Below are 72,089 nucleotides of genomic sequence, written 5' to 3'. Positions count from 1 at the left end.
TGATTTGGTATTGAGTAAAAAATCCGAACCAAACCGATATATAAATATATAATTTTTATAATTTTAAAGCTTTATATAGAATTTTCTTTAAAAAATATCTAAAAATATTTTGGATCATCTCATGGATGTAATATTTAATAGAACTATGAAGTGCATCCATTTTTATTTACTTTAGATGATAGGTTGTATCATCACTTTCTTATCAAGTATTACTGAAATGCGTCAATCTCTTTATTCTTCCGTATTCATATGTCAGGATTTATTAAATTCTTATATCTTTTTTGAATTTGAAATAGTATTTCAATAATTTAAAATTAAATAAACCATATCATTATTTATGTATCATATTGATTTTTATGTTTAAATATTAAATTTGGTTAATATTGAAAGCATACTCAACGAAAAATTATTATTATACGACTAAGAAAATAACTAGCATGTATTACTAAAATAATTCTCCCATAAGAATATCTTAATACATCATATGCTTGTGAGTTTTTTCAATTTTTTACTAAAGATATTGTAACGACCTGACCGGTCGTTTTGAGTATTACAATCACATTCCCCTATTTACTACTCAATTTATGCATTACAGTTATTATGTGACTTGTCGGGAAATTGGTTCGGGTCCGGTGAGGTTTTGGAATGAATTGGAACACTTAGTTCCAAGGTTTAAAGCTTAAGTTGAAATAGTTGACCGGATGTTGATTTATATGTAAATGACCCTGAAATAAAGTTTTGATGATTCCAATAGCTTCGTATGGTGATTTTGGACTTAGGAGTGCATCCGAAAAATTATTTGGAAGCCCGTAGTTAAATTAGGCTTGAAATGGCGAAAATATGAAGTTTAAGTTGGAAGTTTCACCGGGGAGTTGATTTTTTGATATCGGGGTCGGAATCCAATTCTAAAACTTTTGATAGGTCCTTTATGTCATTTATGACTTGTGTGCAAAATTTGAGGTCAATCGGATTTGATTTGATAAGTTTCGGCATCGAATGAAGAAGTTGGAATTTCTTAGTTTCGTTAAGCTTGAATTGGGGTATGATTCGAGTTTTTAGCGTTGTTTGATATGATTTGAAGGCTCGACTAAGTTCGTATGATATTTTAGGACTTGTTGGTATGTTTGGTTGAGGTCCCGGGGGCCTCGGGTGGATTCTGGGTGGTTAACGAACTAGAGTTGAACTTGTTGGAATTGCAGAAAATCTGGTGTTTCAATTGCTGGTTTCCTTCTTCGCGTTCGCGAGGGGAGTTCCGCATTCGTGAAGGGGAGTTGGTGGCAGGTGAGGATTTGTGCTTCGCGTTCGCGAAGTGGGAGCCACGTTCTCAAAGGTCTGGGCAGTGGTGCATCGCGAACGCGGGACGGTTATCGTGTTCGTATAGAGGAAGTAGAGGCAGATGGGACCCCAAAGCATTTGTTCTACGCGTTCGGGTAGTCGAGGTCGCGTTCGCGAAGAGGTGGGTCAGTCATGCATCGCGTTCGCGAGAGGCTCCTCGCGTCCGCGTATAAGGCTTGTGGGGCAGTAACACTTTGTGCTTCGCGAACGCGAGGGAGGTGCTGCGTTCGTGAAGGAGAAAAACTGGGCGGAAAAAAATTGTGCTTCGCGAATGCGAGGAAGTGGCCGCGTTCGTGAAGAAGAAAGGCTTGGACAGAATGTATAAGATCTAAAAATGGGACTTCATCCCATTTTCCATTTTTGACGATTTGGAGATCAGGAAGAGGTGATTCTCGGGAGATTTTCAAGGAAAACAACTGGATAAGTGTTCTTAACTCAATATTGGTCAAATTACCCGAATCCATGGTTGTTTTTAACATTTAATTGGTGAATTAAGTTAAAAAATTTAGAAAATCCTCTTGGTTTAATTTGAAGATTTGATTGTCGATTTGATGCCGGAATTTGGTAAAATTCATATGGTTGGACTCGTGGTTGAATGAGCATTCATATTTTATAACTTTTGTCGTGTTCCGAGACGTGGGGCCCACTGGCAATTTTTGAGTGTAATTTCAGATTTTGTGGAAAAATTAGTATTTTGATATAGAATTAATTCCTATAATTTGTGTTGACTGATTCGAATTAATTGTGACTAGATTCAAATCGTTCGGAAGTTGATACGCGCAGAATGGATTTCTGGAGCATTGTTTAGCTTGCTCGACATTGGATTCGGCTTATTCGAGGTAAGTAACATCTCTAATCTTGGAGCTGAGGGTATGAACCCTGATTATACGTGTTATGTGAATTTTTTGGAGGTGACGCGCATGCTAGGTGACAGGCGTGTGGGTGTGCAATGTAGAAATTTAGACTCGGTTGATTCCGTAGAGCTGTATAGTCAATTAACTTGTATTTTTCATGTATTTTTATGCGTTAGAGAAACTGAGTTGTGACGCATGTTAGAAATCATGCTTAGGTAAATATTGGTATTATTGGGACCCACTGAGGTCATTTGTGCTGTCGAATCATTCGTTTAAATTGTAACTTCATACTCAGTCATGTTCATTCATTTCATATCATCTCTCAGTTTCTGTTGCTATTTATTGATTTATCATATCATCATTTTTGGGCCGATTTTCATGACATTGTAAGCCCGAGAGACTCGAGAGATTGATGACTGAGTGAGGCCGAGGGCTTGATGGTGAGGATATTTATGGGATCGGGTTACGCGCCGTAACATGTTTTATTGATTTATGCCATGATTGGCTTGTTATAGCACTTGGACTGAAGGAGCCCCTCCAGAATCTGTACACACCCCCAGTGAGCGCAGGTACCTACTGAGTGCGAGTGCCGAGTGCGAGTGCCAAGCGATTGGGAGGATTGAGTGACTGTGAGGACTGAGTGACCGGGAGGACTAAGTGAAATGATACTCTGAGAGTATGCATATGGTTTTATTACTGAGTTGCATCGCATTGACATGCACACTTGACATACATGCATAGAGATGCATTTTTCTCCATATTGTACGATATTGCATCATTCATGACTTTTCCTACATATTGGCATGTAGGCATAGAGATGTATTTTCCTCACGCCTTTTAAAAATGAAACATTTACCAGTTGAAAGTTTTGGAAAAAATCACAGTATTCAAACTTACTCAAAAATTTGGTGATTTCGGTAAAGTATTTGGGTTTTCACTGATATATTTGAAAAGTAGGATAATTTTTCTGGAATATTGAACGAGCTGAGCATTTTACCTCTGAGCTACTTCTTTTATTACTTATATTATGTTGTTATGAACTGTTGTTGGCTATTCGTGTTGGACCCTAACCTTTGTTCAAACTCGTCACTACTTTCAACCTAAGGTTATGTTTGTTACTTATTGAGTACATAGGGTCGGTTGTACTCATACTATACTTCTGCACCTTGCATGCAGATATTGGATGTTGATGTTGTTGCGATCGACGGGAGCTGGATTTGAAGATGCACCTGTGTTCCGGTCAAAACTGCCTCTTGTTCATGGTACCCTTAGATTTATAAAAATTTGTTTTATATACATTTCGAACAGATGGTGTATTTATTTCATACCAGCTTTTTAAATTCTAATCTTAGAAGCTCATGATTTGTACTACCAGTCCTTTGTTAATTGGCTTATCTGACAGATTGGGTTAGGTGCCATCACGACTAGGTGGATTTTAGGCCGTGTCAAGACCCAAAATCCAACTAGTCGTGATAGCACGTAACCCAACTTGTTAGGTAAGCCAATTACCAAATATCACATTCCAATAATGATTATTAAAGCAATTTAAGTAAATAAAGGTCTTAATCTTATACAATCCTCAAGAACTGGTAGTACAAATCATGAGCTTCTAAGAATAGAGTTTACAAAATAGAAATGAAATGAATACATAGTCTGTTTGAATAGTACATAAACAGAGCTTTTATAAATCTAAGGCTGCCATAAACAAGAGGCAGCTACAACAGGAACACAGGTACATCTTTAAATCCCACAATCATCGAGCACAGCAACAACAACAGCCAACATCTGTACGCGATGTGCAAAAGTGTAGTATCAGTACAACCGACTTCATGTACTGAGTAAGTAACAAACCTAACCTTAGGTTGAAAGCAGTGACGAGCTTTTACCAAGGTCGGGTCCAAAAACCATTAGTTCACAACAGTCCATAACCACGTAAAGCAATAATACAAGAAGTAACTCAGAGATAAAATGCTCAGCTAAATCATGATTTCAAAAATAATAATAGTTCCTCCTTTCAAATACATCAGTGAAAACCCAAATCGTTTGCCGAAGTTGCCAAAAATATGAATAGTTTGAAAACAATAAATTTCTCCCAAAATATTTTCAATAATAAATAAGATGTTTTATTTTCCTTCCGGATAACCCGTGTAAAACAAATGCATCACTATGCCCATCTGTCAAAAATGTGTGAGAAATCATGAATGATGTGATGTTGTACCGCATGAGAAAAATACATCCCTATGCATGTATGTCATGTATGCATGCTAATGCGATGCAACTCAGTGATAAAATCATAAACAACCACTCGGGCAAAACATCACTCATATACCGCCCCTCGGGCAAACCTCACATTCACTCATGCCAATCAGGCATACCTCACAATCACTCTTGCCACTCGGGCATACCTCACAATCACTCTTGCCACTCGGGCATACCTCACAATCACTCATGCCTCACAATCACTCAGCACTCGGCACTCGGTACTCGGCACTCACACTCAGTAGGTACATGCGCTCACTGGGGGTGTGTACAGACTCCGAAAGGGCTCCTTCAGCCCAAGCGCTATAATCTGCACGGACAACTCACGTGCTATAATAATAAAGTATATAAAACATGTTGCAGGTGGGCAGCCCCGATCCATACTAATCCTCAAAATCAGGCCCTCGGCCTCACACAGTCATCAATTTCTCCAGTCTCTCGGGCTCACAATGTCATGCAAATAGCCCAAAAATGATGATATGATGTATCAATAAATAACAACAGAGACTGAGATATGATATGCAATGAAATGAATATGACTGAGTATGAACTTTAAGTTTAAGCAAATAATTCACAGCAATATGACCTCTGTGGGTCCTAATAATACTGGAACATAGCCTCAACATGATTTTTAATATACTTTTCAGGTCAATTTCTTTAACTCATAAAACCGCATGAAAAATGCCAAGATCATTTAACTATAAAATTCCACATAAAAAATTATGTCACAATTTCTATAGTGCACGCCCACACGCTCGTCACCTAGCATGTGCGTCACCTCCCAACAATTCACATAATACATATATTCAGGGTTCATACCCTCAACTCTAAGATTGGAAGAGTTACTTACCTCGAACAAGCTGAATCCAATGACGATCAAGCTAAACAATGCTCCAGAAATCCCATTATGCGTGTATCAACTTCCAAACGGCTTGAATCTAGTCACAATTAAGTTGATTCAGTCCACACAATTTATAGAAATTAATTCCATATCAAAATGCTAATATTTTCCACAAAAATCCGAAATTACGCCCCAAATATCACTCATGGGGCCCACGTCTCGAAATCTGACGAAACTCACAAATATGACAACCCATCAAATTACAAGTTCAACCATATTAATTTCACTCAAATCCGACTCCAAATCGGTATTCAAACTTGAAAACTTCGTTTTGTGACATTATAGAAATTTCCTTCTATTTCTCTTGAAGATTCAATAATCTAACACCAAAAATGAAGATTAATTCATGAAATATAATCACAAGGGAGACAAGAATACTTACCCCAAGTTGTGTGGAAAACTTCCTTACCAAAATCGCCCAAACCATACTCCAAAATCCGAAAATGGGTGAAAATGTCGAACCCTCGAACTTAAAGGATTCTGCCCAGTCGATCTGCACCTGCGGACAAGATTTGCGCACCTGCGCCTCCGCTTGTGCGAGCAAAACGTCGCATTTGCGGACTTCACTCGCGTGCCCAATTTTCGCTTCTACGCGCTTCCGTCTTGCGACCAATGCCTCACAACCCTCTACCTGCATCTGCGCTTCTTCTCACGCAAGTGCGATTCTGCACCTGCGCACCTCGCTTCAGTGCATCCCTACTCGCATTTGCGAACTCGCACCTGCGACTACTTTTCCGCAGGTGCAATTACACCAGAAGGCTTCAGTTCCAGCAGTCTTCCAAATTCAAAAATCAATTTGTTAATTATCTGAAACGCACCCGAGCCCCTCGGGACCCTGTCCGAACATACCAACAAGTCCCATAACATAACGCGGACCTGCTCGAGGCCTCAAATCACACCTAACAACATCGAAATGACGAATTACGCCTCGGAACTGTTAGGAAAAGCTTCACTTCTTTGATTCCTTATTGTGCGAAATCTTTGACTTCGGATTCTAAATTTCTGTCTTTCTATTCTCTCACAGATGGTGAGGACACGTACAAATGGATCAGATGACTAGACACCTATGCCCGTGCTAGAGCCGCGAGAGGCCGGGGCCGGGGTAGAGGCCGAGGATGTCCATGTGGTACAACTAGAGTACCCACACGAGCTACTACAAAGGAGCCACCAGTAGCTCCAGTTGGAGGGCAGGCACCTGGGACGCCTGTTACTGCATCATCTCTCTAGGAGACTCTCGCCCAGTTTTTGAGCATGTTCGGCCCTTTAGCTCAGGCAGGGTTGATCCCACTTGCTCCTGCTACATCTCAGGCCGAGTGAGGAGCACAAACTTCCACCGCCCGTACCCCAGAGCAGCGAGTCCAGATTGACCAGGTCCCAGAGGTCATACCTGTGCCGCCGGTTGCCCCAGTTCAGCCCGAGGTTAAGGCAGCAGTTTCTGAGGAGGTGCAGCTCAAGCTCGAGAGGTACAAGAAGTACCACCCTCCTACTTTCAGTGGCTTGGTGTCATAGGATGCCCAAGGTTTTCTTGAGGAGTCCCATCATATCCTCCGTACTATGGGTATTGCGGAGTTTAGTGGGGTTGCTTTCACTACGTTCCATCTTAGGGGAGCGCCTTATCAGTGGTGGCGAGCATATGAGTTGGGTAGTGTGGCCGAGGAAGCTTCACTCACTTGAACTCAGTTCTTGAATATGTTCTTGAGGGAGTATTTTCCCCAGAGTCTCAGAGATGCATGGCGCGCAGAGTTTGAGTAATTGCGCCAGGGTTCTATGACCGTCTCGGAGTATGCGGTCTGGTTCAGTGATTTGGCTAGGCATGCACCAGCCTTGGTGTCTACTGTTAAAGAGCGGGTCCGTCGATTTATCGAGGGTCTCAACCCCAGTATCAGATTTAGCATGGCTCGAGAGTTGGAGATGGACATCGCATACCAGCAGGTACTGGGGATAGCTAGGAGAATAGAGGGTATGCTTGGCTAGGAAGAGAGAGGAGAGGGAGGCTAAGAGGTCTCGAGAGTCTGGGACATATAGTGGTACTCATGCCCCATTTGCAGCTCGTCATGGTAGGGACTATGTGAGTTGCCCTGTTCATTCAGCACTTCCGGCTTCCGGCGGTACTCAGGACACTCCTAGGCCTGAGGCTCCCTATTATGCACCGCCATTGTCTAGTGCACCTCCTGCACAAGGTGCTTTCAGCGGTCAGTCCAACCGATCAGGCCCGAGCCATCCATAAAAGCCACGCACGCCGAGAGCTTGTTTTGTGTGTGGTGACACTCGTCATATGGTGAGGGATTGCCCCAGACTCAGGAGGGGTGCACCTTCACAGACTACTCAGGTTCTGCGTGCTCCACCGGGTCCTCAGGATATGGTTACCGCACCAACTACCACTCCACCCGCAAAGCCAGCTCGAGGTGGAGGTCGAGTGGGTAGAGGTCAACCTAGAGAGGGAGGCCAAGCCAAATATTATGCTCTTCCTGCTAGGACGGAGGCAGTTGCATCCGACTCTGTCATCACATGTATTGTTCCGGTTTGTCATAGGGATGCATCAGTCTTATTTGATCCAGGCTCTACTTATTCATATGTGTCATCTTATTTTTCTATATATTTAGGGGTATCCCATGATTCTTTGAGTTTTCTTGTCTATGTGTCTACACCTATGGGATATTCTATTATTGTTGACTATGTGTATCGGTCATGTTTGGTTGTTCTTAGTGGTTTTGAGACCAGAGCCGATCTATTATTACTTAGTATGGTAGATTTTGATGTTATCTTGGGTATGGACTGGTTGTCTCCCTATAATGCTATTCTTGATTGTCATGCCAAAACCATGACGCTGGCTATGCCAGGTATACCGCGGTTAGAGTGGAGAAGTACTTTAGATTATGTTCCTAGACAGGTTATTTCATTTCTAAAGGCTCAGCAGATGGTTGAGAAGGGATGTGATGCATATCTGGCATATGTGAGAGATGTCAGGGTTGATACTCCTACCGTCGAGTTAATTTCGGTAGTGAGGGATTATCCAGATGTATTCCCGGTGGATCTTCCGGGCATGCCGCCCGATAGAGATATAGACTTTGGTCTTGATTTGTTACCGGGCACTCAGCCCATTTCTATTCCACCCTATCGTATTGCTTCAGCAGAGTTGAAAGAGTTAAAGGAACAGTTGCAGGAGTTGCTTGATAGGAGCTTCATTCGGCCCAGTGTGTCACCTTGGGGTGCTCCAGTCTTATTTGTAAAGAAGAAGGATGGTTCTATGCGAATGTGTATTGATTATTGCTAGTTGAACAAGGTTACAGTAAAGAACATGTACCAATTGCCACGTATTGATGACCTATTTGATCAGCTTCAGGGTGCCAGAGTGTTCTCTAAGATCAACTTGCATTCAGGATATCATCAATTGAAGAATCGGGAGCCAGATATCCCGAAGACTGCCTTCAGGACTCGGTATGGACATTACGAGTTCCTTGTGATGTCTTTGGGTTGACCAATGCCCCAGCAACATTCATGCACTTGATGAACAGTGTATTTCAGCCCTATCTTGACTCATTCGTCATTGTGTTTATTGACGACATTCTGGTGTACTCCCAGAGCTGGGAGAATCATGAGTAGCACCTGAGGACTGTGCTTTAGACCTTGAGAGAAAAGAAGTTATATGCAACATTTTTGAAGTGTGAATTCTGGCTAGATCCAGTGGCATTTTGCAGTCATGTAGTGTCAAGTGAGGGGATTAAGGTAGATCCGAAGAAGATTGAAGCAGTGCAGAGTTGGCCGTTGGCCTAGACCGTTCTCAACTACGGAGATTCAGAGCTTTCTTGGTTTGGCAGGGTATTATCGTCGATTCGTGCAGGGTTTTTCATCTATTGCAGCACCTATGACCAGATTGACCCCAGAAGGGTGCTCCGTTCAGGTGGACCGAGGAGTGTGAGGAAAGCTTTTAAAAGCTCAAGATTGCTTTGACTACAGCCCCAGTGTTGGTATTGCCTACAGGTTTGGGGTCTTATACTGTGTATTGTGATGCGTCGCGCATTGTTCTCTGCACAGTGTTAATGCAGGACGGTAGGGTGATTTCCTGCGCGTCTAGACAGCTGAAGGTGCATAAGAAGAACTATCCTGTCCATGACCTAGAGTTAGCAGCTATTGTTCATGCCTTGGAGATCTAGCGGCACTATTTGTACGGTGTCCCATGTAAGGTCTACACCGATCACCGGAGTCTACATCATCTATTCAAATAGAAGAATCTTAACTTGCGGTAGCAGGGGTGGTTAGAGTTGCTTAAGGACTATGATATTACCATTCTATATCATCCCAGGAAGGCCAATGTGGTGGACGATGCCTTGATTCACAAGACAGAGAGTTTGGGAAGCTTAGCATATCTACCGGTAGCAGAGAGGCCATTAGCCCTGGATGTTCAGGACTTGGCCAACTAGTTTGTTAGATTGGATGTTTTTGAGTCGAGCCGATTTTTGGCTTGTGTGGTTTCTTAGTCTTCTCTTTATGATCGTATCAGAGAGCGTCAATATGATGACCCCCATCTGTTTGTCCTAAAGGACACTGTTTAGCATGGCGATGCCAAGGAGGTCACTATTGGAGATGACGGTGTATTACGGATGTAGGGCAGGCTATGTGTGCCCAATGTAGATGGCTTGTGTGAGCTGCTTCTCCAGGAGGCTCACAGTTCGTAGTACTCCATTCATCCAGATGTCTCGAAGATGTATCAGGACCGAGGCAGCATTATTGGTGGAGGAGAATGAATAAGGACATAGTGGAGTATGTATCTCGGTTCCTAAATTGCCACCAGATTAAGTATGAACATCAGCGGCCATGTAGATTGCTTCAGAAGCTAGATATAACGGAGTTGGAAATGGGAGCGGATTACTATGGATTTTGTTGTTGGACTCCCACGGACTTAGAGAAAGTTCGATGCAGTTTGGGTGAATGTGGATAGATTGACCAAGTCAGCTCATTTCATTCCAGTGGTGACTACTTACTCTTCAGAGCAGCTGGTTAGGTTTACATTCGCGAGATTGTTAGCTTCATGGCGAGCCGGTATCTATCATCTCTGACGGGGGTACTCAGTTTACATCATGAATCTGGAGGGTCGTTCAACATGAGTTAGGTACTCGGGTGGAGTTGAGTACAGCATTTCACCCTCAGACGGACGGACAGTCCGAGCGCATTATTCAGATTCTTGAGGATATGCTTCGTGCGTGTGTGATTGATTTTGGAGGGTCTTGGGATCAGTTGTTGCCATTGTCGGAGTTTGCTTATAACAACAGCTATCAGTCCAGCATTCAGATGGCACCGTATGAGATTTTATATGGGAGACGGTGTAGATCCCCGGTGGGTTGGTCTGAGTCGGGTGAGGCTAGGCTATTGGGTACAGACTTGGTTCAGGATGCTTTGGAAAAGGTTAAATTAATTCAGGATCGACTTCGTACAACCCAATCTAGACAGAAGAGTTATACGGATCGGAAGGTTAGCGACGTTGCATTCATGTTTGGGTAGCAGGTCTTGCTCCGATTTTTGCCCATGAAGGGTGTTATGAGGTTTGGGAAGAAGGGCAAGTTGAGCCCTAGGTATATCGGGCCTTTTGAGATTCTTGATAGGGTTGGAGAGGTGGCCTAAAGACTTTCACTACCATCTAGTCTAGCTGTAGTTCATCCAGTGTTCTATGTTTCTATACTCCAGAAGTATCATGGCGATCCGTCTCATGTGTTAAACTTCATCTCAGTCCAGTTGGACAAGGATCTATCTTATGTTGAGGAGCCGGTGGCCATTTTGGATAGGCAGGTTCGAAAGTTGAGGTCGAAGAACATTGCTTCAGTTAAGGTCAAGTGGAGGGGTCAGCCAGTCGAGGAGGTGACTTGGGAGACCGAGCATGATATGCGTAGCCGTTATCCTCATCTTTTCACCACTACATGTATGTCTCTATACTCGTTCGAGGACGAACATTTGTGTTAAGAGGGGGAGGATGTAACGCCCCGAATGATCGTTTTGAGAGTATTAGCCCTGATCTCCTAATTATTTCTCCCTCTATTTCATTTTGCGGTTATGTGACTTATCGGAGCGCTTGGTTTCGGGTTCAGGAGAGTTTCAGAGTGGAATGGGATACATAGTCCCTAAATTTAAAAGTTTATGTTGTAGGAATTGACCATAGTTTGACTTGTGTGAAGACGACTCTGGAATGGAGTTACGGCGGTTCCAATAGCACTGTATGGTGATTTGAGTATTAGGAGCGTGTCCGGATGTTGATTTGGAGGTCCGTAGGTCATTTCGGTGTTAATTGGCGAAAGTTGGAAAGTTGGAAGATTTTGAAATGTTTGACCAGAAGTGGACTTTTTGATATTGTGGTCGGATTTCGATTCCGGAAGTTGGATTAGGTCCATAATGTCAATTATGACTTGTGTACAAAATTTGGTGTCAAGCGGAGTTGTTTTGGTATGAATCGGCGTTGGTTTCGGAATTCGGAAGTTCATAAGTTCCTAGGCTTTAATTAGGGTGCGATTCATGTTTTTGATGTTGTTTGATGTGATTTAAGGCCTCGACTAAGTTTGTATCATGTTTTAGGACTTGTTGGTATGTTTAGTTGAGGTCCTGGGGGCCTCGTGTGTGATTCAGACCATGTTCGGCGCATTCAGAACTTTGAAGAATTTCTGAAGTTGCTGGTTTTTCTCAGTTCTGGTGTCCTTTCGCGATGATGCTCCAGCGTTCGCGTAGAGTCTTCAGAGATTTGCTGGAAGTTTACCCTTTGTGTTCGCGAAGATGGCCATGCGTTCGCGAAGGGGCATGACTTGGTGCTCTGCGATCGTGGACTGGGTTACATGATCGCGATGAGGAAGGCAGTCTGGGGTGAGACTCACGCGTGGTCTACGCATTTGCGAGAAGGGCTTTGCGATCGCGAAGCTTGAGAACCCTTGGTCATCGCATTCGCGAGTGGATCCTCACGTTCACATAAGAGGAAAACTAGGCAGTATACTTAAATTCCAAAATGAGGGTTCATTCTCTTATTTCACATTTGAACTTTGAGAGCTCGGATTAAGGCAAGATTTTGAGGAATTTTCAGAGGAAGTTGTTGGGTAAGGATTCTTAACTCATTTTTTATTAAATTTTACTAATCTATCATTGATTTCATCATGTAATTAGAGATTTGGGGTGGAAAAATTGGGGGAAAAGAGTAGAAGTTCTTAGACCAAGTTTTTGAGTTTTTTAAGGCTAAATGAGGTCGGATTTGGATAATTCTTGTATTGTAGGACTCGATATCGAATGGGTATTCAGATTTTATAATTTTGGTCGGGTTTCGAGACGTGGGCCCGGGTCGACTTTTTGGAGCGACTTTTCAATTCTTAGATAAGATCATTATTTCATTATTTAAATTAGTTTCCTATAGTTATATTTATAGTATGAAATTGTTTTGTCTAGATTCGAGCCGTTTAAAGTTGGAAAATCGAGGGAAATGCCTTCTAATTATTTGATTGAGCGTGGTTTGAGTTAAGTGACTTGCCTAACCTTGTGTGGGGGAAATTCCCCTTAGGATTTGGTACTGTTGTGATAATTTATGATATGTGAAGGCCGTGTACGCAATGTAACGAGTGCGTACACGGGCTAAATATTGAAATTTCGGTTTTAGCTATGTAGTTTCCTTTTCATGCCTTAATTCAGTTACTGTAGCATGTTATAGTCATTATTTTTAGTCTAATTTCTCATAGCTACTTGTCTTATCTCCTATTTGCAACTTGTATCACATATTTAGTTGAATTACTTGCTTTTCTTTATTTCCGTAGTCCTTACTTAACTGTGGAACTCCTTACTTGAAATTGTTGTTCTTGAAATATCTTGACATTTAGTTTGGTGTTGAATTGCAAGGTCGTGGTTCTTTTGAGGCAAGGTGTAAATTGTGAAATATCACTTACTTAGTTGTTGTGTCTTGGATTTTGTGTTATTATTGAGGTGATTGTTTGGGTGTTTGCACGAGGTTTCTGTCGTGCTTTTGTTATTGTTACACAAGATTTCTGTCGTGCGGTTGTTATTGATGCACGAGGTTTCTGCCATACCGTTGTGATTATTGATATGCATGCGGTGGTATAAGGTCTGGGTGTTGAAACGCATACAGTGAGATAAGGTGGGCTTGATACGCGTGGCTAGTAGGGGAACTACTAGATGCCATGTGGTGTGATAAGGTGGGCTAAAACGCAGGGTGCTATTTCGAGAAAATTATTTTCAAAACTAAATGTAAAGGCCCCCGCGGTAATATAAGGAAAGTGAGCTATTTTATGATTTGGGACTACGAGGCGGTACCTTGGGAGTGCCCCTGTTGATCTTCCTTATTTGTTGTATTGTTGGTTGTTGTTTCCTTAACATGTAAAATTCTTGTTTTCCTTTCGTGTTGAATTAGCTTTCCTTGATTCCGTGTTGTTACTTTATGTCATTATATTATCTCTCTTATTTCTTATTATCTCTAGTAGGGCCTTGACCTGACCTTGTCACTATTCTACCGAGGTTAGGCTTGGCGCTTACTGGGTACCATTGTGGTGTACTCATACTAACGCTTCTGCACATGTTTTTGTGCAGATCCAGGTACATCCTATCAGCCTCGATATTAGTGCATTGTGTTGCTGCTTTGGAGACTTCAAGGTACATCTGCCCATGTCCGCAGGCCTCGAAGTCCCATTCTACCATGTTTCCCTTATTTCTTTATGTTTTGATAGCAGTGATGTAAGATTGTTCAACATTGTATCCAGAGCTTGTGACTTATATCTCACCGGGTTTTGAAAAATTGTACGTATTGAGCTTATAGTCTATTGATGAAATTGTTGAAGTTTTGAAATTTTAAGTTTTTATTTGATGTTTCCGCATATTGTTAGGCTTGCCTAGTTTTAGAGACTAGGTATCGCCACGACATCCTACGGAGGGGATTTGGGCTCACACACACACACACACACACACACACACACACGCACACACACACACACACACACACACACACACACACACAGTGTGCAACCCGATCCCAAACAATAATACCTATATCCGTTGCAGTGTGATACTCAATCCCACACAGTAATACAAATAACCGTTGCAGCATGCAACCCGATCCAACAAAATAATAATATAAATGAACATCTACAACCAACTACGGTGTAACTCAAATAAAACATAATAAAAGAATTACATAATTTAGACATAAAGTGGACAAAAGTAGCTATCTGATAACACATAAGGTCAAAAAGCAAGTAAAAACAGTCAATAAATAAAGACACGGATACATAGAAACAATTAGCAATTGAGGCATGTGACGGATAAAGGCATGAATTTGACAAGTAAAGGCAAGTAACAATTAAAGCATTTAACAAGTAATATCATCGATTAAATGAAGGCATGAAATAATTGAAAACAATAAATACATATCCCAACCTGCATGCTTAACCCGTGACTACGTATATACACTCATCACCTTGCTTATACGACATCCCCACACATAAATCAAAAACCAAATAATCAAATCAAGTCCTAATTTCCTCAAGTCAAGGTTAACCACGACACTTACCTCTTCCTGTAGCCAAATCAATGCTCAACCATGACTTTACCTTTAGAATTATCCTCCAAACCAATCAAATCTAGCTAAATATAGTACAAATAATTCAAAATAAGCTTTAGAAACTGCCCACGAGCAGATTCAATCTTTAATGAAATTGAAAAAAATCAATAAAAGTCAATCTTGGGCCCGCTTAGTCAAAACCCGTGATTTAGACCAAAACTCGATTATCCATTCACCCGAGCCCGAGTATGTGATTTATTTTGAAATTCAACCTCAACTTTAGGTCTAAATCTCAATTTTACAAAATCCTTAATGTCTACCCAAAATCCCTAATTTCTACCATGAAATTCATAGGTTAAGGTTAAAATCAATGGGTGATTATGGGAATACATCAAAACTAGTTAAACTTTACTAACCAATGAAGTTGGGATGAAAATCTCCTCAAAATCCTCTCTAGTCCGAGCTCTAGCTTTCAAAAATGGTGTTGAATGCATAATTCTCGACTTTCAGCTTTTAAATAGCTGGGTGTCAGGTGTTTGCGAAGAGCACTGACCAATTGGCCTTCGCGATCGCGAAGTCCATCCCGCATTCGCGAAGGCATCCCCAGCTAAGCCTCCGCGTTCGTGACCTGTTATTCGCGTTCGCGATGAAGGATTCCCTATTCCTGCCCCTAGCCAACCAAAGCTGCGCGTTCGTGTGAGGCCATTCACGTTCGTAAAGGGCAATCCCCCTCCCCCGGCCCTAGCGTTCGCGATCCGCCTCTCGCGTTAGCGTAGTGTACCGTCCCAGCCCAGCCCAGCCCAAATTTTTTCCCCTTCGCGATCGCAAAGCACTGGACACCAGAAGCAAAAACAAGTAGTTCAGACAAGTTAAAAAATGGTCCAAAACTAATCCGAAATTCACCCGAGCCCCTCGGGCTCCAAACCGAACATGCACACAAGTGTAATAACATCATATAAACTTTATCTCTACCTCAAATCATCAAAATAACATCAAATAACAAGAATCGATCATCAAAACTCAAGATTTCAACTTGAAAACTCATTTTTCACAATATTTCACAAAATGAGCCGAAACTCGCTTGAGTCACCCGGGACCCCAACCAAACATCAGTACAAGTTCAAAAAATCATACGGACCCACCGGAATCGTCAAAACACCGATCCGGGGTCGTTTACTAAGACGCTGACCGTGGTTAACTCAAGTTATTTTTAAAGCCAAAAATCACATTTTCTTTAAAAGTTCACGTAAAACTTTCTGAAAAACAATCCGGACCACGTAGGCAAGTCACATAACATCAAATGAATTATGAGAGATCTCGGAACAAGAAAATAAGGGCTAGTACTCAAAATGACCTATCGGGTCATTACATTCTCCTCCTCTAAAAGAAACGTTCATCCTCGAACGGATATAGAAAAGTACATGGACTGGTAAAAAGGTGTGGGTATCTACTCCGCATATCGGACTCCCACGTAGCCTCATCAATTGGCTGACCTCTCTATTGCACTTTCACAAAAGGAAATTCTTGGATCTTAACTTACGAACCTGCCGGTCTAGAATAGCCATTGGCTCTTCCTCATAGGCCAAATTTTCATCAAGCTGAACCATGCTGAAGTCTAGAACATATGACATGTCCTCATGGTACTTCCGAAGCATGAAAACATAAAATACCGGATGTACCCTTGATAGGCTAGGAGGCAATGCAAGCCTGTAAGCAACCTCCCAAACTCCCCCCATGATCTCAAACGACCTAATAAATCTCGGGCTCAACTTTCCCTTCTTCCCAAACCGCATCACGCCCTTCATAGGCGACACTCGGAGAAGAACCTTCTCACCTACCATGCAATCTACATCTCGAATCTTCCGGTATGCATAACTCTTCTGTCTGGACCGAGCTGCACGAAGTCGCTCCTGAATCATCTGAACATTCTCCATAGAATCACAAACCAATAAGTGCCAGATAATCTAGTCTCTCCGGGCTCAAACCAACCAATCAACGAACACCATCACTTCTAATATAAGGCCTCATACGGAGCCATCTGGATGCTCGACTAGTAGCTGTTGTTGTAGGTGAATTCCGCGAGCTGTAGAAACTGATCCCATGAACCTCCAAAATCCATAACACAGGAACGTAACATGTCCTCTAAGATCTGAATAATGAGCTCGGATTGTCCGTCCGTTGGAGGATGAAACTGTCACGACACAAACAAACCCCTGTCATGATGGCGCCTATCGTGGAACTAGGCAAGCCGACTCATTTCCAAAACAAACCGATATTTTCATCTCAAAGATAATTTCAATATTATTTAACACAAAAACCTTCGTAAAGGAGTTCCAATCAAAATAAATGTGCGGAAAAGAAAAGCCCGATATCGGGGTGTCACTAGTCATGAGCATCTACTACAATTTGTCTAACAATATCAAGGCTAACTCAGCCTGGAAAATAGCTAAAATACAACTAGAGGAAGATAAGAGGGAGAAGAACAGGGCTGCGATCGCCAGGCAGCTACCTTGCTATCCCCGAAAAAATCTGCAATCAGAACAATCAATAACCGCTAACGTGTCCAGCTACACCTGAATCTGCACACAAGGTGCAGGGAGTAACGTGAGTACGCCAACTCAGTAAGTAACAAAAATAAATAAAGACTGAGCAGTAGTGACGAGCAATAAAGAATATAACTTTCATACCAGGAAATCTTAGTAAAATACCACATGCTTTTAAAATCAGGATTTGAATCAAAACATCTCGTTTAAACCCAGTTCCAGTAAAAAAATCATTTAAAGATATTTTTTAACAGCTTTCAAACAAAGGCTCAATGCAAAGGTGAGCAAAAATGATGAAATCATAAACAGCCCCTCAGGCAAAACATCACTCATATACAGCCCCTCGGGCAAACCTCACAGTCACTCATGCCACTCGGGCATACCTCATAATCACTCTTGCCACTCGGACATACCTCACAATCACTCATGCCTCCCCGTCACTCAGCACTCGGCACTCGCACTCAGTAGGTACCTGCGCTTATTGGGGGTGTGTACAGACTCCGGAAGGGCTCCTTCATCCCAAGCACTATAATCTGCATGGACATCCCAAGCCACCCTGCTAAAATCAATAACCATGCGCAAGTCGACATCAAGTACCCAAAGTGCATTACCATAACCACGGAGAAGCAAATGACACCATGCCACATAAAACCCGAAAGAACATAACCAATACGTCATCAACCAAGCAATATCCAATACTATTCTCGCTCAAATTCCGCTATAAGGCCATAATAGAACCGCACCATATGTGCATATAACCAACGAATCACAACTCCTCGTAGCATAGAAGAGTAACTCACAGATCGTTTCAGAACACGAATAAGCTTCACATCAACCGAATGGGACATCCTTCAATAATAGCAGTATGGAGCCAATCAATCTGGCTCGGTGTAGAGTACACATCCTAATTGGGCCTACCAATGGGCCCCAAATCAACTATGGTCAGCCACCAATAGATAAACAACCTCCGAAAGTCCACAATGACGGAATCATAACACCTTATATCATCTGGCTAGCTCCAGCCACAACTTCACAGTCCACAACCATGAAACAATCTGCTCCTGAGAACTCCCAATCTCCAATTCCATAGAACACATGAATCATCATATTTGATTCCACCTCCACCGCCCGAATTCCTAACACCTCTCTCATACACAATCATCCCACAAGAAATACTTAAAAACAATTCTTCCGTGCCACCTGGCAAAAATTTGAATATCAACCAGGAGAGTGCCGCAATACCAGCGAAGTACCCATAAATCAGAACACACTGCCCCTTCTGAAATGTACACTCTCATCAAGCTATACCAGCTAGTAATATCATTTACCTAGTCATCAAAAACCGTTCATGCTGCCTAAGAATTTATGTCCTTCCCTTCAAAACTGAACTGTGACCTTGTACATGTAAATCCTATTCCCTCACAACACACCACATCTATTATGCCATCATGTGACAAGCATAAGAATTCCATTATCAACTCTGAGTCACTAGCAAATTACATACCTTATTAGTCAGAAACCTCTTTCTTGCTTCTTTCTAGGAGGAAATCATAACACACAATACGTTTCGTACATCGGTAGAAAATATCCGATTCAAACCATGGTAGAACCCATCATGAACACTTTAAAATCCATTTGCACATAACCAAGCTATCTGAACTGAATTCCTCTAACTCCACCAAGCCATATAGGTTGCTAAATTTGAGAGCATTACCACGAAACACCTGTAGATACTAGCCACATCATAAGTACCCAAAGAACTGATCATACCCATTACTGTGCTAACCCAACCTACTACCAAACTGTCCTATTTCTCCAAGTTCTTTCTAAATTGCCTTCAAATTGCTACTTTTTCCTTGTTAGAACACTATTATCCTTAACTAAAACTTACCCCACGAACTCTAGCATAGAATCACGCCGCCCTAAGGCTTATAAGCCGCCGAATTCCCTTTTTATGTATCCCAAAGGTTCCACAACCAAAATAAAATGCTTACTCCGAAGAGACTTTATGTGAACCTAAAACTGTTTCCTTCACCTTCTTGATACTGAAATGCATAATTCACAATGATATAAGATGCCACGAGTCTCAACACCATTCAATGCAACTCCCAGTTTTCTAGCCATATTTATAAATCTTGAATCCATTGGAACCATCCTCGAGAATCATCCACTCTACTCAAATCTCGAATTAACTGACCAAACGGACCGAAACGACCCGTGCCCCATTAACACACCAACACCTAAGGGAATAAAGAGTAACCCACACTCCTACGCAACCTAGAAAATTCCCGCTCCATGTACACTACATTCTCTGTGAATAACCACTCAATTATTTTATGGTCCTCCTATAACCATAGAGTGTAATACAACTTGTGTCCAGAAATTCTTTTACCCAAGTCATCCTCGCTCTCGACCTCTGCAAGTCATAACTGATTCACCAGTATACCCTGAACCGAAACTAATACGACCCATAACCGTGCAATCAACTCGTCGATAGCAGACTCCCCCACTTAGCCTTAAGCTGCAATTATATAAAATTAGAAACCGTAAGGATTTCTCCTTCTCAATTATCAAGGTCTGGCACCGTTAACCTGCCCGACTTCTCGTAGTCTTTTATTAAGCCTTTCATGAACATTCTGAATCTCCAGCCAAAATCACACACGCGACCTCCTACCGGGTAGCAAGTAATATTCCTCGCAAAAGCTTCATCAACATCACGCCACCGCTAGCTACACACAGGAGATAACCCACATGTGGAATTCCTTACCGACATCTTCCAATGACACTGCACTGAGTGCAACAACCACTAAATCCATAAATTCTCCTGAGTTCATGCTCGCCCACCATTTGTATAATCTGCACTTTCCCTATTGACATCAACTGTATGTCAACAATACCTTCCGAACTCAAGTCATATTGCACCTGACATGATAATCAGATCTTCACGCCTCTATTCATTTCAAACACACTCCTTTCTGCCATATTCAATTTTCCTTTGTACACTAACCATCACTCCAAATAGTGTCTGCAGGCCGATTCACATACTAACACGATTCCAAACCGTTCTACACTTTCTCAAGGCGCACGACTACCCTACTAGTGAATTTATATGCTAATCTGCCACTCTTACTTCGGTTAAATCGTCTCCTTTAAGAAACTTCTCAACATCTACTTCTCATACTTGACCTGCTAGTACTTCAACCATTGCGAAACACTTCCTGTCATGTCTTCCCTCATACTTTGCTACCCAACTGCTGCATCAAATCGAAATGTATCTCTGTCGCACCTGAACCAATACAATGTTACCGACTCTAAGTCTCTTTGAAGATCATCTTTATCGAGCCATCAACATCAAAAATACCCATTCGCAACCACAATTACTACACAATCACTTACTCTTCTTGAGTCCAAACTCATTGACAAGACATGAGAATTTAATTTGCCCCAAAATTTAACAACGTGAAAGATCCTTCAAAACATTCATACTCGAGATCGTACGTCACATCAAAACAAAAATCAAGCGCCCAATGACCTTCCTTTACATTTCAAGGGAACACTTCTCGTCACATTCAAATCATCTTAACACATCACGCAGTTACATCATACTCATCACAAAGCCATTCCACCGCTCATCGAGCCAAGAATTTCACTCGTAGGGGCATTACCGGACATATGAGTCCAAATGTACAGGTTACAACTGAAGCTACCGAGCCAAAACTACGGTTTAAACCTGGCCTCAAGTCCTCCAGACTAGCCCATCACCAAAACACATAATACACATCTCGTACCTCGTTCATAGAATCACAAGCCGGTGATGCATAACTGATACCGAGCGCTCATGTGCGCATACGAATGCGTGGAAGGAATTCAAAGAGATATGTTTCAAGCTGAATCAATTTCGCATGATAGAATACGAGAAAGTAAAATTTTCCTAAGGGTTATGCAGCCTCTCGAAGATAAGTACAGACGTCTTCGTACCGATCCGCAAGACTCTACTAAACCCGCTCATGACTCGTGAGACCTATGTAACCTAGGCTCTGATACCAATCTGTCACGACCCAAACTAACCCCTATCGTGATGGCGCCTATTGTGGAACTAGGCAAGCCGACTCATTTCCAAAACAAACTGATATTTTCATCTCAAAGATAATTTCAATGTTATTTAACACAAAAACCTTCGTAAAGGAGTTTCAATCAAAATAAAAGTGCGGAAAAGAAAAGCCCGATATCGGGGTGTCACTAGTCATGAGCATCTACTACAATCTGTCTAACAATATCAAGGCTAACTCAGCCTGGAAAATAGCTAAATACAACTAGAGGAAGATAAGAGGGAGAAGAGCAGGGTTGCGATCGCCAGGTAGCTACCTGTCTATCCCCAGAAAAATTTGCAATCAGAACAATCAATAACCGCTACTGTATCTAGCTACACCTGAATCTGCACACAAGGTGTAGGGAATAACGTGAGTACGCCAACTCAGTAAGTAACAATAATAAATAAAGTCTGAGCAGTAGTGACGAGCAATAAAGCATATAACGTTCATATCAGGAAATCTTAGTAAAATACCACATGCTTTTAAAATCAGGATTTGAATCAAAACATCTCGTTTAAACCCAGTTCCAGTAAAAAAAATCATTTAAAGATATTTTTCAACAGCTTTCAAACAAAGGCTCAATACAAAGGTGAGCAAAAATGATGAAATCATAAACAGCCCCTCGGGCAAAACATCACTCATATACAGACCCTCGGGCAAACTTCACAGTCACTTGTGCCACTCGGGCATACCTCACAATCACTCTTGCCACTCGGGCATACCTCACAATCACTCATGCCTCCCCGTCAGTCAGCACTCGGCACTCGCACTCAGTAGGTATCTGCGCTCACCGGGGGTGTGTACAGACTCCCGAGGGGCTCCTTCAGCCCAAGCGCTATAATCTGTACGGATAACTCACGTGCTATAATAATAAAGTATGCTGCAGGCGGGCAGCCCCAATCCACACTCATCCTCACAATCAGGCCCTCGGCCGATATCAAACATGTTGCGGCGTGCAGCCCGATCCCATAAATATGTAACATGTTGCGGCATGTAGCCCGATCCCATAAATATCCTCACAAATCAGTCCCTCGACCTCACTCAGTCATAAACCTCTCAAGCCACTCGGGCATTTCAGTAAAACAGGGCATTCGGCCCAAAACATTTATATGCATCAAAATAGAGTCATAAAACTGAGTTATGCGGTAAACAAGTATAAACATGACTGAGTATAGATTTCAATCGAAAACAGTGAGAGGATAGTAAGAAAAGGCCCCTAAGGGTCCAAACAACACTGGCACAAGACCCAAACATGGCATTCAGCCCAATTTACAGAAACTCTATCTAAAACATATAAGTATCATATAGTTTCAACAAAGTATGCAACTTTACAGTTGCTACGGGACGGACCAAGTGACAATCCCCGACAGTGCACGCCCACACGCCCGTCACCTAGCATGTGCGTCACTAAAAATAGTAGAATGACACAAAATCTGGGGTTTCGTACCCTCAGGACTCGATTTACAATCGTTACTTACCTCAAACCGGTCAAATCTCAACCCCGCAATGCTCTTGCCTCTGGACTCGGCCTCCGAATGCTCCAAATCTATTTACAACCAGTACAATACCATCAATATACGCTAATAGAATGAATTCCACAAGAAAAGATACTAAATTAGACCAAAACCCGAAATTGGCTCAAACCCGGCCCCCGGGCCCATGTCTCGAAATCCGACAAAATTTACAAAACTAGAAAGCCCATTCACTCACGAGTCTAACCTTACCAAATTCATCAAAATCCGATATCGTTTGGTCCTTCAAATCCTTAAATTACTTCTCCAAAATTCTCAAGCCCTAACCCCTCATTTTCACTAATTACAATGACTAAACAACGAAAAATCATCATATATACAAGTATTAGGGCTTAAGCAACTTACCTCACTGATAGCCCTTGAATCACCCTTCAAATATCACTCCAAAAGCTCCACAAACCGACTTGAAAATGGTGGAAATGAACCAAATTCGCAAAATGTTCTATTTATGGTTTCTGCCCAGGTTTTCGCACATGCGGGCTCTTTTTCCGCGCCTGCGGGACCGCACCTGCGGTCAAGGCGCTGCATTCGCGAACTCCACTTAATTCCCTAGCTTTCGCACCTGCACTTCAGGCCTCGCACATGCGGGCTCGCAGGTGCGGCCAAATCCTTCGCGCCTGCGCTCCAGCCTTGGCCTCACATTTTTCCGCATCTACGCAGCAAATTCTCGCGCCTGCGCAAGTGCACCTGCGTGCTCATACTCCGCTTCTGCGAAGCCTGCCCAGCATCCCCCTTTCCGCATCTGCGCCCCAGGTTTTGCACCTGTGGGCTCGTAGATGCGACCTCCAACTCGCACCAGCGGCCTCACACATGTGACTCTTTCTTCCGCAGGTGCGAAAAATAGCAGTAGCAGCAGCTTCAGCTGCATTTTCCAACTTCGACAAATCCGTTAATCACCCGAAATCACCCCGAGGTCCTCGGGACCTCAACCAAAAATACCAACAAGTCATATATCAACATACCAACTTAGTCGAACCTTCGAATCACTCAAAACAATATCAAATCATCAAATTACCCTCGGATTCAAGCCTAAGAACTTCTAAATTTTCAAATTCGGCAACCGATGCCGAAACCAACCAAACCACGTTCGAATGACCTCAAATTTTGCACACACATCACAAATGATACTACGAACCTACTCCAACTTCCGGAATTCCATTCTGACCCCGATATCAAATTTTCCACTGCCGACCGAAATCGCCAAATTTCCAATTTCATCAATTCAAGCCTAATTCTACCACGGACCTCCAAATCACATTCCGGATGCACTCCTAAGTCCAAAATCACCTAACGGAGCTAACGGAACCATCAGAATTCAAATTTGAGATTACACATAGGTCAACATCCGGTTGACTTTTCCAACTTAAGGTTCTAAATAAGAGACTAAGTGTCTCATTTCACTCTGAAACCACTCCGGGCCCGAACCAACTAACCCGGTATATCATAATATAGTTTAAGAGAATAAAGGAAATAGAAATGGGGGAAATGGGGCTATAACTCCTAAAACGACCGGTCGGGTCGTTACAGAAACGTCGTACTCAGCTCGACCTATGTGCCTAATTCAAGCTGCACGGCTCTCTAAAAATATGATGTGAACTACGTGCCTCGGTCAGATATAATGAAAATGGGCATTCCATGCAGGCGGATAATCTTCCGGATGTAAATCTGAGCCAACCGCTCTAAAGAATAGGAAGTCATCGCCGGAATGAAGTGCGTGGACTTAGTCAACCGGTCCACAATAACCCAGATTGTGTCATATTTCTTCAAGGTCCTGAGAAGCCTATCACAAAATCCATAGTGATGATATGAATCAACCTTCCGGGTTTGTGATGCTCATACTTCACATGTTGACAATTCAAACACCGAGAGACATAAGTAACAATATCTTTCTTCATTCTGCGCCACCAATAGAGTTATTTCAAGTCACAGTACATCTTCGTGACACCTAGGTGAATGGAATAGCGCAAACAATGAGCCTCCTCAAGGATCAAATCTCTCAACCCATCAATATTTGGAACACAAATCCAGCCTTGAAATCGCATAACACCATCATCACCAATTACAACCTCCTTAGCACCACCCCACGGCACTGTGTCCTTCAACACCAACAAGAGGATCATCAAACTGGCGAGCCTTGATACGCCCCAACAACAGTGACTATGCCACAACACAAGCAAGAACCCGTCTAGGCTCCGAAACATTCAATCTCACAAACCGATTGGCCAAAGCCTAAACATCCATAGCTAGTGGCCTCTCTGCTACTGGTAAATATGCCAAACTGTCCATGCTCTCCGTTTTCCTACTCAATGCACCGACCACTATATTGATCTTTCCCGAATGATATAATATGGTGATATCATAGTATTTCATCAACTCTAACCATATCCGCTACCGCAAATTAAGGGCTTTCAGCTAGAATAGGTGTTGGAGACTCCGATGGTCGGTATAGACCTTACATGGAATGTCGTATAGATAGTGCCTCCAAATCTTCAGTGCGTGAACAATGACTGCCAACTCTAAATCATGCATATGGTAATTCTTCTCATGAACCTTCAACTGACGAGACACGTAGGTAATCACCCTACCATCCTGCATCAACACGGCACCAAGCCCAATACGCGATGCATCATAATACACGGTGTAAAATCCCAAACTAGTAGGAAACACCAAGCCCAATTCTGAAAGCTCACCTTATACTCGTCGGACCATCTGAAAAGAGCACCCTTCTGGGTTAATCTAGTCAAAGGAGCTGCAATGGATGAAAAGCCCTCCACGAAATGGCGATAATAACCTGCCAAATCCAAGAAGCTCCGAATCTCTATAGTTGAAGACAATCTAGGCCAACTTTGAACTACCTCAATTTTCTTCGGATCTACCTTGATCCCCTCAATAGACACAATGTGACCCAAGAATGCCACTAAATTAAGCCAAAACTCACACTTTAGAATTTAGCATATAACTTCTTCTCCCTCAAAGTCTAGAGCACGATCCTCAAGTGCTACTCATGATCCTCTCGACTGCAAAAATACACCAATATGTCCGTCAATGAACACGATGATAAAAGAATCAAGATATGACTGGAACACACTATTTATCGAGTGTATAAAGGCTGTTAGGGCATTGGTCAGTCCGAAAGACATTACCCAAAACTCATAGTGACCATAACAGGTCATGAAAGCCATCTTCAGAATGTCTGAATCCCGGATCATCAACTGATGATATCCCGATCTCAGGTCAATCTTCGAGAACACCTTAGCACCCTGAAGCCGGTGAAACAAATCATCAATATGTGGTAGTGGGTACTTGTTCTTGGCTGTAACTTTGTTCAACTGCCTTAGTCAATGCACATCCTCATAGTATCATCCTTCTTCTTCACAAATAGAACTAGAACACCCCAAGGCAAAACACTTGGTCTGATGAAACCCTTATCAAGCAACTCATGAAATTATTCCTTTAATTTCTTCAACTCTACTGGTGCCATGCGATACAGTGCAATAGAGATGGGTTGAGTGCCCGACACCAAGTCAATACCAAAATCGATGTGCCGATCAGGCGGCATGCCCGTTAAATCTGCTGGAACACATCTAGAAAGTATCTCACTACCGGAACTAACTTAAAGGTAGGAGTATCAGCACCAACATCCCTCACAAAGGCTAAATATGCCAAACACCCATTCTCGACCATCCGTCGTGCCTTCAGATAAGACATCACTCTGCTGGGAACATAACCCAATGAACCTCTTCACTCCAACCGTGGAAACCCCGGCATCACCAACGTCACAGTCTTAGCATGATAATCTAGAATAACGTGATATGGTGACAACCAGTCCATGCCCAAAATAACATCAAAGTCCACCATCCTGAGTAAAAGAAGATACACCCTAGTCTCATAACCCCTGATAGGAACCATACACGAGCGACAAACACGATCTACCATAATAGAATCTCCCACGGGTGTAGACACATAAACAAGAGCACTCAAAGAATCACGAGACATATCCAAATATGGGGCAAAATAGGAGGACACATACGAATAGGTGGAACCCAGATCAAATAAAATTAAGGCATCTCTATGGCAAACCGAAACAATACCTGTGATGACCACATCAGATGACTCTGCCTCAGGTCTAGCTGGAAATGCATAAAAATGAGGTTGACCCCAGCAGTCTGACCTCCACCTCTTGGACAACCTCTCCCTGACTGGCCTCCACCTCTAATGATCTGACCACCACCCCGGGCTACCTAACCTTGCCTTTAGCTGGCTAAACGGGCGGCTGAGCAACCGGTGCCAGAACCATGGTACGAAAACCCTACTGAGGCACACTACTCTGAAGTCAGGAACAGTACCTCCTGATATGACCCATTCCTCCACACTCAAAGCACTCTTTTGGTTGTTGTGGATGTTGAATCTGGGACTGACCTTGACAGCCCGGATAACCACTGTGATAACTCTGAATCGTGGTGCACTGATGGGAGCTGGAGGTGCACTGTAAGTTAGATGCTCAAGATGAAACCCATAAGAACCACGACTGCCGAAAGCACCATGTGATGCCTAAAATGTTGACTGGACCGACCTGATAGGATGGCCTCTACCAAAAGAACCCCGACCTCTAGATGAGGCACCACTGAAACCACCGAAATGATGAGGCCTCTTCTCAGATGCTACCTCTCTGCCCTGACAACGAACCCTCTCATACGTCTAGCAATCTCTACAACCCGGTTGAAAGAAATATGATCCTCAATCTCTTTGTCCATCTGTAGCCTGGTACCAATAGTAAGGCCATCAATAAATATCCTCACACTCTCCCTCTCTGTAGGGATCAAGACAACTTCATGATGAGATAAGAACACGAATACGGTCTCGTACTGGGTAATAGTCATGCTACCCTACTGGAGGTGCTCAAACTGGCTGCGATACTCCTCTCTCAGAGTAAAAGGAATGAACTTCTCCAAAAATATATGTGAGAACTGATCCCAAGTGAGTGAGGTGAACCTGATGGTCTGCCTCGAACATACTCTTGCCACCACCTCTTGGCGGAGCCATGCATCTGAAATACCGCGAAGTCAACTCCATTGGACTCCACTATACCCATGTTATGCAGTACCTCATGACAACGATGTATGAAATCTGTGAGTCCTCAGAAGGTGTGCCACCAAAGCGAACAGGAAATAACTTAGTGAACTTGTCCAACCTCTTCAGCCCCTCAGACGACATAGCGAGCCTTTCCATGGGCTGAGTAGCAATCACATGCTGAACTACTCCAACTGCTGGGACCACACGAGTCTGATATCCATGAGCCATCTACTCTGGTGTATGAGTGGTAGGAGTCTAGGCTCCTCCCCCAGCCTAAGAGATAGCTGGTGCCATAGGAAATATTACGGCCTGGGCCACACTCTCTATAAGGCCCATCAGGCGGACTAGAGCGTCCTGAAGTACGAGAAGTGGCTATGAACCCCTACAGGACCTGAGCTGCTCCAACTGTTGCAGTTTGAATAGGGATATTCTCCCCCTTCTCGATCTGAGGCTCTGCAATAGGTGCTTCTGCGCGCACTCTAAGCTGAGCTCTGCCTGTGCTTTGGCCCATACCTCGGCCCCGGCTACTACCCCTGGTAGTGGTTGCAACCTGGGGCTACGACTCCTAGTCTGTTGTGGATGTTGTGCGTGTCCTCATCATCTGTAAGATAACAAGAATAGAATTATTCAAACTCAATGATAGAATTAAATCGCACGATAGAGAAAGAAAGAAGTGAATTTTCCTAAAGCCTTATAGCCTATGAAAGATAAGTACAGATGCCTCCGTACCGATCATCCACACTCTAATAATATTTCTCATGACTTGTGAGACCTAGGCAACCTAGTGCTCTGATACCAACTTGTCACGACCCGAAATCCCAACTACAGGGTCGTGATGGCGCCTAACGTCCACTTTCTAGGCAAGCCAACATTAGTACACAACTAATCATTTTAAAACCAATATGAAAGCAATTTAATAAGAAATAAAGAAGTAGAAATTCAAAATAGATACAATAACTCCAAACGCTGACTAATCCAAATCTTGGAATCTGGTGTCACAAGTACATGAGTATACTAGAGGTATTACAACCAAAGTCTGAATGAAAATATATCTGTTTGAAAAAAATAAAAAGTAAAACTAGATAAGGAAGAGGACTTCAGGGATTGCGATCACCGTGCAGCTCTACTTCAAGTCTCTATGATAAGCTAATCCGAGAGAGCCTCCACTAGCTGCTACTTGGACCAAAACCAGAATCTATACAAGAAGTGCAGAAGTGTAGCTAGAGTACAACCGACCCTATGTACCCGTAAGTGCCGAGCTTAACCTCGATGAAGTAGTGACGAAGCTATAACAAGGCACTCACTATACCCTATGCGAAAATAAATGAAATAATAGCATATATAGAGAAAGCCAAGAATGTAACATAAAACCGAAACTGAAAACACATAACAGAGGGCCCCAGAATAACACATATGCTCAGCTTCTCAATTGAACATGGATACAGTAATAATAGTTAAACACAGTAAAATATGTCGTCTCTGTTGCGACACGCAACCCGATCCACAATTATATATAAATAACAAGTCTTCTCCGTTGCGGAGCGCAACCCGATATATATATATATATATATATATATATATATATATATATATATATATATATATATACATACACACACACACACCAAGTCCTTTCCTTTGCGGCGCGCAACCCGATCCACAAATATAAATATAAATGCCGTTGCAGCGTGCAACCCGATCCACAAATATAAATATAAATACCGTTGCAGCGTGCAACCCGATCAAAAATAGTAATACTAATATCTGTTGCGGCATGCAACCCGGATCCCATACAATAATACCAATAACCGTTGTGGCGTACAATCCGATCCCACAAAATAATAATATAAATAAACATCTATAACCAACTACGACGTAACTCAAATAAAACACAATAAAAAAAATTACATAATTAAGAAATAAAGCGGATAAAAGTAGCTATCTAATAACACACAAGGTCAAAAAGCAAGTAAAGACAGTCAATACATAAGGACATAGATACTTGTAAATAATTAGCAATTAAGGCATGTGACGGATAAAGGTATGAATTTAATAAGTAAAGGTAAGAAACAATTAAAGCATTTAATAATTAATAACATGGATTAAATGAAGGCATGAAATAGTTGAAAACAATACATACAAGGTTTGAAGTTTGAGTAAACGGCCTCGGAATCTGGATTTAAAGCTTCCAATAGGTTCGTATGATGATTTTGGACTTGAGCGTATGTTCGGGTGGAGTATCGGGTCGCCCGGGAGCATTTCAGCGCTTGTTGTGGAAAGTTGGCATTTTGAAGGTTTTAGAATTTTCTAAATTTGGTTTGAGGTGGACTTTGGTGATATCGATGTCCGTTTGGGATTCTGAGCCTTGGAATAGGTTCCTATCGTAATTTGTGACTTGTGCATAAAATTTGGCGTCATTCCGAAATATTTTGATATAATTCGGACTCGTTCATCGAAGTTTGAAAGTTAAAAGAAAGATTTTTATTGTCGATTCATGATTTTTATGTTATTTGTGGCATTTTGAGACTTTGGATAAGTTTGTATAAAGTATTGGGACTTGTTGGTATGTTGGACGGGGTCCCGAGGTGCTCGGGTGAGTTTCGGGGTGGTTTCGGACAATTTCTAGGCCATTTTTAATTGTTGGTTTTTGGCTACAGCAGTGTGCATCGTGATCGAGGACATTGGATCGCGTTCGCGAAGAGCAAAATGGGAGAAAGGGGTCTGTGAATCGCGTTCGCGAAGACAGATTCGCATTCGCGAAGAACAAATTTCTGCTGCACAGGGCTGACTTTGGAAGCTCATATCTTGCAATCTTTAAGGAATTTGGAGATGCTCCAAAAATAAAAGTTGTAGCCTTTGGTGTCTAGTTTTCAGAAAATAAAACCATTTGTCATTTGGAGTTTTGTAAAAATGTTATGACCATTATACTAGAGGTTGTCTGGAGGAGTTGGGAAGCTTGTTCTTCGCGATCGCGAAGGGCAATTTTGAGCTGAGAAAAGTTGTGCTTTGCAATCACTTTCCGCGATCGCGAAGGGTAAATACCTGGGCATATGCTATATTTTGGGGGTTTCGGCCATTTTATCATATTTGTAGTTATGGAGCTCGTATTGAAGCGATTTTTACCATATGGATTGGGGTAAGTGTTCTCTACTCGGTTTTGATTATATTTCATGAATCTATCCTCGCTTTTGACATTTGGTTGATGATTTAAAAAGAGAAATTGAGGTTTTTGTCTTAAGTTTCATATAGTGAATTTTTGTGTTTTGAACGTCGATTCGGAGTCGGATTTGAGTGAAACTAGTATGGTTGGACTCATAATTGAATGGGTTGTCGGATTTTATGACTTTTGTCGGGTTTCGGGCATGTGGGCCTGGGGTTTGACTTAATTGAATTTTCGAGCAGAGTTGGAAATTATTATAAATTGATTTATTATGAGTATTAGAGTATATTTTTATTGGTTTGCACATTGTTTGACTAGTTTTGGAACGACGAGCATCGGTTTGAGGTGTTAGAGTGGTGTTGGAGCCGGTTATGGAACTTCGGAGCAAGGTAAGTCTCATGTCTAACCCTGTGAGGGAGAATTTACCCCGTAGGTATTATATTCGTATATGCTACATGTTGTGGGAACTACGCACATATGAGGTGACGAGTGTCCGTGCGTATGCTAGAATTTCTGATTATGTTCGGGTAGACTTAAGTTCACACCATGCTATAATTATACTATTTGAGTCATCGTTGCTCATTTAATTCCTTTATTTTGTGTTACGACTTGAGAATAGACTTGCATAGAGTGATAGACTCGCTATTGTAGAGATATGACGAGCTACTTCATAATCCGCAAAATAATTCGTGCTTCCCTTATGAATTCGTCCCGCGTTGTGCGTTTTCATCGCAAAGCTTTCCTTAAAGTTTATAACTCACACATTTATTCATGAGTAGGGTCAAGGACCCGTTAAATCTTCTTACTCCAATGGTATCGGGCCGATCGCCTCGGCAGAATTATGTACCACACTTTTATGGGACGGGTCGTTCGCCTCGGCAATATAATAGATGCATCTATGGTTCGTGTCGTTCGACCCTCGGCGATGTACACATTATTATGGGATCGAGTCGTACGCCTCGATATTTCTATTAAATACTCTTATGGGATCGGGTTGTTCGCCTCGGCAGCAGCGTACATAATATTTGACAAGAAACCAACGTATCCGTGTGTTTTCCTGATTTGAGTTGTGACGACCTATCTGGTGAGGTCCATTTCATATATACTCCGGTTGAGGAGGTAACTGATAATTGAGAGCTTGAATTTACTGTTCAGAGGAGGATTGCACCACATACCTATATTTTTTTATACTGTTTATTACCCTGCCGTTTATTTACTTCCTACTGTATTTGAGTTATTAGACCACTAGTAAGTGTCGATGTCGACCTCTCGTCACTACTTCTACAGGGTTAGGCTAGATACTGTGTGTGTGTGTGTGTGTGTGTGTGTGTGTGTGTGTGTGTGTGTGTGTGTGTGTGTATATATATATATATATATATATATATATATATATATATATATATATATATATATATATATATATATATATATATGTTTATGTAGTCTTTTGGGCGCAAAGGCGCGGCTGTTGCAGGGACTTTACGGTGAGTTGCATTCCATATTACGATCCGCATCATACAGAGTCTCCATCAGAGTTATTTATATTCTTCTGTCTAACTTGTATTCCAGACAGATGTTGTATTATTATTGTACTCCTTAGTATATGCTCATGCACTTGTGACACCAGATTTTGGGAAATTCCTACTGGATGTTCATTATTGTAGTTCACGTAATTATTATCATTTCACCTTGTAATTTATATTTTATACGGAAATTTCAAAAATAAAATCACGGGTTTTTTACGAGTACCAGAATTTACTCTACTTATTTAATGGGATTCATGATTTCGAAAATAATAAATGAGTAACTAAGTTGATTAATCACCGTTGGCTTGCCTGACGGCAGCGTTAGGCGCCATCACGACCTATAGTAGATAGTGGGGTCGTGACAGCTTACTAAGAACGTTGACCGTGGTCAATCAAGTTGTTTTTAAAGTCAAAAATTATATTTTCTTTAAAATTTTACGTAAAACTTTTCGTAAAACTATCCGGACCACGCACGCAAGTCATATAACATCTAATGAAGCTATGAGAGGTCTCGAAACACGAAAATAAGGGCTAGCACTTACAATTTTATTTTTCGATCAATAATTTGCTTAGATATAAATATTAATATAAATTTTAAAACATAATTAGAAAAAATAGTTATGAAAATATTTAACAATATCAAGAGAAAGAAAAGTAATTGACAAAAGTCATTTACTAACATTACGACAAACAATGCAAAAGTTCGATTTTTTTCATTTGACAAAAAACTTTTTTCGGATAAAAATATAATTATAATTAAATATTTAATATATGATATGAGCTAATATTAAAAATTTGAATCCTCAAAAAATAAATTACTTCTTTTAGTGATTAAAAAAGATAACTAAATATTTGAATTAAAGAAAATCAGAATATAAAACAAAATCAATTATAGTAGTAAGAATTAAATTGGCTAAAATGCAAAGTTTAAGAAATAAGGATGAAATAGTAGAAGACAAAATATATTCATAAAGAGATGTCAGGTGATACACAATTTAACATATTTGTATATCATATTATAAAATATGTATACTTACAAAATAATATACAACTAATTCAACTAAATTCATCATCTATGCACATTCAGAAGATATTGAATACAATTACCATGTTAGTATGAGAAAAATTATTTTTATTATTTAAATAAATATTATATTTTATTTTAATGTCAATGTATATATTTTAAATTGATAGACACTATACACACGTGCAACTAGGGGTGTCAATGGTTCGGTTCGGCCGGTTATTTTATAAAATTTGTACCATACTTATTTTTCGATTTTTCACTTTATATAACCAAAACTGGAATTTTCGGAACTGTCCCAATCATCTCAGTTTCTCTTCGGTATCGGTACGGTTCGGTTTAATTTTTTGGTATTTGTTTTTTAGAACGTCATGTAACAATCGCTAGTACAAGTTAGGATGCGATAAATGTGTACTTGCATAAGATTTTGGCAAAACTCTCTAGATATTTTTACTATTTAAAAAAGTGATGAATCAAGATGTCCATAATAAAAATTCATCCCAGTATTCTATGGTAGTATAAAATAAATTAAGCAAAAAATAAGAGAATATAAGTTACACGAGTGGAAAGATACTAATCAAGTTGGGACTCAAGATTAGAGTTTATTAGAAGATTAGCATCTAATAAGAGAAATCTAAATCACACGAGAGGAAAGATATTCAATACCTTGTGGCTTGCTACTCAAGATGTTAGAACTACTTTAATTTCAATAAGAGTAGCAGAACAGATTTAAAAGTTGGGACTTTTGGTTGTTAATTACTTGGTCACTTACGACCCTATTATTCAGTACAGTTATAAATTATATAAAAACCTATAATTTTATTGAAAGAAACCTAATAATCAGTTCGGTACGGCTCGATCAGTTTAATCGGGTTTTGAAGATCCATTGACACCCCTACATGCAACGCACGTATACTAAAACTAGTATCCTAAAATCCAACCAAATATTTTATAAAATAATGTTGGGTAAAAATTGTATCTCCTGAAAATCAAACCAACCAACTCCTATAAAAGGGTCCATTTTTAGGGTTATACGCGACATAATAATCTCTATGTTGAATCATCATAAGTCTATATTGTTTGGTTAGAATTTAACGAGATTAAATCTCCATATTGAAATCGGTATTAATTAAGACAATGTTTGGTCTCTTCTTTTTGTTTTCATCATAAATATATTTTGTATTATTTTAAACGTGATAAAATCTAGAATAAAAATACGGATAGTAATACTTGCACTGAAATTCTAAAATGACCAAACTAACTCTCATATTAGTAACAAATTTTCATCAAGAGTGATTATATAAAGGTTCCTTAGAAGAGGCCAGTTTTGCAATAACCTTGGAGTGCCAAAATGGATATTTATGCTTAGGCTAACTGCTCATAAAAGATTATATACAAGGGATAGACTGTCTTATTAAGGCATGAATTTGAATTAGACATGTCCACTTTGTAATCAACAAGATGAGAGCATTGCACGCTTGCCTTTTCAATATGCAGTAGCTGCGACAATCTGAGGAAAAAAAAATATTATTTTGGCAGGGTATTTAGAGAAAAGCAATATGTTGGAATGTAGAGGTAGCTTTGGCTATGACATACTTCAATGGAAAGAACTTCAAGGTCGAAAACTATAGGATTGTGCTAATATTGTTAATGCAGAAGCAGAAGTGCCCTACCATTATTGCAAAGTTGATTGTACATGAGTCGACAAGAGTGGGTTGCTTTAGTGGTAAGCACCCTCCACTTCCAACCAAGAGGTTGTGAATTCGAGTCACCCCAAAAGCAAGATGGGGAGTTCTTGGAGGGAGGGAGCCGAGGGTCTATCGGAAACAGCCTCTCTACCCCAGGGTAGGGGTAAGGTCTGCGTACAAACTACCCTCCCCAGACCCCACTAATGAGATTATACTGGGTTGTTGTTGTTGTTGTTGTTGTATTGTACATGAGTCAAGAGGTTTTCTATAGACTAAGAACCTGCAATATTACAATTTTTACCCTTGGGTAACTAGAATCTGGAGCTAAGTTGATGTTTGGTGGTACATTGGAAATTAGGGCCTTTTATCCAGTTACTATTTTCTCTTGTATTTTTTATTTACAGAAAAAAAAAAGGTAACAATATTTTTATTTTGTTTTAAAAGTAAAAAATAATTTTAAATTATACATATTACTAATATATTAATTATAATATATCAAACTAAATATTTAATAAGAAATAATCCTTGCATAATTAAAATCTACTAATTTGTACACTACAATACCTATTATTACTAATACCCATATAACTAATGTCTGCATTACTTATCTCTAAACCAAACCAAATAATTAATCCCTATATCCTTTGGTATGAGGTATTGGGAAAATAATCCATGTATAGAATTTAATTTAACTTTATTCTATGTTTGGTAGGCTTTTTAACTCCGGATTAGTTAATAGATGTAATGACTTATATCATAATTCAATATAACTATAGATAGGATAAAATACTTGAAAAGAAATTAATGCATATTCTTCTTCTTCTCTAACTCTTCAAAAATATACTCGACAGCCTGAAGCAAAACTAACAACTTGTTCCTGTATTCATCATTTTCCTCTGGCCAAAACAACGAATTTTAGCTTGCTAAATAGAAAACTAAAGCCAGTGGTTTAATCGAAAATTTCACAAGAAAAGAGCTTTTATTCCTGCTGTAGGATATGTACGTTTTCTTGCTTCAATTTCAGCCGGCCCCGGTAGATGATTTCATTATCTTTGACAATCCAGCTAAAATTTCACTCATTCAAAGCATTGCATTAGAAAGCTTTAGAGAGAGAGAGAGCACAATGTTATCAACAATGCCCAGGGCATAATGTCACGATCCCAAAACCAACCCGATTGTGATGGCGCCTCGCCTCGAATTTATCCAAAATCAGAATCATATCATCAATACATGCTAAAGGAACAAAGCCCACGAGAAAATTATCAAATTAGATCAAAAATCCCCAATTTCAACCAACCAACCCCCCCCCCCCCAAGGTATTGGAACCAGTCCAAGCTCAACCTGCCTAACGATTGTGTTGGTTCATGGAAGGCTGCACCAGACTGGATTTCACTTTTAACTTTGTATTATCTAATAAGTTGTATTTCATCGTAAAATATGAAGATCAAAAAAACCTGTGTTAAGAGATAAATAAAAGCTTAAACTAAAACAACATTTTCATTAATACACTGATTGTTGAAATTCCAAAGACTTCCCAAGTATATCATCTCCTTATTTAGGGATGCAACCTCCAATCATTAGAAAATGAAGCTATAGTACATTTCTACTGTGAGCAATTAAGCTCAGCTAGTGCTCTGGAACAAGCTCCTCATATCAATGTTAGCCACATTATATTCAGACTTTGTATGCCAAACAGTAAAAGAAAAACAGAACAACTAAACCTAGAGTAGACCCTCAAGAATAGAACAATCTTTTGAAGGAGGGGTCGGCCCAACTTTGGGCGTCAACTCCTCGAGTTCCTTCCTCACTGAACCAAGCTCCTGGTTTAGTAGCCCAAGGGTGAACTGTGTTTCATCAATTCTGTGGGCAAGCGTATGTTGGTGCTGAATTAACTTCTCCATTTTCAAGACACCATCAATTTGTGCTAAACGGGTTTCAATCCAGCTAATATCGATACCAATAAACTTCAAGTCCACAAGATATTGCTTAATGACCTGGAACTGGTTCCTATTGTCCATGCTTCCTATTCTGGATTTCTCAAGCAAATCTACTAACTTGGCCAACATCTCCAAGTACACTGACTGCAGCGCACCAGTTATTGCTTTGAAGCCAGAGATAGTACTGGGGTAACGCATAATGACTCTACTGAGTATAGGAACATATCGTTGGGCCACTTGGTAACCTGCCCACGAGACTTGCTCGTTACCACAACCAGGTCCCTCAGTGGGAAGCTGCCTCGGGGTAGAATAAGTGCACATCACTTGTAAGGTGTCAGTTGGCTGCAAGGTTGAAGTCGACGCAGAAGGTTCTGGTATAGGCTGCTGTGGATAGGTAGTGAAACTCTCCCTCTGGGATTCCGGCCACCCCTCAAAATCTAAGACAAGAGGAGTAGTATATCAACACAACTTGAATTATTTAAAAAATAATAATAATGGAGTAGATTACAAAGGCATTTTGCATACTTTGGACGGTAGAAGCAACTCCTACACAATTCCCATTTGGCTCTGGTGTATTCTCCAGAAAGAGAGGGTGTGCAGCTAAGAAGATGTCACTGAATACATCACAATCAAGGTCATCGACGGAGGCCTGGTTAGTGCATAGACCATTGGAAGCAATCTGAGCTGAATTTTGGTTTGATGGTTTCGCTCTATTTGGTTCAAGATATTTGTTCAAGCTTAAAATGAATCTGCTTTTCCTGGAAATATTACAAACAAGCAAATCTAAGAATAGGCATTCAGTAATAAGGTATCTCCATTTGACAAATTGACAAGTATGTTATACCGTGGCTGATAATAGACAGAAAAGAGACTTCCCGTTGCAAAAGCATGGGAGACCACTGCAAGCACTCCTTGAACGGTTTGACTTGAAACTGGTGATGAACCAATGTTGTGTCTTCGATGAGCTTGACGTCTAACCCCAACACAAAGTTCACCATTTCCTCCCCTTGAAGCAGGATATAACAGATTTATAAGGTTAATATGAGAGATTTGGCTGGATTGGTATGCTTTATTCATAGAGGAAAAATCGTAACACATAACAATTGATTAGGAGACATATACACTAAACAATTACCTTAAGAAGATAACTGAATCCCCAGCAACTAATTTCTTACTAGCAACAAATTTACTCCAACCTTTTGTAAGCAAATGTCTTCGAGGTTGGCCTGAGATGTTATTAGAAATGAATTTGTTGCGTACAGAAAATCACAATGCAAAGTGTCAACTTGTTTATGTAACTCTAGTGTTTGGTTATAGATCAAAAAAGGAAGAAAAATAGAGCCTCATACAGAAACTCGTGTGGTAACAGTACACTAAGTGTTCCAGTTTGCCTTCAACTCCGTGAACCTTGGTCTAAAGTAAGGTGCAGAAGAAGTATTACCTCGAAATACATGACAAAATCGCCATTCGGAGCCATTAAGGTCTTTTACTATCAATTCCTGGATTGGTTTCTGCTTGGTAATGTCCTAATTAAAGAACCACGCAGTGCAAGAAAATCAACTAAAAGAAACTAAATAATCTAAAGCACAAAGTTCTTTGAAGATAAACATTACCAGGGGAGGAAAACATTTTATGGCATCTTCTCGTCGCACAGTGAGTCCCCAGTTACTATTGGTATCAGAAGCAGTCAAAACCTTGCAGAATGACTGAAATTGCAAATTAAAAGGCTGAGGAGACCAAGCATCAGGAGTTGTTTGGTCACTTTGCTGCAAGTAGTTGCGACCTAACAGTGAGACTAACTTTCATCTTCGTATAAATTCTCTTAAAAGGTAATATAACCAAGTTCTCACATTTTCTTCTGGGAGTAAAGTAATGTGTGCGTAAACCTCATCAGTATCAGGTTCCACCTAAAAAGGAAAAAGTAGTTGCCATAATCAGTTGCGCCCACATTCCATAAGCGAAAGAAAAAGAAAAAGCAATTTGGCAAACCCAAGGATGTATTATCTTTTTGTCCTAATGGAGCAGGACTGATAGGCTATACGTATATCCCTGTTATATTTTGATGATCTAACAAACTTACTGTCAAGAACCAGATAAGGAAGCTGTTACACATTCTCAAGACCTTAAGATCAAAAGGTTCCAGCTTGGGATATGGTTCAACTCTTCAGAGTCAAAGGAACAATAGAGGGAACAGATAGCTACCGTTTCCCGAGGATACTGCACAAGTCAACTGCCCCAGCTGTAAAGTTGTTGCATGCACACGCTACAGTGCAGAAACAATGCAGCAGTCAACTTTATGGGGAGTGTCTTTTACCTACCTTACTTACATCATCCTAGTGATGTCACAAATGCATTATTAACATCAAGGAAGATAAAACAAATTACTTGCACATTCAAGAATCGATCAAGCAATTTTTCTCAAGTCTGTGCCAATCTTGGAAGTGATTCTCAAGGGCATCAAGAACAAAAAATAACATAACGAAGGACCAGTTTCATGTATTGAGTCATTACATGTCCTTAGTTGTGTTGCACCTTTGTTAAAGTTCTTTACTTGTAATTCCTACTTAGTTTTGTTAGAAGTATTGTGTAGGAAATCTTTGTAAATCATAAACCCTTGTGTTTGTGTCTTGGATAGAGTTAGTCGAGTTATAAAGTCTTTGTAATAGAGTTATTACAAAGTGGCTTGTAATAGAGTTATTACAAGTTAGTGAGGGATTAAGAGGTTATTTCCCAAGTTACAATAGGTTGTAATCTAAAGTTTACTCAGTAGTGAAGTTGAAATCCTACAAGGGTAAGTCGTGGTTTTTAATCCCGTGAGCTGGGAGTTTTTCACGTAAAACTTCTTTGTCTCATTTACCTACTGCAGTGTGCGTGTGTTCTGTGGGAACTTATAGAGAACCTGGTTCTCTATACAGTTTGGTGGACCCTTAGTTTCTATCATTTGGTATGAGAGCAGGTTCTTTCTATCAGGCTAACACCTAGAAAGGATCCTCATGGCTATTCCACCAAACTTTGAAGAAGGTCAATCTACCTACAGGCCACCAAGATTCAATGGCCAATACTATGGATGGTGGAAGACAAGGATACACGACTTCATCATAGCTGAAGACTCAGAGCTCTGGGACGTCATCTGCAATGGACCCTTCGTCCTTACAAAAACCAGTGGTGACCCAGCAGTAACAGTTTCCAAAACAAGAAAAGAATTCAATGATGTTGATCACAAGGCTATAGAGAAGAACTTTCGAGCAAAGAAAATTCTTGTCTGTGGTATTGGTCCTGATGAATATAACAGGATTTCAGCATGCCAATCTGCTAAGGAGATCTGGGAAGCTCTCCAAACAGCTCATGAAGGGACAACCCAAGTTAAGCAATCAAAGATCGACATGCTTACCACAGAATACGAGCTTTTCAGGATGAAAGACGATGAGTCCATCCAAGACATGCATACTCGGTTCACCTTCATCATCAATGAGCTTCACTCACTGGGAGAAATCATTCCCAGGAACAAACTTGTCAGGAAAATACTTTATTACTGTAACGACCTGGCTGGTCGTTTTGACTATTGCAATCTCGTTCCCCCATTTACTGCTCAAATTGTGAATTAAAGTTGTTATTTGGCTTGCCGGGGTAATTGGTTTGGGTCCGGTGAGGTTTTGAAATGATTTGGAGCACTTAGTTCCAAGGTTTAAAATCTAAGTTGAAAAGGTTGACCGGATGTTGACTTATGTGTAACGACCCCGGAGAAATTTTGCTAAGGAAATTAAGGTTTGGTGGTGCCGAGGTAGATCAATTAGTACAAAGATTATAGAAATTTCTCGCGGCGGACTTTTTGGGTTGAACAATGCACCGATGGTTAAAGGAAAATTTTGTTGGAAAAAAGGGTCATTTCTGCGACCACTATGCGGTCGCAGAATCACTCTGCGGACCGCATAATGGTCGCAAAGTGGATCAGGAAAGGGGCAAGATTTGAGGAAAATCTGCGGTGCACTATGTGACCGCAGACCTGTTTTACGGTGCATTATGCGACCGCAGAACAAGTATGCGGGCCGCATAATGACCGCAGACCGGGTCAGTAACGCCCAGCTTTGGAGGCCAAATTATGCGTCCGGTATGCGGACCGCATACCTGTTATGCGATCGCATAACTGCGTCGGAACTTCCATTCTTTCTAAATTTTGACCTGACCCAACTTCGATTTATAGCCCTTGAAGCTCATTTTTGAGCCAAAATCTGACATTTTAGAGAGAGGTGAGAGCATTTTAGAGAGAGAAAGCGAAGACTTAGTCATTTATCCATCAATTCCTGTTCAAGGTTTGAAGATTTCACAAGGATCTTGCTAGGGCTTCAAAGAGGTAAGAATTTCTTTCCCTAATTTTTCAATTTCGGGTTTGGAGTAAAGATGGGTGAATAATAGTATGATTTTTGGGTGTAAGAGTAAAGATTATTAAGTTCAAATGGGTAAAGATTGGGTTGAAAATGGTAGAAATCTTCATAGACTTTAATTAAAGATTTGAGGGTCAAGTTGATATCGGAATTTGGTGAAATTTGTACGGTTGGACTCGTGGTTGGATGAGCGTTCATACTTTGTAACTTTTGTCGGGTTCCGAGGCGTAGGCCCCATAGGCGATTTTTGAGTTAATTTCGGATTTTATTGGAAAAATTAGTATTTCCTTTTGGAATTAATTACAATAATTGGTATTGACTGAATCGAATTAATTGTGGCTTGATACGAGGCTTTCGGAGTCAAATTCTCGCGGCAAGAGCATAGCGGAATAAAGAATTACACGGTTTGAGGTAAGTAACGATTGTAAATCTAGTCCTGAGGGTATGAAACCCCGAATTTCATATCATTCTACTATTTTGAGGTGACGCACATGCTAGGTGACGGGCGTGTGGGCGTGCACTGTTGGGGATTGTGACTTGCTCCGTCCCGTAGCAACTGTAAAGTTGCATATTTTGTTGAAATTACATGATACTTATATGTTTTAGAAAGAGTTCTGTAAATTGGGTTGAATGCCATGTTTAGGCCTTGTGTCGATGTTGTTTGGACCCTTAGGGGCCTTTTCTTACTATCCCCTCACTATTTTCGATTGAAAGTTTATACTCAGTCATGGTTATACCTGTTTACTGCATAACTCAGTTTTCCTTACTCTATTTTGATGCATATAAATATTGTTTTGGGCTGAGTACCCTGTTTTTACTGAAATGCCCGAGTGGCTTGAGAGGTTTATGACTGAGTGAAGCCGAGGGCCTGATTTGTGAGGATATTTATGGGATCGGGCTGCACGCCGCAGCATGTTCGATATAGGCCGAGGGCCTGGGTGATTTATGCCATGATTTGGCTTGATATAGCTCTTGGGCTGAAGGAGCCCCTCCGGAGTCTGCACACATACCCAGTGAGCGCAGGTACCTACTGAGTGCCGAGTGGTGAGTGACTGAGAGGCATGAGTGATTGTGAGGTATGCCCGAGTGGCATGATTGATTGTGAGGTATGCCCGAGAGGCATGAGTGACTGTGAGGTTTGCCCGAGAGGCTGTATACGAGTGATTGTGAGGTATGCCCGAGGGGCTGTTGTTTATGATTTCATCATTTTTCTCACCTTTTCATTTAGCCTCTGTTTGAAAACTGTTGAAAAATATCTTTAAATGATTTTACTGGAACTGGGTTTAAACGAGATATTTTGATTCAAATCCTGATTTTTAAAGCATGTGGTATTTTATTGAGATTTCATGATATGAACTTTTTATGCTTTATTGCTCGTCACTACTGCTCAGTCTTTATTTATTGTTGTTACTTACTGAGTTGACGTACTCACGTTACTCCCTGCACCTTGTGTGCAGATCCAGGTGTAGCTAGATACGGTAGCCGTTGTTGATTATTCTGGCTGCAGATCTTTCTCGGGGATAGCAAGGTAGCTGCCTGGCGATCGCAGTCCTGCTCTTCTCCCTCCTATCTTCCTTTAGTTGTATTAGCTATTTTCCAGACTATGTTAGTCTTGATATTGTTAGACAGATTGTAGTAGATGCTCATGACAAGTGACACCCCGATGTCGGGCTTTTCTTTTCCGCATTTTTGTGTTTGATTTGAACTCCTTTACGAGGGTTTTTACGCTATATAGCCTTGAAATTATCCTTGAAATGAAAATATCGGTTTGTTTTGGAATGAGTCGGCTTGCCTAGTTCCACGATAGGCGCCATCACGACAGGTCAGGTTTTTGGGTCGTGACAATTACCTAGTTCCTGGGAAAGCAAGGTAAACGCCATCATAGAGGCAAAGGATTGGCAGAAGCTGACCATTGATGAACTCATTGGTAATCTGAAAACTTATGAAATGAAGAAGAAGAAGGACAATGAGAGAATAGAGCCCAAAAGGGAGAAGAACCTGATCCTCAAGACAGACAAAAATGACTCAAGTGGTAAGGATATCGGCATGGCTTACCTGACAAAGAGATTTCAGAAAATGGTTCGCAGAAATGGAGGTATTCCAAAAGGGGCAGCTCTAGCAAGCCAAGAGGCTATGATCTATGTCATAAGTGTGGGAAACTAGGACATTTCATCAAGGATTGCCCCCTCCTTAAGCAAGATCAGTACAAACACAACACAGACAAAGCAGTCAAAAGGAACCAGGTTCCTGACAAAAGGTTCCATATTTGCTCTAATGGCTAAATCAGATGAGGATGAGGAAGATGACGATGAAGATGAGGTAAACTTTCTGGATATTCAAAGAAATCTGAAATCCTATTCTCAAAAGAAGCTTATATCTTTGGCTAAAGTTTTAATTTATGCTTATCACAGTCTCATTAATGATAAAAATGCGCTAACCACGGAACTAGGAGAAATAGAACACGATAGAGATGATCTAGTGGTGGTTGCGGTTGATCTAAGAGAGACCATTGAGAGTTTAAAAAGGGAAAAGGATATTTTGACGGAGAGAATTGCAAACATAGAGCATGAGAGAGATGACCTATTGGTAGTAGTTTTAGACCTACAGGAAACAATTGAGGAACTAAGAAGGTAAAGTAGGCTTATGAACACTCAAAAGGGAAAGGAAGTTGCAAGTGAGGCACACCTTAGGCTTAAAGATGAGATAAAATCGGTGAAATCTAGTATGTGTGCTGAACTTGAGAAGAACAAACAACATCAGGAAGAAGTAGGTAAAGTCAAGAGTGATCTTGAAAAATCACTCAAGTGGACCTGGTCCTCTGATGCTATCACTGCCATGTACACAAACAATGGGGGAAACAGGCAGGGAATCGGGTTCCAAAGGGAAAAAAACTCCCTACAACCCTCATAGCAAGTACGTTACTGTACCTGACAATTGGCTCTGCACTCACTGTGGTAACACTGGGCATTTTAAAGAAAACTGTAAAGCTAGATTTCAGTCCTAACAGAAAAATAAAGTTTTTGTTTAAAAGGTAACCACTGCTAAGGAACCTGGTCCCTCCATTAAAAACGTATATTGCCTGCCTGGACAAGAAGAAGTCTAATTCGCCCTTTTCCTCATTACAAGGGACCCAAACTTATTTGGGTTCCTAAGTCTAACCCTTGATTCTCTTGTGCAGGGAGCAGTGAAAGGAAGCAGCCAAAAATGGTACATGGATAGTAGCTGTTCTAAGCACATGACTGGAAGCATCAATGATTTCCTTTCACTCAAAGCCCTGCAAGGACAATGGAGTGTGTCCTTTGGCAATGGCAAAAAGGGATACATTCAAGGAGTAGGAAGAATAGGACTCTTGAAGACATGGCAAGAACAATGTTGATTGACAGTGGCATTGCGAAGAATTTCTGGGCAGAAGCAGTCAACATTGCGTGCTACTTGGTGAACAGGTGCAAGATCAGGTCCCTCCTGAACAAAACCCCGTATGAACTGCTGAACGAAAGGAAGCCCAAGCTAACACATTTGAGGACATTTGGCTGCAAATGTTTTGTTCTCAAAAATATCAAGGAAGCATTGAAGGATACTGACTGGATTACTGCTATGCAAGATGAACCTCATCAATTTGAGAGAAAGAATGTATGGCACCTAGTTCCCCGACCTGCTAACAGAACTGTCATAGGAACCAGGTGGGTATTTAGAAACAAACTTGATAAGTTTGGAAACACCACAAGAAATAAGGGAAGGTTAGTAGTTCAAGGGTACAATCAAGAAGAAGGAATTGACTATGCTGAAACTTTTGCTCCAGTTACTCGAACGGAGGTCATCGGAATCCTTATTGCCTTTGCATCTCATATGGAATTCAAATTGTTTCAAATGGATGTCAACAGTGCATTTCTGAATGGCTTTCTGAAAGAAGAAGTTTTCGTCAAGCAACGGCCTAGTTCCGAGTGCCATGAGCATCTTGAGCACGTGTTTAAACTTGACAAGGCATTATATGGACTGAAGCAGGCTCCTCGTGCATGGAATGAAAGGCTGTCCAAGTTTCTTCTAGAAAATGGCTCTACAAGAGGGAAAATTGACAACACTCTATTTCTGAAGAAACGGGGGAGGAACCTACTCATAGTGCAAGTCTATGTTGATGACATTATCTTCGGAGCAACAAATGACTCTTTGTGTGAGGAATTTGCAAGACTCATGGGAAGTGAGTTTGAAATGAGTATGATGGGGGAATTGAATTTCTTCTTGGGTCTACAAGTCAAGCAAAGTCCTAGGGGCACAATGATAAGTCAGCAAAAGTACATCAAAGAGCTTCTAAAGAGATTTGAGATGGAGAGTTCAAAGATCATTGATACACCTATTGCCACTGCCACTCGCCTGGATACACCTATTGCCACATACTCAATTTCAACAATTGAAAGGGTCATTGAGTTTTGTTTTCTTGTGCCCCATGAGATTAGACATGAACTCAGAAAATGTGCCATACCAGAAGTGCTTTTCCTATCCACCAGATAACCAGCATAGTCAGCATCAACATACCCTATTAAGTCAAAGTTATCTCCTGAGGGATAGTAGAGAACCAGGTCCTGCGTTCCTTTGAGATACCTCAGAATTCTCTTTGCAGCCTTCAGATGAGACTCCTTTGGATTGGATTGAAACCTGGCATAGAGCCCCACACTGAAAACAATGTCTGGTCTACTTGCTGTGAGATACAAAAGTGACCCAATAATTCCTCTATACATAATCTCGTTTTACAGGAGAACCAGGTTCATCCATATACAGGCGAGTGGCAGTGGCAATAGGTGTATCAATGATCTTTGAACTCTCCATCTCAAATCTCTTTAGAAGCTCTTTGATGTACTTTTGCCAACTTATCATTGTGCCCCTAGGACTTTGCTTGACTTGTAGACCCAAGAAGAAATTCAATTCCCCCATCATACTCATTTCAAACTCACTTCCCATGAGTCTTGCAAATTCCTCACACAAAGAGTCATTTGTTGCTCCGAAAATAATGTCATCAACATAGACTTGCACTATGAGCAGGTTCCTCCCCCGTTTCTTCAGAAATAGAGTGTTGTCAATTTTCCCTCTTGTAGAGCCATTTTCTAGAAGAAACTTGGACAGCCTTTCATTCCATGCACGAGGAGCCTGCTTCAGTCCATATAATGCCTTGTCAAGTTTAAACACGTGCTCAAGATCCTCATGGCACTCGAAACTAGGCCGTTGCTTGACGAAAACTTCTTCTTTCAGAAAGCCATTCAGAAATGCACTGTTGACATTCATTTGAAACAATTTGAATTCCATATGAGATGCAAAGGCAATAAGGATTCCGATGACCTCCGTTCGAGTAACTGGAGCAAAAGTTTCAGCATAGTCAATTCCTTCTTGATTGTACCCTTGAACTACTAACCTTCCCTAATTTCTTGAGGTGTTTCCAAACTCATCAAGTTTGTTTCTAAATACCCACCTGGTTCCTATGACAGTTCTGTTAGCAGGTCGGGGAACTAGGTGCCATACATTCTTTCTCTCAAATTGATGAGGTTCATCTTGCATAGCAGTAATCCAGTCAGTATCCTTCAATGCTTCCTTGATATTTTTGAGAACAAAACATTTGCAGCCAAATGTCCTCAAATGTGTTAGCTTGGGCTTCCTTTCGTTCAGCAGTTCATACGGGGTTTTGTTCAGGAGGGACCTGATCTTGCACCTGTTCACCAAGTAGCACGCAATGTTGACTGCTTCTGCCCAGAAATTCTTCGCAATGCCACTGTCAATCAACATTGTTCTTGCTATGTCTTCAAGAGTCCTATTCTTCCTACTCCTTGAATGTATCCCTTTTTGCCATTGCCAAAGGACACACTCCATTGTCCTTGCAGGGCTTTGAGTGAAAGGAAGTCATTGATGCTTCCAGTCATGTGTTTAGAACAGCCACTATCCATGTACCATTTTTGGCTGCTTCCTTTCACTGCTCCCTGCACAAGAGAATCAAGGGTTAGACTTAGGAACCCAAACAAGTTTGGGTCCCTTGTAATGAGGAAAAGGGCGAATTAGACTTCTTCTTGTCCAGGCAGGCAATATACGTTTTTAATGGAGGGACCAGGTTCCTTAGCAGTGGTTACCTTTTAAACAAAAACTTTATTTTTCTGTTGGGACTGAAATCTAATTCTTCTTGCCTCTTGTTGTGCTCAACTGTTGTGGATCAAGCAGCAACTAGAAGATTTCGGTGTGTTTTCTGATTGTGTGCCCTTACTATGTGACAACTCTTGTGCTCTCAACATGGAAAAAAATCCAGTTCAACATAAGAGAACAAAGCATATTGATGTGCGACATCACTTCCTCAGAAACAATATTGAGAAAGGGCTCGCCTGCCTGAAGTTTTGCAGCACAGAAGATCAAATTGCAGATATCTTCACCAAAGCACTGAGCAGAGAGCACTTTGAAAAAAATCGCCTGGCACTAGGGTTGATGAAATCTAGCTAGGGACCTGGTTCCTCCATGATTGGCTACGAAAGAAATGTACAGGTAAAATAGCTAAAAAGTGTTTTCTGGCGCAGTCTAACTCACCCCTATACCGTTACAAGTAGACACGCATGACGATTACAGAGCAGACAAGTAGCTAATGCATTGCACGTTGGTCAAAGGATGAGGCTTACATTTTCAAACTCTGTCAGGGAACCTGGTTCCTTTAACACAGGTTAGTAGTTCCTCTGTACTCTCATGCACAATTTTTTAAACGGCTGAAACGGTGCCACGTCATTATATTGTCAGTTTCTTTTTGCTTCTTGAATCAAAGCGTCTCACACTTTATGAAGCGACCCGACTACCCAAAATTGATACCCAACCGGTCTCCAACTCCTCTCAAATAAATCCATTCACAGTCACTTTCAGAACTGTTCATATCACGAATCCAAAATTCCCTTTTTCCCTTCTTCAAACTCTCTTCTTCAACTAACTACACTCCACCATGTCTGACAATCAGGAAACACAAAATGTTCCAAGCATCGTCTCCACTGTGTCCTCAACCGTTGAAACACCAGTGATAGAGCCCACACTCCCTGTTCCGACTAGTCCAAACCCTAAGCTAGAGTCACAACCACCCTCTGCTTCCTCTTCAACCCAGTCGAGTTCTGGTTCTCATCGGAGTCGCAAAACATCGACTCCCGGGAAATTTGTGGTTGTGACCTCTACTTCTGCCTCACCGGAAAAGATGGTTGACGAAGACACAGTGGATGGAGAAGAAAATAAAAAAATTTCTAGTCTACCAGTGGAAGAAAGTTCTGCTAAAGAACAAGGTGTGGGTCATACCAGTGATGAATCAACAATGGTAGCCCCAGGCTTGGATCCTACAGGTAATGATCCTCTTATGCCTTCTGAAGTTACTTTGGAGTTACAAGAACAAGAAGCTATAGAAAATATGCTTTCATTCGCTGCTGAGGGAAGTCTTATCGAAGGTTATGAGGGTGTGTCTGAGTTTCAGAGGGAAGATAATGGTACAGAGGTCGAGGGAAGGGAACTGGTGCCTGTCAAAAATCTGGCACCAGACAGTACTACTGGGAACTTCCTGAGGGACCTGATCCCTCCACACAAGAGGAGCACTATGCTCCTACTTGGGATGAAACTCCATGTTCTTCTAAAGAACCCCATGTCAGTACTGATCCCGCTCCCTCTCCTTATTTCTATGCTGAGCCATTGGCCATTGTTCCTCCCGAGATGCGATCTCTGTCTGAGGAGGAAAACGAAGGGAGTGAAGATGACTATGACAATGTGGCTCTAGCGAGCTTCATCAGGGCTAGGAGCAGTCAGGCAACTCCCCAAGAGTCAACTTCTAAGAGACCTATCACTAGGTTGCAGAAGAAGGAAGAATTTGAGTCAGTTTTAAGGAAAAGCAAAAAGGAAAAGAAGAAGAGGAGATTGGTGAAAGATGGAAAGGTTGTAAATGAGAAGATAGTGCCTCATGTACTAGTCGTTGATGTTGATGATGAGGTAGAAGAGGAACTTGGTTCCTTGGTTCGTAAGTCCTCAAAGAAATTTACTGTTCCAAAGTCCAGAAGGGAGTCATACGTGAGTGAAAGGGACTTGAGCAAGGTTGAGGATGAAAAATCTTGTGAAAAGGTAGTTGAGGAATCTGGGGAACAAGTGACAGAAGAATCAATTGAAAAAACGTCTGCGAAATGGGTATCTGGGAAATCTGCTGAGAAAGGAAAGAGTGCTCGCACATCAGTAAAAAGGAAGGGTGATGCTAGCGAGCAGACCTGGTTCTCATGGAAGCACTGGATGGATACACAACTATCAACCTGCCTAGCATCATGATAGAACACATGCAGAAGGTGGCAGAGTTCAAGGATGATAATCATGGGATGCCTTACGGGTTCTTCCTCACTAAGGTTTTTGAGTTCTTCAAAGTCCTTTTGGGAAAAGCTAAAGTGGGTACTCGCAAGTAATCCTTCTCCAAGACCACCCTCGAGGAATGTGAGTGCATTGATAAGGTTGGAGGGGTTGGCAGCACTTCTACTATCTCCCAGTTGATCAACGCCCAAAACAGTGCCACTGATGAGATAAGGAAGCTGAAGGAAAGGAATGCAATTCTTGAGGGTCAGCTAAGTCAGCTTCAGGAGGCACCTGGTTCCCGCAGCTCTCACAGCACAAAGGTTGCCCGTCTGACCAAAGAAAATGCCGACCTCAGGAAACAGGTTAAGGACTTGAAGGAGAAACTGCTCAATGAGCAGATGTCAGCTAATGCTCGAATGGACATCCTTCTTGAAAACCTTGCCTCTTCATCTAAGCCCTCCCCTTCCAGTGCTCCCTAGAACGTGTTCCCTTTCCAGTATCAAATCCTAGTGTCTGTCCTTTGTTTTAGTTATGATGATGTTTATGACTGGTACTTCTGTTTTTGTTGTTTTTATTTTGTGGATGTGTTGGTAACAATGGAACTGCTCCCTACTTAATTTCCAAAAATTAATATAAGTTTCATCCTTTTGATGTGTATGTCTTGCTCTTTATGCTATGTTTTTAGTCATGTTGTGTGCACACAAGTGGCATGAGTTAACTCGAGCTAGACTTCTTTCTGCTATAAGCCTGTTACTAATCTTTTTATGATGCCAAAAGGGGGAAAAATAATTCAGGGGGAACAGATTGGGTGGGTAACAGATTCAGATTCAGGGGGAATTTAGGAAATGATGTTTCTTAGGGGGAACTTGAATTATAAATTTGTCATTATCAAAAAGGGGAAAATTGATAGGCTATATGTATATCCCTGTTATGTTTTGATGATCTAACAAATTTACTGTCAAGAACCAGATAAGGAACATGTTACACATTCTCAAGACCTTAAGATCAAAAGGTTCCAGCTTGGGATATGGTTCAACTCTTCAGAGTCAAAGGAACAACAGAGGGAACATATAGCTACCGTTTCCTGAGGATACTGCACAAGTCAACTGCCCCAGCTGTAAAGTTGCTGCCTGCACACGCTACAATGCAGAAACAGTGCAGCAGTCAACTTTATGGGGAGTATCTTTTACCTACATTTCTTACATCATCCTAGTGATGTCACAAATGCATTATTAATATCAAGGAAGGTAAAACAAATTACTTGCACATTCAAGAATCGATCAAGCAATTTCTCTCAAGTCTGTGCCAATCTTGCAAGTGATTCTCAAGGGCATCAAGAACAAAGAACATCATAACGAAGGACCAGTTTCATGTATTGAGTCATTACATGTCCTTAGTTGTGTTGCACATTTGTTAAAGTTCTTTGCTTGTAATTCCTACTTAGCTTTATTAGAAGCATTGTGTAGGAAATCTTTGTAAATCATAAATCCTTGTGTTTGTGTCTTGGCTAGAGTTAGTCGAGTTGTAAAGTCTTTGTAATAGAGTTATTACAAAGTGGTTTGTAATAGAGTTGTTACAAGTTAGTGAGGGATTAAGATGTTAATTCCTAGGTTACAATAGGTTGTAATCTAAAGTTTGCTCAGTAGTGAAGTTGAAATCCTACAAGGGTAGGTCGTGATTTTTAATCCCGTGAGCAGGGAGTTTTTCACGTAAAACTTCTTTGTCTCATTTACCTACTGCAGTGTGCGTGTGTTCTGTGGGAACTTATAGAGAACCTGATTCTCTATACAGTTTGGTGGACCGTTAGTTTCTATCAAGGACAGGTCATTCATGGTTTCATAAAACATAAACCACGAGATCATAAGTTTTTTAGTTGTTCAATGAAAGAGTCTCTTCTTTCAAAGTCGAGATGAATAAACCAGCAAATATATCCCACTTTTTTTCCAATACATTTACGCAAGAACTTTGATCGCTTAAGTAGGCATGGGGGATGTGTCAGACAGCTACTATAAAAGATAGGAAACCAACTCCTATTTGTACAATTGAGAGATGATTATACCACATAGGCTCACAAGGCAGATTTACTCTTGAGGGAAAAAAAGGAATGGGTAATGATCAACATACCCTGAGCTGAATGTTAATGACCCTACAGAGGATATTTGTAGGGAGGTCGAACGATGGTACAATCTGATCAGCTGATTCCTTCAACTGTATATTCAAAGTAAACACGACGAGGAAATTAAAGGAGGAAATAAAGATAATTCAGCCATCGAAAAGAATAACATCTTAAACTTAAGCAAATAATAATAGGAAGACATTAAAAAGAGAAGTTACCAGCTCCATGTGAGTCATAGGGAAATAGTAAACTCTCTCCCCAAGTTTAGGAAGATCCATCATGGGATCTGCACATGCTTTCCATAGCTCTCTATACATATAGTCACCTAAAGAGAATTATTTATACATATTAAATGAATTGTTAAATACAATTAACGGTTTGAACTAAAGCTACACAACAAAAAGGAAACAGAAAAAATTAAAGGGACCCAAAGAAGAAAGTATCATGGACAAGAAAAAGATGGTTTACAAATTAAAAGGAACAAAAAAAAAAGGAATGATAAAAATGGGACTTTACCTTCGACTAAGACATGGTCTTGCTGCTGATGATGTGATGATCCGATTCCACCATCCATAGCGTTCAATCAAATCAAGAAATCCGGTTTCTCTTTGTGTAAGTTCCTGGACTTCTGCAGCACAAGTTTAGTAGAAAGCTCGGATTTTTCAATTGCCATAGCAGATTTATAAGCTGCAGCGTTTTGGCTGCTTCTGTTTGTGACATCTAAAAAACAATTCTCAGTAGTTGCAAGATGCCCCACAGGAACACACACACACAAAAAGGAAGAGAACACCGCCCACGGAAGAGCACACAAAGTCAGATTGTTTAATTTAATGTCTATCTTTGACTCTTTTTTGGTGCACGATAATAAATAAATATGCATGACTGCCCAACCGGCCGTAGCAAGATAGTAAATATGTAACTGCCACTTCAGAAAGGAAAGGCACTGTTCAGTATTTTCATGACTTTTTTGTCCATAGAGATGTCGTTGAGGTGTCATTTGAGATAAAATAAGCCAAGTAAAATCATTTGCTTAACCACGAGACCAAACAGGAAAATATACAAGAGTTTGGGAAAAAAAAATTCTTAAATGATGACTCAAATTAATAAAATTACTTATTAGTGAAGTCATTTTTGCATAGCACTGGTGCTACTATCGTCCACACAATCACTGTATAAATTCAAAAATAGCCAGATTTATAATTGGTGATTGAAAAATAGTTACAACTTCAAAAGTAATCGAAATTTAGCCACTTTTCATGTAAAGATATATCTGAACGAAAATACTGTTCAAAATCTGAAAAATATTCCAGCATAATATACTGGAACTCCAGCATAATATACCGGAGTTCCAGTATAATATACCGGTCCAGCATAATATGCTGGAAGTTCATACACAGGTGCTCCAATCTCCAGTATATTATGCTGAAACTTTTTGCGTGTTGGAGTTCCAGCATAATATGCTGGAAGTTCATATACAGGTGCACCAATCTCCAGTATATTATATTGGACAGGTCCGTGTTGCAGCAAAATAGTGGCTATTTTTCAATGACTTTGCAAACGGTGGCTATTTTTGAATTACTAGTCCGAAAACTGACTAGCCCGTGCTATTTTTACAATATAAAATCATCCAACTAATAAATGTTTTTGTCCCTCTCCCTCCACGCTATGAACGTAATGTCAGGTGGGCTAAAATGGCCCAAAGATACTCTTAACATGGTATGATATTGTCTGCTTGGGATCAAGCCCGCACAGTTTTTCCCAAAAGGCATCACACCATTAAGAGTATCCAACTCCTTATAAGTAACTTATTTTTCTTTTCTACTTTCCACGTGGGACTTTGTTCACACACTCCCAATAATTTTCCCCTTGAACTAAGTTTCACATGACCTATTATCGTTTATGGGCTAATTTGGAGATACTATGTGCCACCCACATGACCCGAGTATTTACGGTCACTAAAACCCAAGGAAGTGTATACGCCTTTGAAGCTATGGGTAAAGGTAGTGAATCGGGCATTGAAGCTATGGGTAAAGATAGTGAATCGCCCAATAAAACCAGTTGTTGGGCTAAAACGGTCCAATGATACTTTTAATATGGTGTGATATTGTCCGATTTGGGTCAAGCCCGCACGATTTTACCCAAAAGGCCTCACACCATTAAAAGTATTCAACTCTTTATAAATAGCTTATTTTTCGTTTCTATTTTTCATGTGGGACTTTGTTCACCCACTCCCAACTAAGCTTGTTAATAGGACTGGGCCAGCCCAATCACAGCCCGGGTCAACCCGGTATGCTGGGGGTGGTGACTGTTTGGGGAGAGTTAAGTAAGAGGTGGTGATGGTTCTTCTAGTAGCTTTACACATATTTCTGAAAGTTCACCTGAAAATTTAAATGTAGATTATGAGCAACTTCAAGAAAATTATGGTATAGATGATAATTTAGATGATATTCAATCACCTAATAAATTTTGAAACACCACTAGTTACACCTAGTAATGCTAGTCAACTCAAACTATTAAGGGTGGAGGTCGTGGTAATACAGGTAGGCCTCCCCTCCCTATTAAGAGGAATCGAAGATTAAGAAGTAAGTGTTGGAATTTTTTTGAAAGACTAGAAGAAGATAAAAATTATGTAAGATGTTAAATTTGTAAGAAAGTTTATAAACATGAGACCGGAGGTTAGGCAGGGGGAACGGGTCAACTTCGTAGGCACATGATAGATAACCACCTTATTGCATGGGGTGCTGATGAGGAAGGTGGGCAACAAAAACTTAACCCGGGTACTGGCGGTTTAATGGGTAAATACGATATAATGAAAGATCGGGAAGAATTAGTTAAAGTGATTGTTTTAGGTTGTTTACCTTTTAGTTTTGCTGCTTCACCATATCTTGTTACTTATATTCAAATAATTTATAACCCTTTGTTTAAAGGTATTCCTATAAGTACTTGTAGAGCTGATATCTTTAGGCTTTTTGGACAATATCAAACATATATCCGTTATTTATTCGCCAGTCTTTCTTGTAGAGTTTCTCTTACTTCTGATATTGGTCGTGCTGTAAATGAAAGTGATTATTTGACTGTTACATGCCATTGGATAAATAATAATTTTTATATGCAAAAACGTATTATTGCTTTTAAATATGATGAAGATCAAAATCATCCTGGTGCATTTATAAGTAATACTATCCATGAAGTTGCTATATTTTACAATCTTGCAGAAAAAATTTTGTGTATGTCATTTGATAATGCTTCTAACAACAATGCTGCTATTACAATATTAAAATTATATCTACACCCACCACTTCATAAAATATTTCATGTTAGGTGTGCATATTATATTTATAATTTAATTGTGAAGAGTGACCTTGAATTATTTAGAGATGAGATCACTTTAGTTAGAAGAACTATTGGTGTAATTCAAGAAAATAATAGAAGTGCTAGATTAAATACATTTAAGAAAAAATGTGTACAATATGGACTAAAACCAAGACTCATGCCTGAAGAAATAATTACTAGGTGGAATTATACTTATTTATTCTTAAGATGTTATTATAAATATAAAATATCTATAACTGAAATTGCTAATTCTCATTGTACCGATCCTAACAGTTTGTTAACATCTAGAACTTGGGATGTCATTGAGGATGTTGTAAAATTTTTACAAAAATTTTATGTGAATACACTTGAGTTTTCTGGAGCTTATTATCCTACTATTACAAATGATTTAGTTCATATTGCTGAAATTTCTCTTTTACTCCATAATTTGAAGAAGAAAGAAGGATATACTTCTATTGTTGAATCTATGCTAAATAAATTTAAAAAATATTTCTACTCAATTCTTCTTATTTACCTAATTGGTGCTATTTTAAACCCTTCTATCAAAATGGCCACTTGTCGCCAATTAATCACTGTTTTATATGTTTATATGGATATTAGACCAACTGAAACCCCTGATATTGAAACTTGTATTTCTGATTACGCAAACATTTACAAACTTTATATAATTATTATGCTAACATTATTGATGCTTCTGCTGCTGTAGATGCAAATATTTCTTCAAGTTCAGTTTCAACATCTGTATCCGGTGCTTTGGAGGATAATGATGGTGTTGAAGATTATTTGATTTGGTCTACACTAGGAGAGCATCAACAAACCAGTAGCAGGAACATTGATGAATTTCAATTCTACTTGCAAAAGTCACTAGAGCCCCGTACAAATGAATTTCTACCACTGGGTTGGTGGAGGAGAAACTCAAATTAATTTCCTGTTCTTTCGGCCATGGCTCGAGACGTGCTAAATGTGCCAATTTCAACAGTCGCATCAGAGAGCGCATTTAGCCAAGCAAGGCAGCAACTAGGAGATACCCGTCATTTATTGGGAAGCAACGCTTTAAAAATTCTAGTGTGCTTCAGAGATTGGATAAGATCAAAACGGCGAAATCAAGGGCGTGAAGAGGTAGATGAAGCGAAGGACCAAGAAATTGGAGATATAATGGTTTGAAAATTCTAGTGTGCAAGCGATGTACTCTTTCTTATTTTTTATAATTGTTGTAAACTTTTAATTTGCAAGTTCAAAAATTAAAAAAATCAAAATAGAACTTGCAAATTAATTTAAAATATTATTTATTATTCAATGAAAATATAAAACGAAAGCCTTCGGAGTTTGATCCTTACATGCTGCCTATTGGTCTTATTAAAATTTTTTTTTTAGCCACTTACTTTCAAATTTCAATTTTAAAATTTTAAAATTCAAATTTTAATTTTAAAACTTTAAAAAGTTTAAAGTTTAATTCTAAACCTTAATTCTAAGCCTTAAAAGTTTGCAAATACTTAAGTATCAATAGCATTGAATAAGAAAAATAAAATATACTAAAAAAAATATAATAATAAGTAACCCAGCCCGGTTCGGACCCGTTAAGCCCGAACCCCGACAGCCCCACAAAAACCCGAAAAATCCCAGCCCACTATTAGCCAGGAACCCCAACTCACTAACCAGCTCGGAACCCCAACCCACTAACCAGCCCGGAACAATAACCGGACTGGCTGTTTTTTTTTTGTGTCCAGCCCGCCCGATTAACACCTATTGAGTCCCAACATGCCGCCTGCCCGCCCGTGTGTGCGTGTGTGGTTGAGGGCGTGTGTCTGTGTGTGTGTACGAGTGGAAAGGAAGGGAGAGAGAAGGTGTATGCCCTTTTCTATTCAGTGTGGAATTCTACAAAGGTTTGTGTTAATAACTTAGAAACTTCTGTCTCAATATTTTACTGCTCACCTTAAACAAAAAGATCATCTTTTTATCTATCTTTCATATTGCCACTCGTAGACCTTCATGTTGACTAACTAATCTGAAAAACAAGAAAAGAAAAACAAATTGTCGGCCAACTTCGAGAATATTTTGACATATTAACTTTAAGAAAATCACATTTTGGCTAAAGACCAAAGTGAGCCCTAAAACAATTCCCTCCAAGCTCCAATTGTCCCGAGGAGCTTTACACTTTGCTCCCTTGATGACTCAAAGTCGCAACTTTAAGTATTCACCACTTAAGCAGTAAAGTCCTAGTGAAGGATAGGGTGCAATAAGATAACTCTTTTTTTTCTTTTCATAAAAGTGTATTTTGTATGACTTAACCAAGATAAATAGTAGACCGGCATAATAAGCACTGTATCAAATCTTTGAGTCATGCATGTGGTATAATGTAATTCTATCTCGGTTAGGATTAGTGACGATGACATTCGATTAATTTCTTTACCATTTTAGATTCCTGAATGGTCAACTAATTACTTTACCTTTTTATTTGTCCAATTAACGGAATAAAAATATCAATATAACTTAAGTTATTGTCTTTGTCATGAAAGTAGAAGAAAACGATTTTTCGTTTTCAGTATTCATATTTGCACGTTAATCAGTTCTAATATAAGTTATCGGTCGTATTTAATGTTTTTTTTTAAATAAAGAAAAGATTCGAAAAGAACATACATACTACATCCCAAAAAGATAGGGAAAAGAATTTATAAGTAGGAAAGGAGCTAAAGCGAACTGGAAAAGTACAAATAATAGAAACGAGAACAAACAGAAAAGGATTTGGGTTTGGCAATACTCTTTTCCTAGACTTGAAATTAATTAATTCCATACTAATTATCAGTGTTTAATAAATAAATAGGTATGAGTTGACTATTCCAATTACTTAATAAATCTGGAAATATATCTATATAACTATCAATTCGTTGGAATTTTAAAATCAATTCCTACAAAATTCACCTTCACTTCCGAAATTGGCCTCTAGGCCACAGGTTGAGGTAGAATGTTACAAAAATGTATTATGCTACTTGTTTTTTGTTTCAAAAGAAAAGAAAAAACAACAAACATTAGTAAGTAGTAGCCGTATTTAAAGAGCAACAGTATCGGCCAGAAATAAAAACAGATCGCAGGCCCTACTTTCACACAGTGCTAAAAAGATAAGTAAATTATTATGAAACTGTTAGGAAAGTAAGGAGTCACCCCCTAAACAAAACTTTAGCTCAAAGAAATAAACTTGAGCTTTCCAATAGTTTTGCACAATGCCATATTATTAAACCAAGAAAATTCACAACAGACCTTCCAATATGGGACGATCTTCAGCAGAGGTTTTTAGGTTAATATTGGATGACAGTTTCTGAAGCTCCTTCTCTAATGACCCAAGCTCTTCATTCATCAGCCTAAGTGTTGCCGTTGTGTCTTCAATTCCAAGGACAAGTTCTTGTCTTCGTATGCTTATTCTTTTCATGGTAAATATGTCTTCAACCTTTGCTAGACGTTTTTCAAGCCAGCCTATCTCGATACCACTCAGTTTCAAGTCCCGAAGGTATCGTTTAGCTTCACTAAGATATTTGATGTCCATGTTCGCCGTGGTGAACTGTCCGAGCAAGTAAACTAACTCGGCCAAAATCTCCAGGCACATTGATTGGAAAATGGGACTTGTTGCCTTGAAACTTGAAAGCGTGCTAGGGTACTGCGAGATAATCCTGCTCAGTATTGGGATATATCGTTGAGCCACATGATAACCCTCCCAATGGACTTTCTCATCAGCATGACTAGGTCCATCACAAGGAATATGACTTGAAATAGATGTGGGATGCATAGATTTTGAGGAGTTTCCAGAAGGAGGTTGCACATGCAGAGGAAAATCTGTTCCTTGAAAGTTTTGCCACTCCTCAGAATCTACAATGAAAAGTTTGTCAACGACTGATGAAACTCGAAAGAAACATCATGGAAGTGACAATAAGCATACACCTAGTTCATAAGTTCAAACGAATAGCATGCTGAATCATTCAGATTGTTCCAAATTCTCGTGATTATGCCATAAAATAAATATCTTTTTTTGATAACCGTGGTGTCCAGCTTGCGCACATCGACTAATTCCACCGGATACCTTCTACCTCCCACCAGCAATAGGTACCAGACAACTCTATCCACCAAAGCTTGGATAGATGGGAAGAAATCACCTAACGTTTTGTCACCGCTGGATTGAACCTGAGACCACTAGGCCACACCTTTGGATGCTGCCATAAAACAAACATTTGACACAACATAAAAAGGTGTACCTTGCATAATGGGTAGGAATTGATCATTGTCCGTGTTTGATGGGACTGTATAATCAAGAGGGAGATTCTGTGAAACTATTGGAAGGATATCCTTGATTATCTCTGCGTCCTCCAGTTCCTGTTCTTGAATTGGGTTGAAATTCCAAGAACTTGTCGTGATCTCTTTATGTTCCTCTGTACCTCGGATGCTTTCTATTTCCACAGGATTTGATACCTCATTATGTTTTCTTGTGCCACCTTCATAAGTTGACTCTACATTGCCTTCCACAGGAGAAATGTATATAGTGTGATCACTATGTCTCTTCTCCCCTATTTCCGAAGGTGTCGTACTATGTCGTGGAGGAGAGTAGACAATGGCCTCCGCATCTTCCATGTGCTCCTCATCTTCGTTAAGGAATACATTTGCATTTTGTGAATATTGATTTATTTGCATCTGGTCCTTTTCATTCGCCATACATGTAAAACTAGGAAAGCACAAAACTAAAAATTATGGAAGATCAGTCAAGAAAGGTTTTTGGTTAAGTAAATCCTGAATATTCCATACCTCCCGTGAGAATTTGCAATTTCAGATGGCATCTTAAATGTCATGCTAACTCCAAGCCCGAGGTTAATAGCTTCCAGGTATTTGTTCAAGCTTATAATAAATTGACTTGTTCTGTAAGGTTTAAGCACAAAAAAGAAAGGTAAAGGTGTCTTAAGCCATATCATCTACACATGATGATTAAACACAGTGACTTGGTGGTTTACTGCGTCATTCTTATAGCGGAGAACACTTATGCAGACGTTCCCGGAGCCTACTAACTAGATTTTCTTAAATTCTGTTCCAATTCCTCAAGTGAAGAAATCACACTGCAAATGTAATTTCTAGTTCATCAATAGATTGAGCTACTTACTGGGGTTTGCAGTAGACAGAAAAGGGTCTCTGGGATGCAAGAGCATCAGAAGCAACTGCAAGCACTCCTTTGATATCTAAGCTGGAAGCTATTGGCGCTTCAACTGAGCTCTTCTGACAAAGTAGATGTCTAAACCCAACATGTACATCTCCATTCTCTTCCCTTCTGGGAAAATGAAACTAACTTAAATACACATGGCAGTATACAGACACTAACATAGAAAATGCAGCACAACATAGAGACCTGGAACAAATATACCTTAAGAAGACGACTAAATCTCCAGAAACCAATTTTTTGCTATTAACAAATGCACTCCAGCCATTAGTGAGTAGATGCCTCCGAGGGTGGCCTATTCAATTTTATGCAGAGAAGACATTATCTTAAAAGTAGAGAAGGGAAAAATCTTTCACGTAACCAGTCAAATATTTAATTCTCCCAAACAATTGTTTGTGACAAAATTAGCACTTAATTACTTTGTGCAGTCAAATAACTTTTTCTTCGACCATTAGTTCAATAAATATTTTCATATTTCATTTTTCAAGATGTGTGGTTTATGGTACTATTTATTCTCTTTGTAAGTATAGAATTTATTCTGAAAAAAATTAAAAATAAATTGACACCAATGACCCCTATATTATAACCCCATTATTTTTCATGGGACTAGAGGGTAATAAATGTCAAAAGAAGAATAAAACATCTTATATACACTTTCATCGAAGCAGAATGGCACACAAAAGTTGATGGTTACAATGCAGCAAATAAGTTTTTCCCTTTTTAACAACTTAAAATTTTGGATGCTCTTGCAACTTTTAACTTGATAAGCTTAGAAAAAATAAGACAGTATCCAACTTCTGAGCCTGATTAGCCCTGCCATAATATTCCACACATTGGAACAAAACCGAGAAAGGCCTGTCCAAAAACCTACTATGGTACTGTTGGGAAAAGGTATTACCTCCAAAGACATGCTTAAAGCGCCATTCTTTGCCAGAAAGGTCTTTCACTACTAATTCCTGGATAGGTTTATCTCGAGACATATCCTGATCGAACAAGGATAACAGTCTAAAGAAATTAATGCCAAGTACTAATTAAGATTCTAGAGGAATATAAATAGGAAATTCTTCAATTAAAAACTATTAGACAAGCAACACTACCAGGGGAGGAAAGCATTTCACAGCATCTTTTTGAGGAATAGACAAACCCCAGTTACTTTTTGTATCCGAGGCAGTTAAAACCTTGCAGAATGAGTGGATTTGGGGCCTTGGAATCTTAGAATGATAAAAATCAGGATTTACTGGCTCCGTTTGCTGCAGAATATAGCGATGGACTGAATATTAAGTTTCAAGTAAGGTATACCGTTTAAAATAACAAGCATGGAGATCTTGCTAAAATGGGATTTCTTCTTGTTAGAAAGAGAAAAGAAAAGTTGAAAATTATCTTACATCCTGTTTTGGCAACAAATTAATTTCTGCATAAATTTCTTCCGAGATGTTCTCAACCTACAAAGTAAAACAATTTTCACAAAATAAATAAGCCCCATATCTTCTTCCATCTAAAACTGAACATTAAGAACATAAATCTTTACGAACCGCTTTGCTCCCTTATCAATCCATGATGCATGCTAAAGGAAACACTGTAAAAACCCCTCCAACTGATGTTTAACTCATTCCCATATCAATAACAGATGAACATCTCCTATAAAAAATAAGGAATCAAAACTAAACTAGCTGGTACTGTGAGTCAGCCTTCTACCAAAAATATGACGGAAAATCCTCATCCAAGGCTTATCTCCAAGTTGGAACTGTGTTGTTTTTCTATTAGAAATCGATCAATAACAGCCTGATGTTTCTTTCTTGCAAACTGAGCAGACATCAGTGTTTAATACCCCACCCTAAGGCCTCCTCACCTGAAACTGTCAGGAGGTGGGAGGACTCCAACCTAGGACAATGTACACACAATCCCAGTATATATAATAGCAGAAAGTCTATTCCTAAATATCATAGTCACTGATTTGCATAATCAAGATCCTCCAATATTCACAGCGAAACAGAAATACAAGATTGGAAGCTGCCCATAAATCAGCGAAACAGGAAAACATGTCTGTCTATCACTAGAAATGCAATTCTAGACTTGGTCTATTCACATTCCTAATGCTAATGGACCAGTCAAAAAACACCTGTAGAAGAAAATCTGAAGCTAGCTGAAATATTTATACTAGTATATATTATATACAAAAGTTAAGATTTTGAGCCCATTGTGAACCAATACTCACATGGCAGACATCATTTATGTTCAAGACTGAACCAATGTATATTATGTCCAAAAAACTTCAACTAACTATTAATATTGTCTAACTCAGATCCGTTTACTTTCTTCGCATGTGTAGGCAATGACATATTTTCAAACAAATTTTACACCTCTTTGCAGAATATAACAGAACAAAAACCTGGGGGCAATTGCGATACTAAATATGCCAAAAAAGCCATTACACACTTTCATTAATCAATCATTGACTTTTCTCTACATCCTAGGCAACCATAATCCAAAATGCTTAATGATGAAACAAGTCTATAAATTTTCAGGAAAAATAAATGCTGCAAATGATCAAGCGTACCAGAAACCGAACATGAACAGCATGGCAAAGGATCTTTAAGTATGGGTCTAAAATTGGTGTTCCTTGGTTCAGTTCCCGAATCAATGATTGCTCCAGCTACCCAAAAACAACAAATGAAAATGGTAAAAAGAAAACATTTTCTGAATATTGTGAACAAACCTGTGGAAAATCACAAAAACCAATTTTTTTTTCCAAGAACCTATTACTTGAAAAAACACCAAGAAAGTTTACCTGCTTAATGTGAAGTCCAGGAAAGTAGTACACTTGTTCTCCAACTCTAGGAACATCCATGGATTGACCAGCAAAGGCCTTCCATAATTCTCTATATAGATCATCATCACCTGACGTAAATAGAAATACAACTTTTAATTCTGAAAAGAACATAATTAGTATGATTTATCTAATAGCTTAATCTTTTAGATGAAATGATCGATCACAGCACGTAGCTTAGTCCTATAATTAAGTAAATAAGGTGCTATCTCTAAAATTAAGCTTTTAGATGAGACATTAAAATATAATTACACACTTCAATATGATATTAGAGCAAATAGGCGAGGTCCTATAATTAAGTAAATAAAGAAGCTTTTAGACGACATAAGATGATCACTTCAACATAAATTTAAAAAAAAAACGAAAAATAGGGAATTTTAACATTTACCTTTAGAAGCAATATGGTTTTGTTTCTTTGGATGTGAAGACCACATTTGTCAATTAAAAAAACTGAAATCTGAAAATGGGTCGTTGCAATTTCAAGCAGATAATAAAATGGCATGTCTTTATATGGTTGCATTGCTTCTGCAACATTTTCTCCGTCAACGGGATGGAAATGTAGCAGGTAATAATGGCATTTCCATTGGGGGAAAAAGCAGTGTAAACACACAAAAAAAAAATCTGAGTCAGACCGACAATTGCAGGATTAAGAACCGGCCATTTTGACGAGAACAGATTAATTAAATGGATATGCATGATTTCTGAAAGTGATTGGTCCCTCCACTGGAACGAGGAAATTTGATGGTTTTTTAAAAAAAGACTTCGGTTGACAAGAAAAACACTCTAATTAGCCCAATTGAAATTTTCAACAATTCGGAAAACGAATTTCTTTACAAAAATTAGGAGTCCTTTGATGTATGATAGATTATGTGCAGAAATTACAATGCAAAAATTAGTAATTTAGGAATTTTAATACAGATTAGTTCTTTTTTTTTAATGTTTAATGTGATATATTGATTCAAATTTGCTCATGAATTATGAGTGATCTACTTTTTGTCGTCCTTTACAACTTATTTGGATGGTTGTTATATATTGTTTCATATTATATTGTATTGTATAATATCAATCTATCACTCTTGCATATAAGGGTGTGGCCTATTGGTCAATGAAGGAGGCAAATACTAGGTGATTTCTTCCCATCTATCAAAGCCTTGGTGGATAGAGTTACCTGGTACCCGTTGCTGGTGAGAGGTGGCAGGTATCTCGTGGAATTAGTCGAGGTACGCGCAAGCTAGCCCGGACACCACGGTTATCAAAAAAAAATATCAATCTATCACTCAATCACATGCCGCTCTGTCATTTTCTGATCACACTCGAAATTATATATCTACTTATCGTATTTTTACCCTTGTTCGATAGTTTTGTAGCAGGTTATTTCGGACGTTTTCAAGGAAAAGAAGGAACCGCTATAAGTTACACTACGTGCGTTTCATTCTCTTCGATCTTCTCTTATTCGTTGGCACCATAAAATTGAACCAATTCAATTGTTCACTAAGATCGAGTGAATAAGTGGATGAATTAGAATCTTGAGAAAGTCTTTCATTTGTCTATCATTATAGACAATCTCATCCATGTTATCTATTCTATGGAATTCGAACCTGAACTTTATTTTTTATTTATATTACGATTTATTATTTGTATCTAATTGGCTCCTCTTCTTATTTATTTTTTATTTCAATTTCAGCATATCGATTTATGCCTAGCATATTCTTTTCTTTGTGTTTTTCTTTCTTTTTTATACTTTTCATAGATTCATAAAGGAATTCCGTATATTTTCACATCTTGGATTTACATATACAACATATACCACTATCAAGGGGGAAGTTCTTATTATTTAGATTAGTTAGATATTTTCATTTCAAAAAAGAAAGTAACAAATAAAAATTGGGTTGCGCTATATATATGAAAAAGAATACCATAATGATGTATTTTTGGCAAATCAAATGCCATGGTCTAATGATGTATACAATATTTGGATATATTGTATTATTTTTGTCGTCGTGCACCAACAATATAAAGAATAAACTTGCAATATTATAAATAACAAGGTAAGTGGTAGAAAATATATATATATATATATATATATATATATATATATATATATATATATATATATATATAATTGAGGGACCTTGGCCCGGTGATGTGGCAAGCTTTATAGACCAAGGATTGCCTTTATCTTTTTTCTCATTTTTTATCTTTTTCTCTCATTTTCCCATTCTATTCAAAATTCAATTCAATGTTTAGAAATCCAAAAGTCACAACTTTCCATTGTCACGACCCGGAATCTCACATGTCGTGGCGCCTATCTCAATACTAGGCAAGCCGACAATCTCAATAAACCACCATATCTTTTAAGTTTGAAAATATAATATCTAAATTCAGCGGAAGAAAACTCACAATACATATATAAACACTCCCAAAACCCGGTGTCACTGAGTACATGAGCATCTAAACGAATACAAGATCTGACTGATAAAAATTACTGTCTGAAAATATAGAACAGTACAATAACTTAAAAGGAAGGGAGTCAAAGTCTGCGGACGCCAAGCAGCTACCTTGATAATCTCCACATAATAAATTTTGAAATCTAGCAACCGCCGTATCCGGGAGCACCTGGATCTGCACACGAGGTGCAGAGTGTAGTATGAGTACAACCAACTCAATAAGTAACAAGACTAACCTTTGGGCTGAAAGTAGTGACGAGCTCAGCAGGTACAGTCCAGTATAGAAATAACAATACAAAAATGTAGGCATGCTTTCAAGTTCAACAGTTACTCTCACTACAAATAAAATAGATCAAATCTGAACAATGTGAAGAATATGACATCTTTGTATCTACATGCCAATGTACATACTGTATGTGATGCACCTTAGTGAAAACTCTGTGTACACACGATCTAAAATAATCAATCACTCAGTACTGTATATGGCCAATCCAGCCCAGGGAGAATCCATCCCAAATATATATATGTATATCCATCAACTGACTGTCAATGATTTATTACTGTATAAAGCCAATCCAGCCCAGGGGAGGATCCATCTCCAAATATCAATGATTCAGACAAGATCCATGTCCAGAAAAAATTCATCCCTCAATATAAATACTTTGGGCAAGATCCATGTCCAGGGAAAATCCATCCCTCAATATAAATGCTTCGGGCAAGATCCATGTCCAAGGAAGATCCATCCCTCAATATATATATATCTATGGCAAGATCCATGCCCATGGAAGATCCATCCCAGATATATATATATCAACTACACTCACTGTGGAGGTGCAGATTTCGGAAGGGCTCCTTCAGCCCAATCGCTATAATAGCCAGATCCAGGCATAAATAAATAAGCATAACTATCATTCAGAATTCCCAGTCTCTCGGGCTCTCAATGACATGAAAAATCAACCTGACATGATGATATGAAGTATCAATGAATGACAACAGAGACTGAGATATGATATGCAAGTGATAGATGTGACTGAGTACAATATTATAATTTTTAAACAAATAATTCAACAACAAAACGACACATGTGGGTCCCAAAATATATCAGCGCGTAGCCAAATCATGATCTTTAACATGAGTCTCAGCTCAATTTCTCTAACACGTGGAGGATGTGCGGATAATGATATTTATTTAATTATGCTACTCCATGGAATCAATTAAGTCACAATTCCTACGATGTACGCTCACACGCCCGTCACCTAGCATGTGCGTCATCTCCCAATGAATCATACAATATGCAATTCAGGGATTCATACCCTCAGAATCAAGTTTAGAAGTGTTACTTACCTCAAACTGTGTAATTCTTTACTCTGCAATATCTTTGCCTCGCAAATCGGCCTCCAAATGCCTCGAATCTAGTCATAATAATTCGTTTCAATCAATAAAATTTATTGAAATTAATTTCATAAAAAATACTATTTTTTCATAAAAATCTAAAATGTACCTAAAAAATCGCCTGTGGGGTCCACGTATCGAAACCCGATAAAAGTTACAAAATCCGAAAGCTCATTCAACCACGAGTCTAACCATACTAATTTTACCAAAATCCGACCTCAACTCGACCTCCAAATCTTCAAATCTTATTTTCAAATCCCCAATTTACACCTCAAAAACATGTAATCTAGTCGGATTATTCGATGATAATTCAATATTGTGGAGTAGAAAGGATCACAAGGGACTTACCTCAAATTTTTTCGTGATTTATCGCTCAAAAATCGCCTCACCCGCTTTTGGAAATGTCAAAAATGACAAAATCTCGGACTCCTCTGTTTTTAACATTCTGACCAGGAGTTTCGCACCTGCGGAAATTTGAACCACTTCTGCGCAACCGCTCCTGCGAAAAATATCGCTTTTGCGATCCCCGCATGTGCAGGTGCGTGTCCGCATCTGCGCTCTACAGTCACTAGCCCACCTCCGCTTCTGCGATGTCCATTGCGCTTCTGTGTGGTCGCACCTGCGAGCCAAGTTTCGCAAGTGCGATTGCACCAGAAGGCAAAAACTTCATATTTTTTTTCTTCTAAGTCCGAATTTGATCCGTTAACCATCCGAAACTCACCCGAGGCCCCCGGGACCTCAACCAAATATACCAACAAGTCCTAAAATATCATACGAACTTAGTCGCGCCTTCAAATCATATCCAACAACACTAAAAATACAAATCACACATAGATTCAAGCTTAATGAACTTTGAAACTTCCAATTTCTACGAACGATGTCGGAACCTATCAAATCACGTCCGATTGACCTCAAATTTTGCACACAAGTCATAAACGACATAACAGAGCTATGAAAATTTTCAGGATTGGATTTCGACCCCGATATCAAAAAGTCAACCCTCCGGTCAAACTTCCCAAAAATTCGACTTTCGCCATTTCAAGCCTAATTCCACTACGGACCTCCAAATAATTTTTTGGATACGCTCCTAAGTCCAAAATCACTATACATAGCTATTGGAATCATTATAATTCAAATCCGAGGTCGTTTACACATAAGTCAATATCCGGTCAACTTTTCCAACTTAAGCTTTAAGCCTTGGAACTAAGTGTTTCAATTCATTCCAAAACTCACCAGACCCGAACCAATTAACCCGGTAAGTCATAAAATGACTGTAAAGCATAAATTGAGTAGTAAATAGAGAAACGAGGTTGTAATACTCAAAACAACCGCCCGGGTCGTTACATTCTCCCTCACTTAAACATACGCTCGTCCTCGAATGTGCCAAGAGCTATTTCCAAGCCATCACATCACTATTCCATCTACCACGCACATACCCGAGGGTGATCCCATGTCACACTATTCCACATAGGCTTGGCAACACAATACAACTGAAAATTCTAAATTTAACCTTAACCCAAAAACCTTGGAATTCAATTCCCAAACTCCAAAATTTCTTTTCAATACACGAATCTTACATTTACACACTGTATGAGTCTGAACAAGCTGCATCGAGCTATAACTATAATCATGGATATAATCACCCAGCATATTACACAACTCGCACGTTCGTAGCACCATTCCTAATCACAGTAACTACTCCGAACCAACCAAGTACTAGCATTAAACCCCGTATCGAACAAAACCTCATCCCAACACCTTCGTACACTATTGATAATAAAAGAAACATGCTAAGTCTCATAACATCTTATCAGATCGACAAGTCATGGAGCTTTCCCGTCCCAACCAGAACAATAATCACTTTCTAAGTCGACTTTCAATATTATCCTCCCAATATACCGTAATCACACCTGATAGTACCCATTCTAGGTCCAATGACCTTATTTTATTAAACACAATTATCCCATTGACATGCCACACTCATACAACTCAATCCACAACTGCGCAACCTTGTACCCAAAATAGAAGATGTTTCAAAGTAGAGAACCGTATTGTAAGTTCAACAAGCACCACCACAACTGTAATGCTATAAGCTCATTATATATAGTAGAACCAAGACACACAAATTTAATAACAGTAACCAGCTCTTCTAGAGCTCACATTAACATCACTCGCACGGACAACTCACGTGCTATAGTATCAATATTTGGACCCGCACGGACAACTCACGTACCAATAATATAAGTATATGGATGGTCACAGGCCTTCGGTCCAAGCATATCATACATGAGCAATCAAATAAGTACACATGTCCATGATAAATGAAATAAGATTCACATGCTCCTGGTTTGGTATAAATAGCATGCCATAGAGTAGGCATGTGCAAAGTGCGCTATCACAACTCAAATCAGTAGTTAACGCAGAAATAGTAACTACCCAATTTATTCAAAGAATTAGCCTCCTTGTAGCCTCAAGTGTAGTCCAGATAGTTCTCGACAAAGGTACCACCATAACTAATCCCAACTCCAATACTCGAATGACTAACACATCTTTCATGAACGATCATCACATGAGGAATACTTTTATACTTCTTCTGCGCCACATAGAAATAATTTAAATATCAGCAGTCTATCAACCAGGTGAGTACCGCAGTACCAATGAACATCCGTAAGTCAAAACACAATGCGCCAACTGAAATATGCACCCTTCTCGGGGATTACCGAGCAATTATAACATAAATCTACATATTTGAAACTGACCATTCTATCCAGAATTCGTGACCTTCCCTTCAAGAATAAATTGCCACCTTGTACATGTAAATCTTAATCCCGCACAATACATCGCATCTACTATGCCATCATATGACAAGCACGAGAATCTCATTATTAACTTTGAGTCACCAGTAGAATACATATCCGATCAGTCAGAAGCCTTCCATTTGATCCCATCCGGTAGAAAATCACAATACTCAACATGCTCCTCAAGCCAGTAGGAAAATACCCATCTCAAACCGTGGTAGAACTCCTCGAAAATGCCTTGGAATCCATTTGCACATAATCAAGCTATCAGATTTAAATCTCTCTAACTCAACCAAGCCACGCAGGTCGCCAAACCCAAGAGTAGTGCCACAAAGCATCTGTAGAAAACCCCCATATCATAAGCACCCAAAGAACCGATCATATCCGTTACCATACCGATCCAACCTACTACCAAGCTGTCTTATTTCTCCGAGTCCCTTCCGAATTTGTCTTCAGATTGATACTTCTCCTTGCTAAAATGCCACGATCTTTAACCACAACTCACTCCACGAACCCTAGCATAGAACCACAATGCCCTTAAGCAACTGTATTTTTCTTAAACACCTCCAAAAATACCACAACTGTAATACTCACTCTGAAAATACCTTGTGTGAATTTTAAAATTGTTCTTTTACCCTTCTTATACTGGAATGTGGAATCCATAGTCATATAGAATTACCGCAAGCCCTGCACCATCCAGTGCAAATAACCGATTTTGGCGATATACAAATTTCGAAAAATTTTCAATTGACACCTATACGTTTTGAATCCATTATAACCCTTTCGAAAGTCACCTGCGAGATGCCTTCCTCATCTGTGCTCAACAGTCACCAGCCCACCTCCGCTTCTGCGATATCCATTGTGCTTCTGCGTGGTCGCACCTGCGAACCAAGTTCCGCAGGTACGATTGCAGCAGAAGGCAGAAACTTCAGATTTTTTTCTTTTAAGTCCGAATTTAATTAATTAACCATCCGAAACTCAACCGAGGCCCCCGGGGCCTCAACTAAATATACCAAAGAGTCCTAAAACATCATACGAACTTAGTCGAGTCTATAAATCACATCCAACAATACTACAAACACGAATCACACATAGATTCAAGCCTAATGAACTTTGAAACTTTTAATTTCTACAAATGACGTAGGAACCAATCAAATCACATCCGATCGACCTCAAATTTTGCACACAAGTCATAAACGATATAACGGAGCTATGAAAATTTTCAAGATTGAATTTCGACCCCGATATCAAAAAGTGAACCCCCAGTCAAACTTTCCAAAAATTCAACTTTCGCCATTTCAAGTCTAATTCTACTACGGACCTCTAAATAATTTTTCGGACACGCTCCTAAATCCAAAATTATCATACGAAGCTATTGGAATTATTAGAATTCAAATTCAAGGTCGTTTACACATAAGTCAACATTCGATCGACTTTTCCAACTTAAACTTTAAGCCTTGGAACTAAGTGTTCCAATTCATTCCAAAACCTGACCAGACCCGAACCAATTAACCCGGTAAGTCATAAAATGACTGTAAAGTATAAATTAAGCAGTAAATGATAAAACGGAGTTGTAATACTCAAAACGACCGGCCGGGTCGTTACATCCATTCAATTCAATTTACATATAGCAATCCGTTCAATTCAACAATTGCAATTAATTAGAAAATAATATAATCGCATCAGTTGTGTTGTTGTGAGGCAAATATAAGAATAATATCCAGGAAAAAATAACTCCAAGCTTTGAGTCTGTGAGTAGGGTAAATAAAAGCCTGAACGAGGCGGAGTGGAAGTAAAGGAATGAAGGCATTCCACCATCATCTTTGATCCCCCAGTAA

The 72,089-nt window shown here is 39.7% G+C and overlaps 2 protein-coding genes across 3 annotated transcripts; both read right to left on the bottom strand.

Annotated features, from left to right (window-relative positions):
* Window positions 1-36,988: 36,988 nt before the first annotated feature.
* Window positions 36,989-53,255, bottom strand: LOC107822302 (uncharacterized). Its single transcript, XM_075228147.1, has 10 exons — window positions 52,783-53,255; window positions 52,485-52,591; window positions 52,275-52,358; window positions 39,303-39,359; window positions 39,066-39,218; window positions 38,894-38,978; window positions 38,588-38,678; window positions 38,297-38,458; window positions 37,978-38,210; window positions 36,989-37,889 (listed from the first exon to the last, which is right to left on the bottom strand). The coding sequence occupies exons 1-10, from the start codon at window positions 52,838-52,840 to the stop codon at window positions 37,237-37,239; spliced, it is 1,683 nt and encodes a 560-aa protein (XP_075084248.1). The 5' UTR covers window positions 52,841-53,255; the 3' UTR covers window positions 36,989-37,236.
* Window positions 53,256-58,705: 5,450 nt separating this feature from the next.
* LOC107783300 (uncharacterized) lies at window positions 58,706-64,263 on the bottom strand. Of its 2 annotated transcripts, none has more exons than XM_016604272.2 (11): window positions 64,003-64,263; window positions 63,576-63,685; window positions 63,345-63,440; window positions 62,173-62,229; window positions 61,885-62,037; window positions 61,686-61,770; window positions 60,992-61,082; window positions 60,734-60,898; window positions 60,385-60,495; window positions 59,841-60,304; window positions 58,706-59,457 (listed from the first exon to the last, which is right to left on the bottom strand). In XM_016604272.2, the coding sequence occupies exons 1-11, from the start codon at window positions 64,046-64,048 to the stop codon at window positions 58,844-58,846; spliced, it is 1,992 nt and encodes a 663-aa protein (XP_016459758.2). In that variant the 5' UTR covers window positions 64,049-64,263; the 3' UTR covers window positions 58,706-58,843. The 2 variants fall into 2 exon arrangements, with proteins under 2 accessions (XP_016459758.2, XP_016459759.2); XM_016604273.2 differs by having other exon boundaries at window positions 60,734-60,895; window positions 64,003-64,262.
* Between the last annotated feature and the right edge of the window lie 7,826 nt (window positions 64,264-72,089).

Source organism: Nicotiana tabacum, chromosome 13 (assembly GCF_000715075.1).
Source record: "Nicotiana tabacum cultivar K326 chromosome 13, ASM71507v2, whole genome shotgun sequence".
Lineage (NCBI taxonomy): Eukaryota > Viridiplantae > Streptophyta > Magnoliopsida > Solanales > Solanaceae > Nicotiana > Nicotiana tabacum.
Note: the sequence above shows the minus strand (reverse complement) of the source record. Positions and strands in the feature narration are given on the sequence as shown.

What these genes read in the sequence shown, in the direction of transcription:
- LOC107822302 (XM_075228147.1), bottom strand. Translation starts at nt 52,840, where the DNA reads ATGGATGGTGGAATCGGATCATCACATCATCAGCAGCAAGACCATGTC. An exon ending in CTTTACTCCCAGAAGAAAAT is followed by an intron (nt 39,219 to 39,302) that starts GTGAGAACTTGG and finishes AACTACTTGCAG; the next exon opens with CAAAGTGACCAAACAACTCC. An exon ending in ATTTTGTCATGTATTTCGAG is followed by an intron (nt 38,679 to 38,893) that starts GTAATACTTCTT and finishes ATAACATCTCAG; the next exon opens with GCCAACCTCGAAGACATTTG.
- LOC107783300 (XM_016604272.2), bottom strand. Translation starts at nt 64,048, where the DNA reads ATGTGGTCTTCACATCCAAAGAAACAAAACCATATTGCTTCTAAAG. An exon ending in CTGTTCATGTTCGGTTTCTG is followed by an intron (nt 62,230 to 63,344) that starts GTACGCTTGATC and finishes TTTACTTTGTAG; the next exon opens with GTTGAGAACATCTCGGAAGA. An exon ending in GATTTAGTCGTCTTCTTAAG is followed by an intron (nt 60,899 to 60,991) that starts GTATATTTGTTC and finishes TCATTTTCCCAG; the next exon opens with AAGGGAAGAGAATGGAGATG.